General features: G+C 43.6%; 2 protein-coding genes and 7 non-coding genes across 20 annotated transcripts; 2 read left to right on the forward strand and 7 right to left on the reverse strand.

Moving 5' to 3' along the window:
• Positions 1 to 25029: 25029 nt before the first annotated feature.
• Positions 25030 to 32686, reverse strand: LOC120802720. Of its 8 annotated transcripts, XR_005709258.1 has the most exons (6): positions 32450 to 32686; positions 30282 to 30423; positions 27456 to 30197; positions 27199 to 27255; positions 26722 to 26771; positions 25425 to 25531 (listed from the first exon to the last, which is right to left on the reverse strand). XR_005709258.1 is itself a non-coding variant. In XM_040150809.1 (5 exons), the coding sequence occupies exons 3-4, from the start codon at positions 30141 to 30143 to the stop codon at positions 27202 to 27204; spliced, it is 2742 nt and encodes a 913-aa protein (XP_040006743.1). In that variant the 5' UTR covers positions 30144 to 30197; positions 30282 to 30423; positions 32450 to 32686; the 3' UTR covers positions 25414 to 26771; positions 27199 to 27201. The 8 variants fall into 8 exon arrangements, 7 of the variants coding, with proteins under 7 accessions (XP_040006746.1, XP_040006739.1, XP_040006740.1 ...); XM_040150809.1 differs by having other exon boundaries at positions 25414 to 26771; XM_040150811.1 differs by lacking the exon at positions 27199 to 27255.
• Positions 32687 to 32748: 62 nt separating this feature from the next.
• On the reverse strand, positions 32749 to 32821 carry trnav-aac. The gene has a single exon. It is a non-coding gene; the product is annotated as a tRNA-Val (tRNA).
• Positions 32822 to 33805: 984 nt separating this feature from the next.
• Positions 33806 to 33878, reverse strand: trnav-cac. Its single transcript has one exon. It is a non-coding gene; the product is annotated as a tRNA-Val (tRNA).
• Positions 33879 to 34188: 310 nt separating this feature from the next.
• Positions 34189 to 34262, reverse strand: trnav-cac. The gene has a single exon. It is a non-coding gene; the product is annotated as a tRNA-Val (tRNA).
• A 149-nt stretch (positions 34263 to 34411) lies between these two features.
• Positions 34412 to 34484, reverse strand: trnav-aac. Its single transcript has one exon. It is a non-coding gene; the product is annotated as a tRNA-Val (tRNA).
• Positions 34485 to 34739: 255 nt separating this feature from the next.
• On the reverse strand, positions 34740 to 34812 carry trnav-cac. The gene has a single exon. It is a non-coding gene; the product is annotated as a tRNA-Val (tRNA).
• Positions 34813 to 36443: 1631 nt separating this feature from the next.
• Positions 36444 to 46907, forward strand: ncf1 (neutrophil cytosolic factor 1). 5 transcript variants are annotated; one of them, XM_040149515.1, is made up of 11 exons: positions 36444 to 36540; positions 36703 to 36783; positions 36883 to 36958; positions 40302 to 40467; positions 40655 to 40713; positions 41851 to 41973; positions 42727 to 42834; positions 42921 to 43038; positions 44645 to 44758; positions 46346 to 46521; positions 46735 to 46907. In XM_040149515.1, exons 1-11 carry the CDS (start codon positions 36469 to 36471, stop codon positions 46896 to 46898), a joined length of 1257 nt encoding a protein of 418 aa, XP_040005449.1. In that variant the 5' UTR covers positions 36444 to 36468; the 3' UTR covers positions 46899 to 46907. The 5 variants fall into 5 exon arrangements, with proteins under 5 accessions (XP_040005449.1, XP_040005453.1, XP_040005452.1 ...); XM_040149518.1 differs by lacking the exon at positions 36444 to 36540 and having other exon boundaries at positions 36858 to 36958; XM_040149516.1 differs by lacking the exon at positions 36444 to 36540 and having other exon boundaries at positions 36764 to 36783; positions 40109 to 40467.
• Positions 46908 to 50251: 3344 nt separating this feature from the next.
• On the reverse strand, positions 50252 to 50323 carry trnaw-cca. The gene has a single exon. It is a non-coding gene; the product is annotated as a tRNA-Trp (tRNA).
• A 546-nt stretch (positions 50324 to 50869) lies between these two features.
• On the forward strand, positions 50870 to 50941 carry trnae-cuc. The gene has a single exon. It is a non-coding gene; the product is annotated as a tRNA-Glu (tRNA).
• The last annotated feature ends 10007 nt before the right edge of the window (positions 50942 to 60948 follow it).

Below are 60948 nucleotides of genomic sequence, written 5' to 3' on the forward strand. Positions count from 1 at the left end.
TACAGGTGCAGTTTGACATTTTGGGAAATACAATTATTTGCTTCCTCGAGAAGATTGACGCCACTTTGTCACTACTCATTATGGGGCGTATTTTAACCGAGAAATATCAGAAAAAATAAATACACACTGTAGCTTTAATATACTTACAAAAACCGAAGTGGACTATTTCTCGGCCTGACGCAGTAATTTGCTAAAGACTTATCATCACTATACAGAAGAGACTAGTGTGTTATTTTTCAGCACTGACACACATCAGAAAAAGCAGCAATTTTAGCACATTAACTCTCCAAACCCCTCAGTTATTTGAATATGTGCTGTTGATGCAGCAAACCTTCAAACTGTCCTTCCAAATGTCATTATCGGTTCTAAGAATGTTTGGGAATATTGCGGTTTTCCGGTCTGCACCTCAGCTACTAAGCTACCAGGGCATAATACTAGAGGTGTTGAACCAAGTAAAAACAGCTCCACGCTTCTTAAACAAGAAACATCCGTAGCTTCTAGCGCATTCCAGCGTCCCCACCTGCACCTGTACCCCCACCCACCTGCTTTTGAGTATGAAATTGGTCATTTGGTGTCAGTACAGCGAATCTGATGGGGACAGACCCCGGAATTAGATTTTTATCAAACAGTCTGTAGCCTCTCCGTGAGAACTTTGTCAACTTTAAGAGTTCACAAGCGGCACCTTCAATAAAAAAAATACATGTGAGGAAAATCAAGTCAGCACAAGCAGACAGCTGTTACAAATAATTCGGAGAACAAAATAAAACACATAAATATCCAAACACACACACACACACTCCTCTATCCCTCTCTATGGCCTCAGGTTGTGTGTTTAGATCCTCTGGATTAATGAAGCGAATATAGTTGGAATCCAGCTCTACTTTTGTTGACTCTCTGAATCTTCCCTTCCCCCCCTTTCCTCTCTTTTATTAATGTATATTCCTTTCTTTCTCTTCCCGTCCTCCGTCCTCTCTGTTCGTGTTTCATCCGTCCTTCCCTTCCCCGCGGTCATATGTGTTCTGCAGTCATTCCATCCATCACTTTCTGTTTTATGAACCTCCGCATCTTCTTTTTCGTTCTCCCCTCTTCTCCTCGCTGCCTGCAGCCACGCAGCTGTGAATTAAGAAGCGCAATGACCTCCGACCTCCAGTCACTGATCATCGCAAGGCAAACAACCACCAAAATACAAAGAACCACTATATTTTCAGGAAAAAAATGTTTTTGTTTTTTTTTGCATGCAATGGATTTCAGGGAACAAACAATATGTCCTTAAATTCAGACAAAAGAATTACCTGGACTATGTTGACCTGTCATGATGGATTCAATCGAGAAATTCTGAATTGAGAAGAAGTGGCATTTGAGGCAGACGTTCGCTTGAATCTGCAAAATTCAGGTGGGCTGCCTGGCTCAACTCTTTATACTGTCTGTAATTTTGAGCCGAGGTTGCCTGTAGCTCTGTAACGCATTTCAATTCTGGAGTGCAACAAATATTTTGTTTTGGTTTTTTTTTTTTATTAAGATAAATACATTGGTTTTTAGGGCTGGATAATAATTCAGTTTTAGCATCTACTGACTTTCAGTGAAGCTGAAGTTGTATCACTTCCTTGTTAGCAAACAGTTGCTTATTTCTACAGTTACAGAGAAACATGATGATTTACCTGGAGAAGTGCTGATGAATCTAAGTCTAGTATTCCCTCTCTTTTAATTGTGTTTTCGGTCTCCACCGAATCCTATTTTATTTATTTTTGAGCTAAACATGACAAGACGGCGGCCCATCAGGCAGGTAATCGCAGCAGCGTAGTAAATATCCACAGACCAGGCAGCAGCCTCTGGTTTTAAAGGCTCTGGTTCAATTCGTGCCTCGTAAGCGTCGCTCAGAGATACGAAGACTGAGCCACAGAAATGACCGAATAGTAACTTAAACGACGTAACTTCTACGCCAATAGCTGACCAAACCCGGACCATAAAGGTGCAGATATAGACACCTTCATTTTGGAAAGCACTGACAAACAGTATGGTCCTGATGATATGTGGCTCTAGATCAGAAAACTTTCATATGATTGGTGACAAACAACATTTATTGTTTGTTTGTTTTGGAAGGAATATTCCTGTTGATACCATAGTGTATTTTACTATCCATCCATCCATCTATTTACTGCATCTATCTGTTAAAAACAAGATGGCTAGAATAAGTCAGCCTCTCCCTCTCCCTGCCTCCCTCCCTCCCTCCCTCAGGAGCATGATAAGCAGAGTCTCTCTCTCTCCTCCCGGCAGTCAGTTTAAATTTACTGATTAGCCTTCAGCTAACCTGTGGAAGACAGGATCCACCGGCTCACGTCTGTCTGGATTAAGGTCGCCTGTTAATTCACACTGTTGCTTTTGGCAAAATACCAACTCCGGGGGAAAGACGGAGAAAATGAGAGAGAAAAACCGCATCCGCGTGAGCAACGACTTTCAGGAATAAAGCGAAGAAAAAATGCCCGTGTGTGTTTTTTGAACTTTTAAACGGGGACTCTGTTGATGGCGCGCTCTTTTCCGTCTCGCTGCGTCATGTTCTCTGTCTTCAGTCACGTTTGACACTGACAGTGAGATTAATGTGGGAGATGCTGTGTGCTCAGCTTGCATCAGTACGTTCACACAGCAGTTAAATATATCTTCTGTTTTATGTTGTTATACTGAGACTGTCCACACTGCAGTATGCATGGGGTCTTTTTGAATCAGCAACAACTTTATTGGCCAGGTATGCATGTACGGTGTACGCTGGCCCAAAGTCTACTCACTAACCTTTGCGAGTTTGATACAACTGGAGTCTACGCTGGTGTGCATTGGCTCCAGGAAACAACCATATGCCTGAACTCCAAGTCTGACAAAGCTTTCACCTGGTACTGTCATGATACAACCTCCAATTCGAGTTGGAAGAGTTTTGTTTATTTCCAGTAGAAACGCACACGTAGCATCAACACAATTATCACAGTAAGGTAAGCGAAAACAATTCTTAATATCATTAGTTAACAGCTTTAGGAAGCCGACAGCTTCATATTTTGGGAGGATAATGTGAAGCACATTGTTTGATTTCCAGTGGATACCCACATATCATGGAAGTGTGCCCTGAACTCTGCGGCCTGAATGGTCAGCTGAACTCCAAATACTGGAAAACTCCTAATAATCAATACATTTAGAGGTCCACACCCAGCATATATAGAGGGGGAAAATAACACTGGAACATCCGGGCGCTAGTGTTGACACACACGAGGAGTTTTTCTCCGCTTTTTCCGCACTTACACACAGAAAAAACAGACTTAGAGCCAACAGCCATGCTAGCAGCTCTGCGAGGCTGTACTTAGACACAGTGGTGCTTTGAGCTAAATGCTACCATCACAGTGACGATGCTAACACGCTGATGCCTAGCAGTAATGTTCACCATCGGAGTCTAGCATGGTAGAATGCTAAAGTAGAGCCGAGGCTGGTGGCTGTGTCACCAGTTTTACAGATATTTGGTCATAAACTAAAGTATCGGACAAAGGAACATGTCTGACCTGATGATGGCGCTAGAGGAGGACCGCCGAAGTCATCACAGTTCATCCTGAACTGGGACGTGAATGTCTGAACCACGTTTCATGAAAATCCATCCAAGCAGACCGACAGAACGACAGCAGAGCCCTGCTGCTAGTGGGGCTAAAAATGACAGAGAGGGTAAACTTTAGTCTCAGAGTCAAAATATAAGATTTTTTATCGCCAAATTAGTTTCAGGTTCACATTTTTTAAACGGCAGGTTAACGTTACACAACAGAGCCGCTCCTGGACTAAATCTCATCTATAAATATGGACACACACAGCACATTTCATGGTCGGTGTGGCTGACAACTCTGAAAAACAGAGCTGAGATGTCACACAACACCTGCGTCGAAGTGTAATGACCCGAGTCCAGCTGGGCCCAGCTGTGAACTGAGCGTGTTGCGTCGCGCCGTCGCTGGGTTTCGGACTCCCCGACCAAAAAAACAGTGTTTGTGCCCTTGCACTGTAGCGCTGAGCAGGGTTATAGTCGTTTGGTCTAAAGGGATACACTCCCAGCTGTGGAGGATATCGAGCTCTTGTTCCTATGTGGTTTGAATGCGTCCAATCGCAAACATCCAGCCCCTCCATGCGGTTTTTTTGAGGGCGCTGAGGCCGTTAGCAGTTATACTGACGATATGACGTTATATCCACAGATCTTAGCAACAAAGTCATGGAGGAAATAATAAAAGATAACTGATAAAAATGTATAAAAAAAAAAAAACTGGCACCGTCCTTACAAGGCTGATGATTACATGATGTTTGCAGGGACCACACACGAACACACACACACACACACACACACAAGACTGTGTCTGAGTGTGTTAACATATAGAGTATATACTCCAAATCTGTGTTTTGTGTATGTGTGTGTGTGGTCGCTAGGTTCTGGGCCAGTTATCAGGTCTGTCCAGCTGCTTCATGCTCACTAAGCTCTTTACCAGTCAACACAACACACCCAGGAAAACATATACATACACACACACACACACACCCCCGTCCACCCCATCGGTCAGATAACAGCAGCATCCGCTCCTCCACTCAGTTTTACCTTTTTCTTTCCTTCCATCCCTCTCCTATTCTCTCTCATCCTCTCAATCACCATTTGGACTTTTATTTTTGTAAAAACATGACTCGCAGGTAGAGCTGTTCTTATTGGCTGATTTGAACTCCAGTGGGTGGAGCCACATTTCAGGGTTTCCCCACAACTTCAGCTTATAAATCTTGTGTATTTATTCTTTGATGAGACACTTCTGGATTTAAATCCTTTCTTAAATTATTTTATTTTGACAAATTTCTTGTATGACTTTATTAGAAACAAATACAGTTGTTTTCGAAGTTTTGGGAGAAAAATTTTCATTAAAGTATGTATATTACATATATATGTATATAGTATATTACAAACACAATAAATTTGGAACCGGCACCAAAATTCAACTTTAAATGAACAACGATAGATGATTAGTCGAGGAACCTTTGAGAGAAACTGACAGAAAAACTGTCCGTTATTCTGATAATCAATCAATTGTTTATTTTGTTTTTATAGCAAAAAAACAAACAAAACACTGAGCTTTGGAAAATTGTGACGTCATCTGCAGTTGCTATTTTTAAGTGTGTGTTTTGATTTATTTTAAATGCAACAGGAGAAGCATTAAATTAATAATATCAAGAATAAAATTTGCTGGCACCAAATGTTTGGTCAGATTCTTAGTGTTGTTCACTTAATTAATAAAACTTCATGTCACTTAGTATAATTTTGTTTGGTCAAATTTCTTGTACGTCTGTCTGTCTTTTTATGTTGAGATATTTTATTATATAATGATTTGGGTTTTTTTTTAAGTTAATCTTCTGCAGAGTGTGAAAGGAATAAAACAAATCAAAAATTACTGAACACTTTCAAACATGGTCAGTCTGAATTTAAAGTAGTGCATGATAACCTTGGTTGGCTTCGGGACTGATACCAAAATTATCCGTGACATATCACATCGATTTAAATAATCTTGGGATTCATTTCCATTCAAACGTTGCACTTTCTGGTTAGTTTTCGGTCTAAAATCTGCCTCTCTGCATTTCTGAAAACGTTTATCGATGAAACTGAAAAACCGAAAGGAGCAGATCTTCTCAGTCGGCAGAGCACCTTCTATCACCTGCACCAGTCGTCATGGTCACGGTACAGTTACTCCACAGGAGGAACATGCTGGTATGTAGGGATCGGTTCCGACAGCCGGTTCCAGGTCGGTAAAATACCTGGATCCGTTCAGCTCCGCGGCCAACGAATCCCTTATCGATTCTTTCAGTCCCGTTCGCTGTTCAGTCTCTTTTGCTTCTCTCTCTGTGACCAGAGGCATCTGAGGAGGAAAAAACAAAAAGACTGAAGACTTAAATTAACGTGCGATAACTCGGCGACGCTGTTGACGACAACAAACGTGACGAACCGGCTTAAACTTTCCAGAGTCAACAAAACAACTTCATGTTTGCAGGAGGAAACTCACGGTGAAGCGACGAGTCCGTTGTTTAAATATATAGCTATTGTCAGATATGTTGAAATGAGAACTCGTGTTACTTTTGATAACTTGAGAAGGACGAGTGCTCGGCCTAAGCCAACCGCCGGAATTACAATGTGTTTTGTGACCCTCGGATTCTTTGACCTGTTGCAGTGAAACAATGAGCTTCGCTTCAGGAAACGTTAAGAGCATCGTACAGAACTTCAGCGATTTGTTTAGCTGATATCCACTGAGTGATGAAGTAGAAAGGATGTTGTTGTCGCTGTGTTGTGTTTTTTCCCCCAGTGAGGAGCCAACTGAGTGAGGACAGGGTTAGCGAACGTCACGGAGCAGAGATTAAATATGTGCTGAACGTCCTACAACCAGCTCAGCAGGACGTCCAACGGTTTAGGTTTGACAGTTAACTACTGTAGTTTCTGTCCGTGTCAGCGTCGTGTTCGTCTGGTCCATAAATCACAAGTAAAATTAGCTACTGTAGAAGAAGAAGAAGCTGGATTCTTTAATATCAAGTTTTATCTCTTGTTACACTGAACAGTTGAAATGAGTTTGTCACTGTGCAGAGAAAAAAAAAAAAAACAGGACATTTGTCTTCATCCCACCAGACAAACCACTTAACTACGCAGATTCCATAAAATGTGATCAAACCTCATCTGTACTGATATTCAAACGAAATTCCAATGACAATAATGAAATTACCCATAAAATGTGGACCACTGGCTCCGCCCACTGATGTTTAACTCAACCAATGAGATTTTTTCAGACTTCACACTGAACGTGTGAATCAACATCCCTCCATCCTCTGTCCTTCAGACCTGCAGCCTCTTTCCTCCTCCTGTCTTTTCATCTCATCTCTCCATCCGTCCATTTAACCAGGCTGAAACCAATCACATCTAACAGACACACACACACACACACACACACACACACACACACACACACACACACACACACACACACACACACCAAACACACAACCTGTCTCTGATTCCCTATATCTTCATCTGCCAAAGTCATCTGGAGTCACAGCTTAATCTCCTACAGGCTTCATTGTGTGTGTGTGTGTGTGTGTGTGTGCATGTGTTGAAAGCCTTGGAGCAGTTCCGGCAGAATATGGAGCGGAAAAACGCTGATCAATGAAATGTGTGTGTGTGTGTGTGTGTGTGTGTGTGTGCCACATGAACATGAGTGTTTTCACCGTTAACCGTGAAAAATAGGGCCCATCACGCCAGCATTTAAAATTAATTTCAATCCATGGGATCCATGTGAACTTTAGAACACACACCTTTTTTATACTTTATTTAGTCTATTTAACTAACGTATATAATTTAGCCTTTAATTGTGTTGTTTCGTTACCTCATTGTTTTTGTGATTTATGTATCGTGGCTGCTACAACACGGCAACTTCCCTTTGGGCTTAATGAAGTGTCTGTCTACTGTCTGTCTGTCTGTACGTCTGTCTGTACGTCTGTCTGTCTGTCTGACACAGAGGAGGAGACTGTTGATCTGGTCTGCAAAGTGGCTTTGGGGTCAATATGTGTCTACGTTAGCTGAGCTCACCGGTGTCTTCTGCGTCGTGCCGTGTTCCGATCGGTGGGTTCGTAAACGTCGGACGGTTCCAGTTGTCTCACTGTGAGAAGCTTGTAGAGACTCGAAGCTGGAGCTGCTGCTCGAGGGGCTTCTACAAAGTCCCGAACGAAAGGTGTGAATTCTTTTGTCAGGGAGAGAGTTCAGTTTTTGATTTTTAATAAATTTGCAAAACATTTCTAAAAAGACGTTTTCACTGTGGTATCATGGCGCAGACCTATGGACAAAAATGGCAGTTTTATCCAGTTACAGTTACATCAGCACAACAGAGCGAAGCCGCTGTAGACAGACGAGATTTAAGACGCCATATTCCCGCTGACACACAGTATTCTGTTCCTGCCTCTCCGCTAGTCGGATCAGAAATTTGTTTTTCGGGCCGCATGCAAATGAGAGACTGATAAAGATGTTTGGCAGCTGACAAAAACACCAGAAGAAGAAGGACCTCTGCGCTTCAGCAGTTCAGCTGACTGACGACCAAAGACGAACCAACACAAACACGACGCTCCCTCAGAGCGTTCGGTGGTTGAGCTGATCAGGGATCGGACGAGACGCTACAACAGCTTGGTTCGTCTTCGCCATGACTGCACGTGTTGAAATGCCGCGGGCCTCCTTCTCTGTCACTTTGCAACGGCTCGTTTCAGCGTCATTTAAATGTCGCATCAGCTGGATTTTTGGGGGGGTTTTTTTTAATCACAAAAGGTTATTTCAGACAGGTTATATTCACATTTTACAGCAGTTACACGTGGGTGGAGTAAAGATTTCATATGTGTGAGGAGGGTTCCCTCGAAAACAAGGCCTTCATTCATATTAAGAACTCAAACATAAATTTAATTTACAAATGTCTTCAATATTTTATCCTGCTTCCCGTAGGCAGTAATGTTAGTTCTAAGATGTTTTTGTATGCGATCGCGAGTCGTACCCGCGTTAAACCCGCAGGACTCACAACCGAAGCGTGAGGGACTTTTTCGTGTTCGTCTCCACGGGGATGGTTGTGACTGTGGATCGCGCCGTTCAGTCCATCACCGTCACTGCTGCTGCTCCAAGTTCACTGCCTCGTAATGAACGAGTGAAGATTTGAGCAAAAGCCCGTTTTGACTCAAATGAATTCATCGTTTTTAGTTGGTCGATCCGTCCGTCAGTCTTTTTTGACGCCGGGTCCAGGTTGTGTTCATTTGAACTCATTGAATCATGATGAGTTATTGTTATGCACTGCTGGGAAGTACTGATAAAAATTGGATGCAATAATAAATAAATCTAGGCCATATTGTCCCTACTGGTTTTCCATCATACGGTCTAATGGTGAAACAGGTATTAAACAGGTCTTCATAAGTCTTAAATCTAGTTTGGTGAACCCTGCAGAAACCCTGGGCTACGGTGCTTTCACGAATCCGATTTCAGTCTGTCTTGAGTGGACTGAACTTGGGTGCATTCACTGATCCACTGATCCACCCAGGATGCATGAAGTGCAGCGAGGTGTATACGGGGTCAAAGACGCTAAATTTCTGACTCAACGTCTTTGGTCTCCAAAGTTTTAAATCCAGTGGGGGTGTCCCACAGCGAGATTTAGGGGCCACCACTTCTGATTGAGGACAAAAGATTTCATCACATTTCAAAAGCACTAGAGCAGTTTTTTAAGTCGAGGGGTTTTGCCTGGGGCTGTCAAATCGTGACTAAAGTCCTGCAGTCTGCACAAGGATTCGGGATTCATCCAAAGTGTTGGAGAAGCCGACCGAGCTCAGGCTCACTCGTGTGTGTGTGTGTGTGTGTGTGTGTGTGTGTGTGGCCTACTACTGGGAAATAACATTGTATTCCCCTGCCTCACAGTCTCTCTCTCTGTGTTCCCCTGTGTATGTTGTGGTGTGTTTTTGTTCCCAGAGCACATTTGCTTTCTGCATCATTCAACACCCCTCCAACCATCTAAAAAAAAAAACACACACACACACACTCACACACACAGACGGATATGGAAACAACCCGGTAACTCCAATGCTTATACATTTACTGTCAACACACACAAGCTGATATTTAAAATTCAGACCTGAATTATTAAGTTAAGAGGAACCAGTCTGTCTCATTCAGTCAGTCAAGGACTTCTGTCTCTGTTAAAAAAAATTAAACAAAACACCATTACGTTGTTTATTCCTTCCCTTTTTTTTCTGCTGAGACGCACCGACCCAAAGTAAACTCTGAAAATACGATGCCCAGTTACTGAACTGCTGTTATGTCAGTGTAATTATCACGTACGAAACAGTGTCTGAAAACATGTTTTTTAAATCTCATTTCTGAATAAATAAGTAACAACCACAGTCAAAGTTAGAAAAAATATCCTTAGTCATGAGTGAATGAGACTCTGAAACTCAGAAACCTGCTTCATCAGGACTGTGACAGTTGCATCTCCCTGCCAACGGATTTCTGTGTGTAGGTTCAGACGTAGCTCGGTTTGAATGTAGTGGAGGAGCTTTTTTTTTAACTTAGTTAACTTAGTTTAACTTACTAACCTTTAACTTAGTAAAAACACGGCTGCACCACAAAGGTAAGTTACAGGAAAAGACTCCACAGGGAATATTTCAGACGTGCTCCACAAAAATGAAGCTTCTCGGCTCATTTAGATGTGGCAGCTGACGCTTTATCCGGCTTAATCACCGGCTACACGACCTTCTACTGTGGTTGGTCTGTCCCCACCGTCTGATACGACCCACACGGTGGCAGCACTTCAACGTGTCACACCCGTAAACGCGGCAACGATGCACCTTTACCCGCGGCTGAAACGCGTCTGCGCTGCAGCTGGTGCTGCCCCGAAATGAAAGACCAAACACTTTCTAGCGGTAATTTTTACGAGTCCAATACAAATCCAGTTTGCGCTGGTACGCAGGAAATAACCGATGCCAACACCGACCAAAGATTTCACCTTCTCCCACCTACTCGGCTTTTATATGATAAAATATGTCGCTTTCAACAGAAACTTAAAACTGTTTTCCAGAAATGTTTGTTAATGTTTTAGTTGTTCATGACCTTGTTTCTATGGAACACAACAGCAGAACTGGTGGAAAGATGACCGTCGAATCGTAGGTTTGCTAGCTCACGTGATATCACACGTTACCTTCTCTATTTTAATTCATCCGTCGTAACACTTTTACTTTCTGTCAATAATTAGTACTGACTTTCCTTTGAAAGGAAGATGAGAGAAAGCAGATATGGTGCAACTGAACAAAGTGGTGAGTTTAGTGTGGAAAAACTGAACGCGTTCAACTGACTGAGCGTTTAGTGGTGACGTTACGCTCAAACTTTTGTCCGTTCAGCTGATCTCGCACCAGAAACCTACAGATTGCACCTTTTTGTTCCGACTCAGGATGTGAGCAGTCCTGCCCCACGTGTCCCCAAGGTGGTTCAGGCTTCTGCCCCCAGCACCTGTCCATTATCACGATGAGGTGTCGTCTCACCAGAGGCTGTAAAACCTGCGCAGGTGCAGAGGAGGCCTGACGGAGGACACGATGCAGCCGCGACCCAAAGGCCCAATCCATATTTTTGACCGGACTAATTACAAGTGTAATCACATGTTTGATTGAAAATGGTATGAACGAAGGAATAACGAAGCTCTAATATTAACGTCAGTAGATTTCAGTCATGTTCTGCAGAAAGAAGTTATGACAACAAGTTCGGACAATGGAAGAAACATGAAAGGACATTAGAGGAGAGGAGGTTAAGAGTAAAGGAAAGAGGAGAGGAGGATGTGAAAAGAGGAAGAAGAGAACAGGGTATGAAAAAAGGAAAGGAAAAGGAAAAGGAGGGAGGAGACTAGAGGACGAGAAAAGGAGAGGAAAAGAATGAGGATGAGAAGAGGAAAGAAGAGAAAGGAGGATGGAGGGGAGAGAAAACAAAAGAACAAGAGGAGAACAGAGGAGAGGAAAGAGGAGATCAAGAAAGAAGTGAGAAGGAGGAGACGAAAAAAGTGGAGGAGGACAAATGAAGGAAATTAAAGAAAGAAGAACAAAACAGCAGAAAGGAAAAGTAAGAGAATGAAAGATTGAGAAAGGAAAGAAGATGAGAGGAAATGAGGAAAGGAAAGAGAGGAAAAGGACATGAGGAAACAAGAGCAGAGGAAAGGGAAAAAGGAGAGGATGAGACAAGAAAAAAGAGATGAGTACCGAAGGAGGAGGAAGAGAAGAGATGGGATGAGTGAGGAGAGGAAGGAGAGGAGCAGAAAGGAGAAGAAAAGGAAAAAATGGAGAAGGAAAGAAGATGAGAGGATAAGAGGAGCAAATGAAAGGAAGAAGAAAAATAAGAAAAAGGAAAGAAGAGGGTGAAAGGATTATGCAGAATAGAGGAAAGGGAAGAGGAGATGAAAACAGGAGGAGAGAGGAAGCAAGGAAACAAAAAGAGGAGAGAAAATGAAAGAATGAGGAAAGAACAAGAAAGAGGAGGCGACAAATGAAGAATAGAGGAAAGTAAAGTGAAGATGTGGAGAAGAGAGGAGAGGAAAAGGAGAAAGGGTAGAAACGAAACACGAAAAAAGAAGAGGAGGCAAGAGGAGAGGAAAGGAAAGAGGACAGAGGTAAAATAAGGGGAGGGCAAAGAGGAGACAAGGACAGGAGGAGAAAGAGATGGACAACGAAAAGAGAAGAGAGAGGGAAAGAAAAAACAAAAACAGGAGAAAAGAGGATGAAAGGAGGAAAGGAAAAGGGAAGAGGTGATGAGGCCATATGGAAAAGGAAAAGGAAATGAAGGGAAAGAAAAGGAGGAAGAAGGAGAGGAGAGACAATAGAAAAAAGGGAAAGAAAAAAGACAAGAGGTAACAAAAGAGGTAAAGAAGCAAAAAAGAGAAAAGCACAAGGGAGGAGAGTGGACGCTAGGGGAGACAGAAGGAGTCAAAAGAGGAGACGAGGACAGAATTAGGAAGATAAGATGAGAAGAGGAGAAAAGGGAGTGAGAGGAGGAAAAGCAATGAAAACAGAGAAGAGGGGAGGAGAGGACAAGAGGAGGATAGAGGAAAGAAAAGAGCAGATGAGGACTGAAGAGGAAGGAAGGGGAAGAGATGAATGAAAGAAAGGGAAGGAAAGGAAAGGGAAGGAAAGGAAAGGTTTTGTGATCTCAATAGAGATGAATTAAGGCTCAGTGCTTATATAAGACGCCTCCACAAGATGGGAGGATTTAAATAAGAGGAGAGGAGAGAAAAAGAGGAGAAAGGACTAGAGCTGTGGAGAGGAGAGGAGAGGAGAGGAAACAAGGGAGCAGAGAAGAAGAGAGCAGAGGAAACAAGGGAGGAGAGGAGAGGAAAGAGGAGAAAAGAGGAGAGTAGTGGAGAGGAGAGGAAACAAGGGAGCAGAGAAGAAGAAAGGAGAGGAAACAAGGGAGCAGAGGAGAGGAGAGGAAGGGAGAGGAGAGGAAACAAGGGAACAGAGAAGAGGACAGGAGAGAAGAGGAGAGGAGAGGAAGGGAGAGGAGATAAAAGAGGAGAGGAGAGGAGAGAAAAGAGGAGAGGAGAGGAGAGAAAAGAGGAGAGGAGAGGAGAGGAGAGAAAAGAGAAGAGGAGAGGAGAGAAAAGAGGAGAGGAGAGGAGAGGAGAGGAGAGAAAAGAGGAGAGGAGAGAAAAGAGGAGAGGAGAGGAGAGAAAAGAGGAGAGGAGAGGAGGACCGAATGAAGAAAAGAAAAAACAGAAGCAAAGGAGGAAGGAACGACTGAGCTTCATAATTATCATTTAACATAAATGCTCAGCTGCTTTTTCTGTGTCTCATTCATAAACAGAAACACGCACACATTCACACACACACACACACACACACACACACACACACACACACACACACACACACACACACACACACACACACACACACTCTGCCAAAACTCTGTCTCCATGACAACAGCTTCCCATTCCCTCCTCCCTTTTGATTGGCTGGTCAGAGACGTATCAGACTCACTTCGTAATGAGTAAAGACTCCCTGAGAAAACTGGTCAAGCTTGAGTTAAACTGGCTCAAACTGATTTAAACTGGTCTACACCGAGGTAAACTGGTCCACAAAGATTGAACTGGTCCATGCAGAGCTGGTCCCAAATGAGTTACACCAGTGCATACAGAGTAGAACTGGTCCACGTCAAATCTAACTGGTCCATAGTGAGAGTAAGTTTTCCACACTGAGTTAAACTGGTCTATACAATCTGGTCAACAAAGATTTAATTGGTCCTTGCTGAGCTGAAATGGTCCAGAGACATTTAAACTGGTCCCAAATGAGTTAAACCAGCCCATACTGAGTTAGACTGGTCAATAATGAGTTAAACTGCATCCTGACAGAACTGGAAACGGAACTGAAATGGTCCAAGCTAAGTTAAACCGCTTCACCTCAAGTCACACTGGTCCACACTGAGTTAAACTCAACAAGTTTAGATAAGATCAGCTGGGTCAGATTGGTTTAAGGGGGCCATAGAGACCACGTAGACCGGAGCCACTTCAACTTTCTGACTGAAACACAAATTTGTTAGTTCTCGTATATTCAGGGAAGCTCACGCACAGCACTGACCTGAAACAACACAGGGAAAATTGGCGATAAAAGCTGTTGCTGTCGGTTGACGAATCGCTCCGCTGAACGCTACTAAATCCACAGCGTCCCCAAACCATCGGTTATTTTCAATACCGGTTAATCTGACTGTTATATTCTTGATTAATCGATGAGTAGCTGGGTCTATAAAACACTGTTTTATTGAACCAACAGTACAACACAAAAAGATATTCAGTTTACTGCCAAAAAACAAAACAAAACAAAATCCTCATAGTTGAGAAGCTGGACCCGGAACTGGGACTAAAACGATTAATCAATAATGAAAACAGTTGCTGATAAATTATTTGATTGACGTAGCAATTAATCTGCCAATCGTTGCAGCTCTAAACGTCTTTTTACGCTTCTATTTCCACACACGTACAACAAACGAATCCGGCAGCTTCTCAGTTGTATTTTTTTCTCTTCCGATGAAGCTAGGCTAACAGTTTCCCCCCGCTAAGCTAGGCTAACACGTCCTGGACCTGTCTCTCTACAACGCACAGAGATGAAACCGATATCCGTCCCCACGTCTGGCTCTGAGGCGGAAATTTAACAAGCAGATTTTAAAAAAAATAAAAAATGCGGGACTGCTCCTTTAACTGCGAGATGAAAGATTTTCCCACTTGTTTTTTCCCTTTTTTTCTTCGCCCGCAGTCCAGCTTCAGTCCAGACAACAAAGCCAATGAACTTAGATTACAACGGAAAAACATCAGCCAACGAGCCATAACCACAGTAACTGGCAGCCTGGGGACACTAAAACACAGATTTAATGAGTTGCACCATCAGATGAAAAACATTCGACTCAGCTGTCTCCTTCTTTCTCGCTGCAGTTCCTCTCTCTGAAATTATCATCTGATCATTTATATGAATATTGTCGGGACTCCGTGACAGACTCTGACTCCCGACCTCCTTACGGGCTGCTCACCACGTTGGTGATCAAGCAAACGAAGCCGCCTCCACTCTCACACTCCTTTCATGTCAGTACAGATAATCATAAACCCTCTTCTCGGTGGACCACTGTGAGTCCGTCTCCTGTGATTTAACTGCAGAGGTCGTCTGTGTTTTTAATCCAAAGCCAATCTGCCATGACTGTAGACTGCAGTCCTGGAAATTACATTTACTAGTACCTTTTACAAGTTCTGCACCTGAGAGGAATTTTAAAATACTTGTACTTTACTGGAATATTTCTATTTTATGCTACTTTATACATCTACTGTGCTAAATGTTAGAGGGAAATATTGTACATTTGACTCCACTACATTTATCCGAGAGCTGTAATGGTTACTTGCGGTTTGAGATTTTAGATTTGCTGTAACACGCATTTTATAAATTACGATTCGTCGTCGTAGATTAAACTGAACTAAAGGCTTCTGAAGGTTTTCTGTTGGATTCAGGTCAGGGGGCAGACTTGGCCAGGTCCTTCAGTATTTGGGTATAAAACTTGCATTTATATAAAAGTCATCTCCCCTGCACCTTTTGCACTCACACAGCCCCACATCAGCACCGTCCCACCTCCATGTTTCACTCCGACACATCTGTCTGGCCCCCACTTGATCCAAACAAACTTATATGGGCTCTTCTCTTCTCTTTTAGCAAAGTTTAATCTGCAGTTTTGCGCCGTTTTGTGAGCGATGGCTTTCTTCTTGGACGCCGTCTGTAGAGTTTGACTTCAAGCAGTGTCCCTCTCACTGTCCGATCAGTCTCTGAAACACCAGTTTCCACCGATGAACCTTGTGCCGAGTGAGAGGCGCTGACTCTGTTATTCGGTGCGAGGTTGTGTTAACAGCGAACTGTGCGTGGCGTCAGTTTTCGAGGACGGCCACCGCCCCCTCTGTTATTGGTGTTTTGGCTCTTCCTGCACCTCCTAGCCACGGCTGCAGCTGTGTCTCAGCTCAGGTTCAGTAGCCTGCCGATGCCCCTGTACCCTCTCCCGTCTTTATGAGGTCTCGTAGTCTGGTTTCGTCCGTGCTGTTGGTGTTCACAGGTTGTTTTATAACCTTGTTCATGGAGTTGGGCTTAATTGGAAATCACAGGTGAGCTGACTTTTGATGCATTCAGGTTGTACTGCCTTTTCATTGCAGTGAATATAACCTGTCTGTTTTTAATTCTACATAAGATCAAATATCTCACATGTTAACATTTATTGTAACATGACACGGTTTTTATCATTTTAAGTGATATTGCACAGGCTTGTACTCAGTTTTGTTGTACACTATGATCTGCTGTAATGAGACCCCCCCCCCCCAAATCAATAAGGAATCAATAAAGTCTTTTACTTGTTAATGGAGCATGTGTTACCACTTATCTCTGGAAAGGATCAGGAGCCAGCTGCACCAGCTGTTCCTACGTTCGAACGTAGCCTTGCTGTAACGCAAGCGTTCACCAGGCTAAGCGGAGGTCTACTCATCGCTACATTTAAACGGGTTTGCACCACACACACACCGGTTGCTACGTACAGAGTAGGCCTTGCAAAATATTTACACCACCTGCCAGGTGTAACTGTTACGTGGCGACAGAACCGAGGCTGCATGCTGAAATCTGACCCCTTTACGGAGAAGACCTATTGCCTCATCGCCTGTGCCCCTTCCCTTAATCTTTTTCGTGTCACTGGTCAGTCCCATATCGCCTGGAGTCCCACTGTGCCTTCTGGGAACCGCTCGCCTCCTCGGAGGAAAGATAAATATTCCTCAAGTTTTACTAGTGCAACACAAATGAGTATATGTAGTTCGAAATTAGCTAGGAAAGAAAGGACTTTACACGCAGACGTAGTGCAGGATTTATGAATAAGTGGTGCGATCCAGTCCACTTCCTCCTCTATTGATAATCTGTAAAAAAAAAAAAACTTCCTACACAAGTTATTGAGCATATATCACCGGAAACAGAGATCCTCTTTGCAAAATTCTCGTGTTCTGTGTTGTTTTTGCAAGGATTCCTCGGCTTTCCGCCCCTTTTCTTTCCTCCTCTGGGTCAAGAAATGTGGAGGCGAAAGTGAAAAACGATGAGTAAAAGCTTTGATAGCATTAAGGATGCAGATTCAGGAGGCTGGTCTATCTATTGTTTGGTTGTTTTTGGTCGTTGTTGATAACAGGGATCAGGCGGTAAAGCACATGTCACTTATTGGTATGCTGGAGATAATCTCAGGATTTGGCCTGTACATTTGAATTAAACACAGATTTTGGGGGCGAGTTCTTAAATCCCACGAGCTCTACATTCAGGTAACAGAGAGGCAGAGTGAGCTCCGCAGCCTCCATCCCTGTTTAAATAAAGGTTTTTCAAATATCTGGACGTGCTGCAGTGACAGACATTGGTCCCAGTGGATTATGTCAGAGCTCTGCTGTGAGTCTGGAGAGTCTCTGAGCAGATTACGAACCGGGGTGAAAATGAGTGGGATACGAGTGGGAGAACAGCTGTGGGGAGCTAGAGAGGTGATGAGTGTGTGTGTCCATATGTCAGTGCAGATGAGGCTCTCGGGGGACGGAGTGTGTCGGCGCGCGGGGAGTTTTTTTCTGTGTCGGCGTGTACTGTACATCACGGCTGTCAGCTGAACATTTCTCTGCGCTGAAATCTCCGACTCACATTCGCACACGTCATCACGTGTGTCACACAGGTGAGATGAGGTCGTGTCATCACAGGTGAAACTTCGCCATGACTCATCTCATCTTTCACTGAAAACAGGGCCCCGTACACACGCAGCGTCAGTGGGCTCCCTTCACCTTTTTATACCATTTAACACCGACACCATCCACCGTCACACCTGTACAAATAACTGAATCAACAGGTAAACAGAGGTATGTGTTTATAATAGGTTTGAGAAAGTCTGCACAACCTGAAACCACATCATGTTTCAGCCTCTTTTCTCAAAAAACTGTCATCAGTGTGAGGTTCTACTACATTATTACTCTCGTTCATTAAACCTGAGAAAGGATTCCTGTATTACAAACACAGTCTTTACTAGAATCAAGTTTTAACTGCAGAATTAGGTTGAATTAGTTTCCAACAAGCGCAGCCCAGTCTGTTACATCGTCATCATCATCATCATCAAACTTAAAGTGTAGGCCAGGTGTTAAACCTGGATACTGAGGGTTAGAGGACACTGAAACTGAAACCTTAATAAAGAGATTAATTTAAATAATGATTTAGGCTGAGCTGTCATTGATGACAACATTAGTAGCATCTTAAAATTGTATGATATTGGATAATAATCATGTCTGTTATAGCTGCTGTTAAAGACGGTGATGACGGACCTGCAGCCGATTCACTCTCCGTGGTTGAATTGTCAAACCGAAGCCGAGGCTGCTTTGCTTTCTCAGCAACATGACTATTATAATGTTAGCTCGTTGGTTACGGCCCAGTACGCCTCATTATTAAACTACTCTGGAACACTGCTCGCAAGTTGCGTTCACAAAGAATAAAACAGTTGCTTGTTTTCTTTCTTTTGTCTTTTGGAACCCAGATTTAACTTTTCTCTTTCCTTTTTTTTTTTAAATGAGATGATTGTTTAAGAGTGCCCCCCGCAGGAGCGCACCAAACCACCTGCATCTCTCAGAGAGGGTTTGACATTTTCCATCAAACCATTTATTCAGACCACAACAACAGTTTACTTATCATGCTAATAATGTCAAATTTCAAAATGGAAGATAAATACGAAGGTCTTGTTCCCCTCACTAGTAGATCGCTGATTTAAAACCACAACAAAGAGCAGAGCAGTTAAACATCTCGATCGCCGGAAGCAACAACAAGTTTATGGCCATGTCAGTTCGTAGATGTATCCTGGATCTACACTCGCCGAGCACTTTATTAGGAACACCTGTACACCTGCTTATTCATGCAATTACCCAGTCAGCCAATCACGTGGCAGCAGTGCAATGTATAAAATCCTGCAGGTACAGGTCAGGAGCTTCGGTTAATCTTCAGATCAAACATCAGAATGAGGAGAAAATGTGATCCAGTGACTCTGACAGTGGCAAGACTGTTGGAGCCAGACGAGCCGGTTTGACTGTTTCTGAACCTGATGATCTCCTGGGATTTTCACACACAACAGTCTCTAGAGTTTTTACTCAGGATGGAGCCAAAAAAAAAAAATTAAAATCATCCAGAGCGCAGCATCAGTTCACATTAATGGGAGAGGTCAGAGGACAACGGCCAGACCGGTTGGAGCTGACAGAAAGGCTACGGTAACTCCGATAAACACTCTCTACAACTGTGGTGAGCAGAGGAGCTTCTAAGGATGAACGACACGTCTACAACCTTGAGGTGGATGAGCTACAACAGCAGAAGACCACGTCAGGTTCCAGCCCTGTCAACCAAGAACAGAAACCTGCGGCTGCAGTGGACACTGGACAGTTTAAGACTGGAGAAACGTGACTTGGTCTGATGGATCTGGATTACTGCTAAAATGCGCTGATGGTAGGGTCAGAACCTGCCTTGTCAACGGTCCAGGCCGGTGGTGGTGTAACGGTGTGGGGAATGTTTTCTTGGCTCCACTTTGGGCCCCTTAATACCAACCAGTCATGGTCTGAATGCCACAGCTTGTCTGAGTATTGCTGCTGACCATGTCACCCCCTTTACGGCCAAAATTTACCTCAACTAGTCTCGAACTGGTTTCATGAACATGACAGTGAGTTCAGTGAACTTCAGTGCCCCCCCCAGTCACCAGATCTGGATCCAGTAGAAAAGCTTTGGGGTGTTTTACAACAGGAGATGAATGTGCGGTTGACAAATCAGCAGAGAAATGATGTGATGCAGCCATGTCAACATGGAGCAGAGTCTCAGGAGAAAGTTTCCAAGATCTGGTGGAATCCAGACCACGAAGAACTGAGGCCGTTTGCAGAGCAAAGAGAGGAACTACCCAGTATTAGTAGGGTGTTCCTACTAAAGTGCTCAGTGAGGGTATATAATGGACAGATTGTGAGACAGTGGGCATACCCATGGGCAAAGACATGTAAAAGCACTTAAACATGCTAATTAGCAAATGTCTGTACAGAATTTTCTGACAAATAATCTCGCAGATGTTCAGGTGTTTCACCAGCATTCCTCATCTGCTGCTGGAAATAACAGGGAGGAAGTGAAGCAGGTGACATAATGTCATTATTTATTCAAAAAAAAAAAAAATCAGCCAACATATTGTCTTTACTGGTTTGACATAGTTTTTTTTTTTTTTGCTGTTTCATTCAGGCTTTTAAATGTGCAAATTCAAAGTGTGCATGGAAAATAAGTACGTTGTTTTATAAATCAAAGCGTGTTGATGCAATCAAGTGTCTTTCACTGCTCTTCCCTGCTACGTGTTTCTCCATTTCTTCCTGCCAAGTTTTGTCACCCCTGTGTGTGTGTTATACAAGTGTGTGAAGAGGGATAACACGGGCAGCACTCTGCCAGTCTGAGTGGGCTGACTCATGGTGAGTGGGGAGACAGAGAGAGGCAGGTATTTACTGTGATTTGGCTTCTCTTTAATACTTCCCCCTGTGTTTGGAGGCTTAGGTAGCTCTGCTGAAGGTAACATCCTGCCTGTAAAAGAGACTGAACTGGAGCCAGGCTGGAGAGGGAGAGGGAGCGCCGGGGAAAGAAGAGGGAATAAACCCCATCAAGGTTCGTAATAAACTGTGAGGAAACCCGAGATCCATCACGGAGCAACAAGCTTTATGAAAGCTGGGAACACCGGCAGCATCACCGGGTACGGTCTCGCCTCCACCGCCAGGTGTGAACTCCGACTCAGAGGAAGGTAAAATGCAATAAAGTCAGTGACAATAATAACAATAACAACACCCTCCTGAAGAAGTGATTGTAAAAACAGAATTCGTGAGAGTGTTGGAAAAGACACTCAGATCCTTTACTTAGGTAAAAGTACCAGAACAACATCGTAAAAATACTCCATTACAAGTAAAAGACACAAAGTACAGATGTATTATCAACAAAAAGTACTTGATTTATTTATTGGTTGGTTTTTTTTTGGACTCTTCTCTAATATTTACTTTTTGCAAAATCCAGGATAATGGTACTTGTGTACCTTTTTTAGGCTTTTTAAGACTTTTCAAGGCCTGATGATACCAGTTAGGTTTTAGTACAAAAGCACAAAAGGTTGGGAACCACTGGTGTTAATAAAGTACTGGATTTCATAGGGGTATTATCTAGAATGATGTTTTTTTTATGTAAAACCTTACTCTGAAAAGTAACTAGCAGCTACAGTTGGTAAAGGAACATTAAATGAAAATACTCAAAGTGCAATTTCCTAAAAACTGTACTTAAAGTACTCGAGTAAACGTACTTACTCACTTGAAATCCACCCACAAGTCCACATCTGTAAAACTGAGCCACCATCATAATAAAAGCCGTGACAACTTAAATCTCAGCCGCTGAATACGTGGCTGTGAAATCTAATCACCACAAAATACTTCATGTTGAAATTCAAATACCACAGGATTGACGGCGCTGAAGTATTTTACTTTCCAAGCCCATTCTTATGGATGCGTGTGGTTTGAATTCACCTCTCTGAAATTTCCAGAAGGTCGCAATTTTAAACACTTTCTGCACAATGACACCAACTGAATGCTGTGATCTGATCCGTTTGCAGTAGATGGTCCCTAAAGGCCAGGATTCACTGATAAACTAAAGCTCTGGGGAACAGTTGTCCTTCAGTCCGCACTGGGACAAAGAAAAGACCAGCGCTTCCCATTAGAGAGGCTGTACTGGAACCCTGGACTCTACCGCCATCTAGCGGCGCTTATCCGTGCCTCACGCTGAACAGAAACAGCAGATTTCCTAAAAACACTGGAACCAGGCTGCAGCTCCGCGTCAGTCCCTCACTGGCAGGTTTTCTCAGTTTGCTCGGGCAGAGTCTCGTGACCCAAATGACCTGCACTTCTTTTCCCGGTGGGTCGTGTTATTCTCCAGCGGGTTTATCAACATGCTCGCTGAGTAAATGCTCACCAGCAAAATGTTAAAGCCAACCGTCATAACAGACCAAACATAAATATTTCACATTTTCATTCTCAGTTTTCAGTTAGGAGAGTAACTATGTACATTTAGTCAAGCGCAGTTCTGAGGTGCTCGTGCTTTACTTGAGTATTTCCATTATCTGCTTCTTTAATTTTGCAGATCCTTTGCATCATTGAATTTATAATGTTCCCAAATATTATTAAACATATGAAACATATTTGGTAGCAGTTGAAAATACATTCAACATGAGTTTGCCAACTTGCAGCTTCCGGTGCATCCGGCTGGTTTTACAGGTTAAATACTTTTTTCCCGATCAAACTCAACACTGGCCAGCGTGGAAAAGTAACTAAGTACATTTACTCAAGTACTGACCTTAAAAAGAATTTTGAGATGCTTGTACTCTACTTGTGTATTTCTATTTTATGATACTTTATAATTCAACATTTCAGGGAGAATTACTGAAGTTTTTACTCCACTACATTTATTTCACCGATACAGTTACTAGTTACTTTTCAGATTAGGATGCGGCTTTTTGGTTTGTGACCTCTTTGGAACAACACTGATGCTTTTATGCTCTAATCTAAAAGAACACTGTGTTGTTCCGGCCCAGCTGCCTACAGATGTGATCGTCTTGGCTTGGACATTAAGGTGTCGTTTCATTTTGTTGACGGCGATGAAGTCTGTGAATTTATGATGAGTTTATCAGGAGTTAAATGTTTTCAGTGAGTGCGATTTTGCTGCTCAGTGTGAAACGTCATCTTGCTTGTACTTCATGTTTCGAGAAGTGCAAGCGTTTCAGAAAATGTGCTGAAGCTACAGACAATAACTGACTACTGTCACCTGTTTAATTTGCTACAGACTGAGACCTAAAAACGTCCCAGCTGCAGCCAGCAGGAGACAAATGAGCTGCGACAGAGAGCATGATGGGAAAAAAACGACAAAAAAAATGGAAAGCCTTATTAAAAATGTCATAATCTATTCAAAAAATGTGTGTATTCATCATTTAAATACAGACAAATGAAATGTAATTGGCAGTCGGCTCATTTAATGATCATTTAATTATTTTTCCCATGTATTTGCATTAAACGATTAAAATGCAATTTGACCCCATCAACTTTCAATTGTTGAGACGTACGGTATTAGTTCTGTAATCAACTATAACGAGTCACCATCATGACTTTAGGCGGACGCCTCTACGGCTTCCGGTCAGATTTAAAGTAGAAGCTACAGGTTATGACGCCAACTTTACGTCAATATTTCAGATGTCTCGCTTAACATCTCCACGACAATTTTACCTGCTTTTCCGCCTCCAGCAGGATTTAATCAGGTTAAAAAGTCAACGATAAACAATGGTGGAAAATAACTAAGTACATTTACTCAACTACTGACCTTAAAAAGAATTTTGAGATGCTTGTACTCTACTTGTGTATTTCTATTTTATGATACTTTATAATTCAACATTTCAGGGAGAATTACTGAAGTTTTTACTCCACTACATTTATTTCACCGATACAGTTACTAGTTACTTTTCGGATTAGGATGCGGCTTTTTGGTTTGTGACCTCTTTGGAACAACACTGATGCTTTTATGCTCTAATCTAAAAGAACACTGTGTTGTTCCGGCCCAGCTGCCTACAGATGTGATCGTCTTGGCTTGGACAGTAAGGTGTCGTTTCATTTTGTTGACGGCGATGAAGTCTGTGAATTTATGATGAGTTTATCAGGAGTTAAATGTTTTCAGTGAGTGCGATTTTGCTGCTCAGTGTGAAACGTCATCGTGCTTGTACTTCATGTTTCGAGAAGTGCAAGCGTTTCAGAAAATGTGCTGAAGCTACAGACAATAACTGACTACTGTCACCTGTTTAATTTGCTACAAACTGAGACCTAAAAACGTCCCAGCTGCAGCCAGCAGGAGACAAATGAGCTGCGACAGAGAGCCTGATGGGAAAAAACGACAAAAAAAATTAAAAGCCTTATTAAAAATGTCATAATCTCTTCAAAAAATGTGTGTATTCATCATTTAAATACAGACAAATGAAATGTAATTGGCAGTCGGCTCATTTAATGATCATTTAATTATTTTTCCCATGTATTTGCATTAAACGATTAAAATGCAATTTGACCCCATCAACTTTCAATTGTTGAGACGTACGGTATTAGTTCTGTAATCAACTATAACGAGTCACCATCATGACTTTAGGCGGACGCCTCTACGGCTTCCGGTCAGATTTAAAGTAGAAGCTACAGGTTATGACGCCAACTTTACGTCAATATTTCAGATGTCTCGCTTAACATCTCCACGACAATTTTACCTGCTTTTCCGCCTCCAGCAGGATTTAATCAGGTTAAAAAGTCAACGATAAACAATGGTGGAAAATAACTAAGTACATTTACTCAACTACCGTACTTAAGTACGATTCTTTATTTGATCATTTGCCACTTTAAACTTCTACATCCCTACATTTCAGAGAGAAATGCTGACAGCTGGAGTAACTAGTTACTTCTCAGATTGAGATTTTGGGTCTGGCAACACAGAGGCTCTCTGGACGAGAACCGTCAGTTTGATTAGTAGGCCTACATTGTAAATAAAATATTCTATTAATGATGAATGGTTAATCACTTAATTAAAAATTGGCTAATGTTCTTAATTTCTTTACAAGAAAAATTAGGAGGACTCAATTCCAGGCTTCTTACTTGATAAGAGGGAGTTTTTGTTTGTTTTTTGTTTTTTTCTCTCAACAATAAATTTTAGAGGCAAAACAAACTGCAAAATGGAGTGTAGAAAAATGTACAATATTCCCTCTGAATTATTTCTGTACTCTACTGCATCGGATTCAGATTTTGGATTGAAAATAATCCCACACTGTGCTCTGACGGAAAACTAAAGTAAGAAACAAATAAACCCGAAACTGATGTTTAAGCAACATTTAAGAGACTTTAATTTGCAGTTTCCCTCCTGCAGAACAGGAAAAGTCCCGACAACAAAATACAATTTAAGCAAAATAAAAAATAAATAAATAGTACGTTTGATTACACTGAAAACGACTCGAGGAAACAAATTTATGAGCCACAAAATGACCTGAACTCAGCTGCTCATGTGTAACAGGACACGGACTCATCTAGCGAGCTGCTTTTAGTCCACATCCGCTACGACACACTGACCTCTCCGCCTCTCTGGTGACCGCTGATGCGTGCGGTTATGTGCCGCGTGCGGGAAGATAAAAGCGAGATGAGTCGTTCATCGCACCGAGGCAGAAAAAACAAAAAACAAAAACACAGACAGCCGACACTTCATGCGAGACTTCGCTGCACTGATCCAGGCTGTGGAATAATCCTCCTCCGGAGCGACATCGGTGTCTTTTATCTCTGTAAGTCCCCAGGGAGACGTCTCCAATGGACGGTTTGACCACCGATCCTCTGGTGAAGAGCTGCAGGACATGTAACCGGATTATTAACATTTATTTGGGTAGAATCATTTATTAACTTACAGAGTCTGACTCACTGCTGATCTGTGTGTAAAACTTAAAATAGTCCAAATGTAGAGAGAAGAACACAGTAAATGTAAATACGTTGACGTTCTGAGGTGAAGTTCCCGTTCTGTTGTCTTCACAAAGACTCCTTTTCATCGTGATAAATAAGTAATAAAGCCGATACAAATGTTGCTAAACCAATAATTATTACTGAGGTTTTCACGCTTTCTAATAAATCCTCAGGGTATAAATGTCAGTATGACTTGGGTTTCTCCATTTCTGATGAACCGTTAGTCACCTGCAGTTACAAATGTTAGTAAATCACTAATAAGAGGTTCTACAGTCCATCAGGTCCCCAGTTTTAAATGTCAGTGATCAGTTTCTAAAGGGATTTTGGTCCAGGTGTCCTGCAGCTGTTTTTCAGAAGACCGGTGGTCAAACCGTCCATCGGAGACGTCTCCTTGACGAATTAATGAGCTAGAGAGACAAGAGAAGTGTTGTGCTGGAGGAGGATTTTCCACAACCTGGCAACACCAACGTAGATCTTATTAATGGCCTACAGCTGATCTACAGGGCATTAATAAATGATTTTTTAACCACTAATAAAGCCATAAATGTCAGCTTATAAACCCTTTGCAAACCCTGCCTTATCAGAAAGTGGTACCGAAACTTTAAATCATATTTGACAAACTGATGGTAGAGCGTCTGTATGCGGATCAAAGTGTTTTAAAAAGCTTATAATCTTGTGAATATCACCTTACGTCCCCTGGATCCCGTCACGTTGAGGTTTCAACGTCCACAGTGCATCTGTTCATTTCATTACACGTTTTCTCATGTTTTACGACTATCAGCTAAACAGCTGCTGGTGCTTTGTGGCCGTAGTTTACTTGGTTTAATTACAAACCGCTGTCTTTCTCTATTTCCTAAGAAGTGCATGCCCACGTTAAGTCGGATAAATTTTAAAACGCTGATTGTTCTCTCTGTTTCGGCTCTCTGCCAGCACCAGGACAGGAACTCACAGGAGGAGCCGTTTGGCTTCGGTCAGAAGTGGGGACTGATCATCATATGCAATACTGACATTCAGTTTCAGATTATTAGGTACACCTAGTCAAAATCAGTGCAGTCGAATACCTTGCGGTGAATCCTACCTTCAGGGGAGTCCAAGCTGTTTCAGAGAGGAGTTTTCTGCTTTTTAGCGCTGAAACAATTAAACAATTTGTCGATCGACAAACAGACAATTAATAGGCAACTCTTCTGATGATCAAATCAGCGTTTAAGTTATTTTTCAAGCAAACATTCCAAACATGGTCTAGTTCCAGCTTCTCAAATTTGAGGATTTGTTGTTTATGCTTGTTATGTATGTTTGTTTATTTGTGTTTATGCGATAGTAAAGTGAATATCTTTAGGTTTTAGACGGCTGGTTGGACATGAGAATGTTTGTCCCATGTGAATGTGTCATCTTGTGTTTTTAGAAAACATTTTTTTAAAATCATTTTCGGACACTTCAAGGACAATTCAATCTAGGCCTCCATAGATTAATATTCATTGTAGATTCTGCCCTTTTTTTTTTTCAATTGATCAATTAATCATTAGTCTACTGAATGTGAAAAATAATGAACAACTACCTATCACAACTTCCCGGGGATCAAGGTGACGTCTTCAAATTGTCTTGTTCTGAGAGGCTGGAAAAGGAAACGTTTGACATTGTGTCATTAGCTTTGCTTGAGAAATGACTCCAACAATTAACTGATATTCAAAACAGTTGCTGATTATACTCTGACAACTGACCAATCGATCGATTGTTTCAGCATACTGACATTGATCATTAGTTGCAGCCCTTTCTACCATGAAAACAGGAGCTGTGACTCTATTCTACCTCTACCTCAATGTCAACAGGCTTCAGTTTTCGGACGAACACGATGTCGTCGTCATCGTTAAGGTCCGGCTGGCCGAAGCCGTCCTCCGGCTCCTCTTTGAAGACGATCTGTGAGGACTCGGAGACCTCCATGGGCAGCTCAAACACTGCGTTCAGATAATCTCCCTTTCTGCCATTTTTTCCCACCATGGCTATCACCTGAGAGGCAATGGACCAGGCGAACTCCACCTTCCGGTGACTCTGAGAGCTGAGATCGAAGTTGTACTCCAGAATCTCGTACAGGGCCGGAACGTAACGATTGCAGTTTTGTTCTACATACTGATGCATCTCAAAGAGGACTCCCCTCGTCAGCACTCGCAAGTCGAGTTTGGTTTTGGCTTCTGATTTCGAGCCAACGTCAAGGTCCAACCCTTTTTCTCTGCAGATGTGATAGCTGTTGACCTTCTTCACCTGTCGCACATTTCCACTGAATACCCTCCTTTCTGTGCCTAGGTTTAAGTTTCCTGAATCGAGATCAAGACGGTTGCTGGTTGGTGGTTGTGGACTGAGCTGCGAGTGACCATTCAGTGGCACGACCATGTTCAACCACCTATTTATCTTTGGTGACATGTTTTGCTTTTTCATCAAGCTTTTCTGCGTCACGTACCATCTTGTGATCAACTGTGCGGCCTCGGTCGCACCACTTTGCAGATCAAGATCGAAATTGTGCTCCAGGATGTCATTGACCGTCTCGCGGACCTCTCCGCACAGCTCTCTGACGAAGCTGAGTATTTCCAGCACAGCTCCAGTGGTCAGGACAGTCAAATCAAGCTTCTGGCTCGCCAGATGTTCTTCCGTCGACCAAAGATTGAGACCTAGCTTTTTACAGAACGGGTGAGGCTCCACATCTGTCTGCTGACTTGTAGCTGATAATGACGAATCCCAGTTTGTCTGCTGCTCTGTTTCAAGTCCCTGTTCAGTTTGAAAAAAGCTGGTCGCATCAACCATGTTGTAAACATCTGGGAACTGAAAGGGACTGCTGAGAAACTCTGTTTTCTGTCTGGCAGGGTGGTTCCGAAGAGTCCTTTCTTTTGTTATGATGTAAAATATAAAATTGCGCTGACGCAGTTCATCTTGGAGGACAAGGTTGAAGTTGTTGTCCAGAATGTCAAACAAAAAACTTTGTAAGCTCTTTTGCATCGTAGTTGCAAATTTTAAAACCTCCCACAACACCCAGTTGGTGAGTAGTCGCAGATCCAAGTTCTGTTTCTTGCATGAACTGACATTAAAGTCTAAACCTATATCTCTGCAGTGGGTAAACATGTCGTTAACTTTGCTCGACTTCAGGATTTGTTTTGAGCGAGTAGCACGCCTCATCCACAGCCTCTGTTTCAGTGTTTTTAAATCAATGTTCTTGTTTTTGTTTTCAGAAAACGGGCGCAAGATTGGTTCATCCTTTGGATGAAAGTTAAACAAACAAGAGTTGGTGCCTTTAGTCTGAGGTTGAATTGGGGAGACGGAAACCTCCTCTTCTTCTTGCTTTACATCCAGCGCCACTGCCAACTTTGTTTCTACAGCTGTTCCTGACAAACAACTCTCAAACTTCATTTTTTCTGGTCCGACCTCGGCACCTGACTGCATTTCGGTCTCAAAATCGATTGGACACATGTATGACAGTTCACTATCCTGACAAATTTCTTGGGCACCACTGCGCCTGAGCCTCAATGTTTCTCTTCTCTTACTGGCCACTGTTAGCCTTTCCAGTTCTTGGTAATCTGTGTCAGGGTTTCTTCTCTTTTTATACTTCTGTTTCTGGTTCTTGATCTGGAATCTAAAAGGCTCCTTTCGGAAGGCACCTCTGTCCTCAGCTGTTAGGCAGGCATATTTTCTCTCCATCAGCTTGTTTAACTGCATGCGGAACTGCATTTTATCCAATTCATGACCAAAATTGTGCTTTACCAAGGCGTTAACTATCTGAGTGTGTGTTCCACAAAGCACTCTAGAAAAATCAAGCAGTTCCAACATCACACCGCTGGTCACCAGCTTTGGGTCCAGTTTCTGTTTGGGTTTTTCATGCGGTCGAACAGCCAGAGCCACACCAAGCTCTCTACAGAAAGGGTAAACATCATCTGTTCGTTTTAATTGGACTCCTCCTTTTTTCTTAATAGTGAACGTACTGCTTGCGGCCCCCTTACTCTCGGTCATCTGATTTTCTGAAGACTGGCTACTCTTGCTGCCGTCAGTGAGGACCGAACTATCCGCGATTTTGTTTCTTTTCGGGTAGTACCGTCCGGGCACCTCTGAACCTGCGGACGCCATTATAACGTTTCGATCTGGTAGCGGAAATGCTTCTTTCCATCTCCGAGGTTTCATCTTGATTTGTTCTTTCAGCTGTTTTATTTTATTGTGAACACGTGTTGAATAGTCATAATACTGCATGTCATTGTCCACGTCCACGCCGAGGTCAAAGTTGAACTCTAGCATTTCGAACAGGAAATACTTCTCTGACTTGGTCACCGTTTTGGCAAAGTCACAAAGCTCCAGCATCACAGCATTTGTCAGCAGACACTCATCTAACATCTCCTTCCTTTCCAATGCCGCGTTGAACTCCAAACCGATTTCAACCGACTCTGGGAAGGGGACTGCGACTTTCTGATACCTAATCCCGTGGTGGATACGGCGCTGCCAAATGTAGTAGTCATCGATGTTGTCCATGTTGACATGCAAATTCTCTGATTTGTCCCGGCAGACGAGATTCAGTTGACTCGTCTGCAGAATAAGCCAAAAAATTTTACTGTCAACATGTGGAGTGGTCCTGAGAGGACAGTTGAATTTGACAGAGCTCGTACTCACTTTGTGTCCTGAACCGTATCTCAGGAACTGGATCCTAAAAGACCCCCAGTTGACTCACTTGCAGAGAAAACCCAGATACTGTTTTTGAGAGCAGCTGTAGCCATCATCTTCTGCTGCTGCATCACTGAGCCAACTTCTCAGTCTGGGAGCAAAGACACAACACAGAGTTTGAGTTAGTAACAGAGCAGCAGACCTTGCAATCCTAAAACTTTTGATGCTTCTGATGCTTCCCTAAAACAGTGTCTTACATTGGAAAAATTAAAAAATTTAATCATTTAAATGAGTAAAAAAAAAAAAAGAAGTGTTTTTGAAACCCAAAGAGCCATTTCAATTCCAGTGCAAATACTAACATTTCCAAAAATAGAAGATGTGTCAGGATTAATTTTGGAAAAACTATTTACAAACTACGCGCAGCACATCCAGAATTTTGATGGTGCAGCCGTTAAAAGTATGTGATTTTAGAGCTGAATATTTCACTGAGTTGTAAGCAGAGAAATATTCAGCTCCATTATGCCAATGTACGACGTATGTGCAACAATGTCAAACTAAGTGGATTTTCTTTTACTTAAAAGCTTCTGAATGTCAAAATCAGGGTTCAAGACATTAAATTGTGTAATAAACATTAATAGTAGTACCGAGTGTTTAGCACTAGAGGTCAGTCACATATATATCAATGTTTTCTAGCAGTGCAGAGCCAGTGAGAGCACATGTAAAAGAAGAATGAGAACGGATATACGTGTCTACAAGACGAAGGGAAATTTATCTGGATTTAGCTCCGGGGGGAATATTTAAGATTCTGACATGTTTATGACCTGCTTTAATTCAATGTAGATTAAAAAAAAAAATCTGAGATGAGATCTTAAAAGAAAAGTCAGTTCATGGGAAATTGCTTCAAAACGAGGCTGAACCTATAAAACCGCTGGCTCCAGCTTTGAGTTTTTGTTTTGTCAGACGAAACATAATCACTTTTAAAGCGTCACACTTGCCTCCAGGAACTTGCGTACTTGTGTTTTGTTTGTTTTTTTCACCATCTAATAGACTAGTCAGGGCAGCACCACAATCTACAGCCTCCAGCACAACCATACAGTTCAATCAACACCTCTTTAAAACAGTTTCAACAAAACCTAAACATTATAATCTTCATGACAGCAGGATTTATTGCAGGACTGTTGTATTAGACTGCATTAGTTTTACAGTAAATCCTATCGTCACAAAGGTTGCAATGTTCAGATTTTGTTGGTTCAACTTTGTGGTCATTTAGCAGGATGTAGTTTGCTTTGCTGTTGAATTGTATTGCATTATACTGAGAAGTGTTGTTACTAATATTTAGTCTACCGTCACTGATATTAGTGGTACGGACGAAATATTGAAGAACACTTCTTTAAAACACTTTAAATTAAAATTGAACATTAAAACCATCGTATTTAAAAGTACTTTATTAAAGGAATAACTTAAGCGTTTTAAAAAAAAATGACGTTTCGTTTTCACCACTGGGACTTGAATGCTGCATCGCCCTGAAGCGCTTTTCTACGCGTTTCAATTCTACCCCGAAATGGCTGCCACATATAAACACAACTTATATTTCAAAGTCCGAAACACTCCGCTAATTATGATACGTATCATAAGGGACAATGTGTGAAACTGCTCAGCAGTTAGTAATAATGTTTTGCTAATGTTAGCCTGTCGGTCGGAGGCTAGCGTGAGCCTATCAGAGGGAAGCTAACGTTAGCCTCTCAGTGGGAGGCTAGCGTGAGCCTATCAGAGGGAAGCTAACGTTAGCCTCACAGTGGGAGGCTAGCGTGAGCCTATCAGAGGGAAGCTAACGTTAGCCTCACAGTGGGAGGCTAGCGTGAGCCTATCAGAGGGAAGCTAACGTTAGCCTCTCAGTGGGAGGCTAGCGTGAGCCTATCAGAGGGAAGCTAACGTTAGCCTCACAGTGGGAGGCTAGCTTGAGTCTATCAGAGGGAAGCTAACGTTAGCCTCTCAGGGGGAGGCTAGCGTGAGCCTATCAGAGGGAAGCTAACGTTAGCCTCACAGTGGGAGGCTATTGTTAGCCTCTCAGGGGGAGGCTAGCGTGAGTCTATCAGAGGAAAGCTAACGTTAGCCTATCCGTTAGCCTCTCAGTGGGACAGAATCAGAGCACGGAGGGGGAAAATACGAGCACCTACCCAAGACTGGAGCACAAACCGGCCACCACGGTGGTTAAAGGGGCCGGTTAAGTGTGTGGTCGAGCAGTCTGAGCTGCCGCAACAGGCCGCCAAACATCAACATACATGTAAACTCCCCCCCATACGGGCCACGTTCAGGGGCGCGTCGGAAAGCTGGATTTCACGGGCAATTTCTGATTTCTCGCACGCTACCAATAAGGAGCAGTTATCCGAACTTTATACGGACACGTGCGAGACTCTGTAAGTAACGTTGACGTAGCAGAAATTGTTAAACACGATCGAAAGCGAAATGTAAATAATGTTTCCGCCCGGTTTCGAACCGGGGACCTTTCGCGTGTTAGGCGAACGTGATAACCACTACACTACGGAAACTGGGTGAGTACGTTTTGTTCAGAGATAGAACTGCCCGCTAGTCTTCTTCTTTCGATGGCCAATAGCAGCCAGGCTGCAGTGCTACGCGGTTCCTTTATGCTCTTTTTAAAACACACTTTAAAAAACTCAATTCCCAGATCTGCTTGTGAAGATTGTTCGAAATAACTGTCTCTCATTTGCACGTCCGGGCCAAACAAACGCGACGCGATCCGCAGGCTCCATTTTTCCAGGTTTCACAGTTTTTGCGCAGATGCTTTCCAATGAGCTGCAGAGATGAATTTAGTTTTTTGTGTCCCAGTCCGATGCTACCGATCAGACACTCCTCCACTTTTCCCAAATGACCTTCTCGCTCCTACTTCTCGCTGGATCCGATCCCCTTGAAATTCGGATCCCACAACCTCTGCGTCTTAATTTTTTTCCCGATGAAAGAGCGGGTTCCCGCCAACCCCATCTGATTTTCTTTTAACTCGTTGATTTAGATTTAGCCTAATTAATAGGCCGCATGCCCCGTGGAACAACAAAGTAATGAGGAAAGTCAACGTGATTTAAAAAAGCCACGCTGGCACACATTAGAATTGGTAAAGAATGCATCTCTCAAATCAGAACCATGCAGTTTCGAATCAAATCTTTTAAATGAGAGCTAAATATAAAGCTAGTTAATGTTATGTATTCACAATCGCAGAAGAAAACAAAAGAGGAAAACACTTGACTTTTGGATGGTTTCGATGGACCCTTTAATGCTTCCATGAATATAAACGTGATCCAAAATGTAAAACAGGTGTTTCTGCCCAGTTTAAAAACCGAGGAACCGTTTGCGCGTTAAGCTAACGTGACACTACGGAAACTACCTAAAAAAGCTGCTTGTTCGGGGCGTTAAACTCTCCTTTCATACAGTCTGGACTCCTTAAATCTCACAGAATTTCAAGTGGCAGATTTGATCTGTTCACGAATATAAACATGATGAGCTGAAGTGGGAAAAGCGCGTGTTTCCGCCCGGTTTCGAACCGGGGACCTTTCGCGTGTGAGGCGAACGTGATAACCACTACACTACGGAAACTCTTGGGTTGTGAGATCCCGTTACAGCCCGGTCTCGTGCGAGTCGAATACGCTCTGTCCACAGTGTCCTAATGTTTAGACTTAAAGCTGCTCACCGGAAGCACATGAAATTACCCTAAACCCTGCTTTTTAAAAGAAGAAGAAGAAAAAGGGACTCAGCGATTGCTGCAGTTTTGGGACAACATCACCTTTTCATTTTTTTTTTTTCTCTAAACCCAAACTGCCAGAATTCATCCACTTCGTGCGATGAAAAAGAAATGAGAGAATTGAAGCCCAAACTGCCAGAATTCATCACTTCAAAGCGATGAAAAAAATATCGCCCGGTTTCGAACCGGGGACCTTTCGCGTGTGAGGCGAACGTGATAACCACTACACTACGGAAACTCCTGATTGGCCTAAACAGTCCAATCCCGAATCCGGACCATCGGAGTATTGGCCATAAATTAACGTTCAGCTCACGAGGTTTCACGGAGCTGTAGCTGACAGATTTGACGTGTCGATAAACGCAGACATGTTCTGAAGCGCTAAAAGGAGTGTTTCCGCCCGGTTTCGAACCGGGGACCTTTCGCGTGTTAGGCGAACGTGATAACCACTACACTACGGAAACTGGTGACCGAATCGATATCAACAGATCAAAATAACGGCGACCACATCGGGAACATCGTGTCGGTCATTTCACACACGGGCTTCGTCCTTTATCTTGGTTTTCGCGGTGCGGTCATTTTATCATAGAAGCGCCGCCATGAAAACGGAAGTTAAACTTGACCTCTGGGTTCACAGACTAAGTTTTACTGAACGATTACTGGCAGATTTGTTCTGTCACATGATCTAAAGTCGAAAACAACAATAATAGAAGCAATAATGTTTCCGCCCGGTTTCGAACCGGGGACCTTTCGCGTGTGAGGCGAACGTGATAACCACTACACTACGGAAACTGTACAGTTCACCCAAGTACTTGAATTTTTATTAAGTCACCAACTCAAATATAAAACACTGTTGTTGTACCTTCTTTTAGTTTTGGCTCTTAAGTGGAAATGTTCAGTTTAAACCCAAGTAAAAACTCAAACACACATCAAATGATTTGATTTGTTTTTTAATCTGCTATAAACTCATTCATATAATGTTTTTTAAAATGAAAAATCCCCTTCTGTCATTCAGCGTCGGTTACATTTAAGGTTTCAATTGTAATGAAAGAAGGAAATCCAAAGGAATCGCATGCCTCGCTGAGGAAGTGTTACCCACGTGGGATTGTTTTTATTATTCTAATAAAGCTGTTTTTGTTCCTCCTCGTCTGTTGCACAAGTTTTGGAAATTACAAGTTTGGCCGAAAGCCCCTCTGCAAACCCCACGAGTGATACAAGAAGAAAACAGTCGTTGGAGAATTTTTAAAATAACCCGTCTTTGTGTGTGAAATGACAGAGTCAGTGTGTACGTGCAGGAGAAAATCGACACGGTCACGGTCAGTTGAGAAACACTTGGGGCGGGGAATTCCTAACTTGGAAGATTTCTTCAGCTTTCACCCCTTTCGAGGTGAAAGACCCAGAGTCAAAGCGAAGCGCCATGGAGAAATGCCACGCTGGCGACGAGTCGAGATGTCGAAAGGCTGAACGCAGGTGGCGAAAAACGAACCGCCGGGTGGACTGTGACTCCTACGCTGCACTTTGGCAATTTCGCCTGCGAAGCGTGTGAGACAGTCATTCAAGAACAGCATGCAACCCAGGGCCGGGGCTTGACCTCCTACGGGGGCCCTGGGGCAAAAGGTGGCTCAGCCCCACTGTAGATGTTCACCAGTTTCACCAGCAACCAGAAACCGACCAGTACGCTAAAGCTGAAATGATAAGTCGATTAATCGATCCATTAATCCATTGGCAACAAGTTTGAGAAGTTTTGGGGTTTTTTTTACAGGTAATTCACTCGTAGCAGCTTCTCAAATGTAAATATTTGCTAGTTTTCACAATTTTCTGTGACTAAAAAAAACTCAACATATTTGGGTTTTTCACTGTTGGTCAGAAAGAAATAAAACAATTAGAAGATGTTAACTTGGGCTGGAGGGAATCACCGGGCATTTTTCAACATTTTTCTGACATTTCATTCACTGAACAATCCATTGATTATTAAAGAAAATAACTGTCAGACGTATCGATAAGGAAAATAATTGTTGTTTTCTTGATGGATGAAAACGACCTTGCCAGAGGTTTCCTGTCTGTTGATTACCTGACACACAGAAAAAAAAAAAAGAGGCAGTTTGATAAAACGGAAATCCGGTTTCCCAAACTCTGCCGATGCAGAGTATCTGTCCGTTATCGCTGATCATTTTTTCCTGAATTCAAAACCTGTCTAACTGACCGAGACCATCCTCTTCTGTGTAAGGTTACAAACTCCGCTTCAACATGAAAAGGAACTAAAGTAAAGAGGAACTAACTCTTGTGTGATGTTCATGACCCCTACATGCACACACACACACACACACAGACACACACACACACACACACACACACACACACACACACACACACACACACAGGGTATATAAGCCTCTCGGCTGCTGCTTTTAATCTCAGTCGGAGTCTGTCAGTCTTCGGGGTCTCGGCATGGAGAATATCTACGTCAGGCATGTGCAGCTGCTGGGCTTCGAGAAACGCGACGTCCCGAGTCGGCACTACGTGAGGCTCAGAACATTTACTCCACTAACTGATCGATGAGCTTCAGATCCTCTTAAGACCTTTAACCTTGACAGCTCAGTTCCGATGATTGAGAGCTGATCACAGATCTTTGAAAATAGCCGTGTAACCGATGTGACCTTCCTGTACCGTGTGTATGCGCAGGTGTACATGCTGATGGTGAAATGGAGCGACCTCACCGAGAAGCTGATCTACAGGGGGTATCCCGAGATCCACACCTTACACGTGAGTTCCTTGGCACTGCAAAATAAAAGCCGAAGCAAAACGAAATCAAACGCGGCTTTTGAATCTGTGTTCAGACACTGGTTTTTGTTTTGCTCGCAGAAATCGCTGAAGGAGATGTTTCCCATCGAGGCTGGTCTGATAGAAAAGAGGGACAGAATCATTCCTTCACTACCAGGTAAAAAACAAGAATCGTTTTCCCTCTATTTAAGCTGCTTATGAGGATCGTGTCACATTCTGGGCCCGATTCAGCACTTGTTTCTCCTGCCGTTGGGGCTGCTCAACTCCCGTTCCTACATTTGGTTTTTGGGGGGTTTTTTTGGGTTGCCTTTCTGCGTGGTTACGAAGTTATTTGTTTTGACAAGCTGCAGAGAGGAGAGGTCAAACCGCACACGACACCACATGCGATCACAGACTGGTCTTAAAAGATCATCCGTACGAGTGTGAAGCAGAGGAGGCATTTTAGAGACGGGGGGAAACGCCATCACCTTTTGGGTTACAAGTCCCTCTGCGTGTCGTTCTTTCAGGAAGCACCTGTGGTTGTCAAACACATGTGCAAGCCGACTTCTCTTTTTTTCTGCTTGTTGAAGCAGCGAGCAAACCTGCCAGGAGCCGCAGTCCGCCGCGGTGACCTCAGCCCCGCGGCGGACTGCGGCTCCTGGCTGCTCGGGGCTGGACGTACGAAGGTGGGACGTGACGCGACCAGAAAAAGACGGACGGGGGAACAGCTCGAGGCCCGAGCGCCGTGAATGACCTGTCGGGAGCTGTTAGAGTCCGTGGCACGGTGACGTGTCGGTCGGGACAAACAGCGCACCGGTTCAATGTAAAGTTTGTCCCGAGGGTGGCGCTAGAGGAGGCGTGTATATGGCAGCTTCGTTCTCTCCTGGAAGCCACAAAAACCAACCAGTACAGTAGAGATGAAGCGATTAGCTCATTCACTGATTAGTCATCTGACAGAAAAATCGATTATCATCAAATTTGATAATTGATTCATAATGTGAGTCATTTTTAAGTAAAAATACCAAAAACTTCACTGGCACCAGCTTCTCGAATGTGAATATTTGCCAGATTCCCAGTTTTGTTTGATGGTAAATCAAAGATTCAGAGAATATTGATCATAAAAAATAAAAATAGAAACTTCACAACAAATGAGCTCAATACAAACTAAAACAGTTCAGGTCTTCAAACTAGATTTTGACACCGTGTCCCCCTACAAGACCGGGATTGAGGAGCTGTCATAGTTGATGCTGTACCTCAGTGGTGCAAATTTCTAACTAATATCGATTCACTAAATTATGAAGACACACTGATAAGTGGTCAACCTGGGGGCTGGCTGCCTGCGCTCATTCAGTTTATTAAATGTAGGGAAAATGGGGCGGTTTCAGGTAAAGTGTTAACGTTGAAACGTTACATGCGTGTGAGCAAAGGATGCGAAACGTTTCCTCGGATAAGCGTCCGGCGTCCAGCAGCAGGTGAACGGTAACAAGTGGTTCCATTTAAAAAGCAAACGACTAGAAACTGACTTAAAACCCTGTCGAGCCTTGATAATAAATGTTTTGGCCTTTTCTCCGTTCGCTTTGTTACACGTACAGCTCCCGTTATTGTCGTTCATCCAGGGATACATTCGGTTTTCCCTCGTGCTCTTCCGTAATATTGTATTTTTCGTTTCCCCCTTCCTCTCCCCCGAGCAGTGCGCTCGTCATTTCTTTCTTATTAAAAAAGACCCGATGACTTATTGCTGCTCTAGCACTTCAATTCCCTGCCGTGTTGCTATGAGCAGGAGAGCCCGCTGAATGTTTAACTGTACGGAGGAAGGTCTTGGGCGCTCCGGGTTTATCTGTCGCTGAGCTGCGGATAATTCAGCGCGACTGAATAAAAGTCAGACCACTCTGACAATCAGCTGTGGTGTTCTTCCCTGGGTGCAGCAGGATTTAAAACGGGGCCGAACCGGCAAATTCTCAAACACGCGCGAAGGATTTTCCACGGCACAGGAGGTGCCGCCATGTTTGTCCGCGTCCGGTGTGTTCGCCACGTGTTTCAACGCGGCTCTCCGGAGAGGAGCCCGAGGTGGGACGAGCAAGTGGCAACAAACACAGCTCAGAGCAGATACGAAAACTAGCGGCGAAATTAGCAGCTGAGGGCTACCGTAAACTCCCATTCGACCGAACGCCGACTGAGTTTCCTTTCAGAATCGGCTGGATGCGCGTCGCACTTTCAACGATGGCCAGGTGTCACCAATGAAAGACAGACATCGTGCGGGTCTATGTTTCCTCCAGATCGTTCTCTGTTCCTGTTCAGGTTTTCAGTTTCCATGGAAAACAGAACTCGAGGTTTACACATTCTCCTTATGAAACCTTAATTACTAAACACCGATTGCGATGTGAAGAAGGAGAAGCGGAGGCCAAACCTCAGCGCTGATGCAACAGCCGCCTGCCTACACAGGTCCGGACATTTCGACCTCATTTCCAGCTCCTGGGGTCGCATACGCAGGGGGAGAGGAGCCGATGGAGGCCGCAAAAGAGATGGTTAGAGCCAGAAGTGACCACTGAGCTCGTCCGGAGATTCATCGTTCAACTAAAATGCAAAAACATAGCTTAGACATGAACGGATGCATTTAAACATTTTCTGACCATAACTTTGCAAAATATTTGTGAAAAAGTGAGTGAAAACAGTTGAGGAAAGTTTGTTCACTGATGCATCAGTCCGTCTGTATTCTCTCTATTGTTTAGGGAGCTACTGACCCTCGCAACCAGATTTTTATACTTTGACTACAAGATCATTTTAATTAAGTTCATGACAGTGGGACTCAGTTTATCTATTCATGGCTCACCTGCCAAATTTCATTTTACACGTGTTTATGTATTCAGCTCTATTCATCAGATCTCAGAGCTTCTGTCCTATTCCGCCAGGCTTTACCTCACTGTTGTACTCAAAGCCAAATACAAAGTCGTCACAACTTTTCACCGCGGTGCCATTGGTCTCGTCTTGCGTGTAGCGTTCACACTCTCTGTGCGGGTCTAATAATGTTTCATTTAGATCTCAGGCCGAGCTGTGTGGACATAGGTCAGGTTTCGGCTGTTACACGTAGAGCTGTGGGGTTTTTATTGGAGATGCCTTGAACGTATCGGACAGGATAACGGAAAAACTGTACTGCAGACGTCGTCCAGCTCACAGAGCGACACACAAATGTCCTTCAAACTAGCAGCTGAGTGAGTCGCTGCACCGAAGACGTTTGCTGCCGTCAGCAGGAGGGAGGAGAAATATGGTGTTAAAACGGAGAGCGTGAATTATCAAGTCGTCCACACAAAGTTCTTTTTTTTCACACCAGGCTCAGGGGTTGTTTTCTTCCAGGTTTCCCTTTGTCTTTTTACCACCGATGTAAAAGACGAGAAGAAGCCCTGACTGCATGCACGTCCCCAAATGCTGTTACTGGGAAACCTGTGTAGAAGTCACCGGGTATTTTTCTGGCCTCTACCTGGGCTCCCGCGGACCATCTGGTGTGTTTTTGTCTGTCTTCTCAGCGCCGCGGTGGATGGACACCCAGAAGTCGACGGAAACCAGGCAGAGCACCTTGGCCGACTACTGCCACTCGCTCATCAACCTGCCGCCTCACATCTCCCGCTGCAAACATCTCACCAGTTTCTTCATGGTTCGACCTGAGGACGAAAACCCATCTGCCTCAAACATGTCAGTGTCTCACACACACACACACACACACACACACACACACACACACACACACACACGCTTCTGCTTCCGTTGTAGCTGACTGGATCGGCTGGATGCTTCGAAAACTGTGTTACTTCAAAGTTGATCGAAAGGACAGGCTCCACAAATGACCCGCTCATGTGAAAAATGTTCATTTCCTCCTCAGACTGAAAAGAAACAAGACCTCTAATGCATCCAAGGAGGTGGTCCGCAGCAACGCGTCCGGTGAGAGACACTTTAAACTGCTTTACCAAAACCACTACATCTGCTGCTAAAACAGTTTTTTCTAGAGAACGAAATGGCAGAAATCATCTGCAGTCTGGACACAGGAGTAAACTCAAGAATAATGGCTTCATGTCTTCTAAAGATTCTTTTTATCTTCATTTCTTTGCATGTTCTTTTATTTTTTTGCTGGATTGTCCAAATATGCAGCTTGATGTTAAGATGCGTCCAGTATTTTACTGGGAGTGTGTGTGTAGTTTGTAAATGGAGACGTAAGTGCAGCCTTGTCTCTGTGTTGTTGAGTCCATCCTTCAAAACACGCATTCGTTTAGTATGCAGGACCCAAAAAGTTAAATTCACATCTATTTATTAAAATACAGCCGAGTCTTAAAGACTGAGGTTGCTCACGGAGCTCTGGACCAGACTCTGCATCCCTGACAAGCCTACAGCATTCACATCGGTTCACCAAGTCTGAGGGACTAGTCTCCCCCTGGTCCAGCAGGTATCAGGTTTAAACATAGTAAATAACCTTGTCGGCGCGGTCGTCTTCTTATTGGCTGAGACCTCCGTCACTCCTCAGGTACGTGCCTCCCTCGTACGGACATTTCACTCTGGACATGATTGACTCTCCCCATTTAACGACTTATCTGTAGAAAGAGACGAGACACTACATGGGCCCCAAGGACAGTTTCTCGAACTGTCCTGCCGCCTCCATATAAGGGGTCGTTTGTCACATATAGACAACCATATGTCTTTGGGTGCATTCTTTGCAGAATAACACCTCTGTTTAATACCAGCACCTGAGTGTAATAAGCACCACAAGCCACTTTCTTAGTCTCATAACAAGATAATATATAAAAACACATAAAAATAACCCTTCAGTGTTAAGGCTGATAATTTACACAGTTCGTGTGACACTACAGAAAACATTTATAAATCTTTTACTAGACTTATGGAAAAGAGCAACTTCAACGCTCCTCACTTATGTCTCCAGTGAACTTGCAACTTCAGCCGTAACCTTCAGCACTTGACTTTCATTGCAGCGACCGGTTCCATGGTGAAACTGTCCAGATCAGTTTCCTGTAAATGTTGGCAGTTGTATCCTGAAAAGAAAAGACATTATTATGTTTCACCTCTCAGAGATTTCTGGGCCCATCATACTGGACACCTACAGAGTGATCGCAGACTTCACCAAGACGTCCAAACACGAGATCAATCTGCACACCGGCGACCTGGTGGAAATTGTGGAGAAAAATCAGAACGGTGAGAAAAGAGTTCAACGCTTGAATTCCACCCGTGGAGCCGGCCGTTACAAAGTCTGGGGCCACATTGTCTTCAAACACACATAACCTTCTTTTAAATTCAAGCCGAGATCCCAAAGTTTTCAAAGATACCAAATATGTCGGGGAATATGTTGGGGAAAAAGTGTTTAAATGATTCCCGACTGGTCCTGCCTCAGGGTCCAGATTTCGCCGTCAGGTAACGGTCCACACAGAGACCCCACAGACCCACTTAACACCCGTTCAATTCATTTCCATCCAGCCATTGTTCCTGTCAATGGATTCGAACCCAGGACCTTCTTAGGGTGAGGAGACAATGAAAAGCTCCGTGTTGCCCTTCAGTTTTATTCCACAACATGTAAACTAAACTGCTGCCTCTGCCGTTAGGGCTGAAAACCAACTTTTAAAAAAATCAAAGGTGGCGAAAAATGCAGTTACAGCTCCCAAAATATTCCTACAGCATAACTTGCATGAGCCTGATGAAAAAAAGAGCGGCCAACACAGCAGCTGCTTTTGCTGAAAATTCTCGTGCTCCGCTTTTGGGTCACAACCCACCAGTTGGGAAACACTGCACTAGAGCTTCTGCATTGGAGCTGTTTTCTTCTACTGTTGCTGTCACTGGGTACAGATAATCAGCTCAATGTGAAAAACCTGTCGGGAAAGATATAAACAGTTTTCCTCCATCTCTGAGAAGAGGCCAGGTTCTGAGCTACTGCGGTCCCGGTCTTGTGTCCAGGTTGGTGGTTCTGCCAGTGCGGGTCCAAACAAGGCTGGACTCCTGCGTCCTACCTGGAGCCTCTGGACCAGCCGGAGGAGGCCGAGGATGCTGAGCCAAACTACGAAGGCAAGCTGTTTACGTTGCTCCCCCGATCAAAGGCCTTTCCGGTCTTCCCCCGTGTGTCTTTCTAACGGCGCCGCGTCTCCCTGCAGGGGAGCTGTACGTCACCGTCGGCGCCTACAAGGCGGAGCAGGAGGACGAGATCTCCCTGGAGCCGGGTGAAACCATCGAGGTCATTCACAAGCTGCTGGACGGCTGGTGGGTCGTCAGGTACGATCTACGCACACCATTAAAGTTTTGCCCCGGTACTCCCCCTTAACCTTTCCCCTTTCTTAGAGTCTCCTTGCACATATCGCTGGTTCGTTAAGACCTACTGGATGGTTGCAGGTTGGTGCTCATACGTTTTAAATTTGAATGAATATACTTTTTTATTAACATATTTATAACCAACTTCAGTTCTCAGCCTTGGGGCCAGTGTATGGTCAGAACTAGTTCTCACGACGCGTTGTCCGACCATGTTGTAAAATTAAGTCCGAACGCGGGTCATACTGTTGCACTCGGTTGTTGAAAAGAGACAGAAGCAGTCGTGTAACGAATGAAAGAAGGGAGCGGAGTGAGCTGGCCAATCACGGCCTGACGTGGGTGTGAAGCGGTCAGACCCCGGAAACCCCACCCAGCCTCCCAGTTCAGATGATGGAGACGTGTGTGGGGAGGGGGTGTCCGCAGCTATTCAATCATCCGACGCTTCCTTCCCAGTCAAGCTGCTGCATACGACTGATCTGCCATTCGATTAATATATAAGTTGTTTTCCCTCAAAAATTGCGACTCTCCCCGTTATAAAGTGGCAGCAAAAAAATCGAATGAAATTCCACACGGCTTTGAACCGGTAGATCAGATGTTTGCTCTGCATCCAGTGCAGAACAAACAGGCTGAAAGCAGCAGCCCTGTCTACAGCAGTCAGAGCTGAAAGGAACCAAACATGCACAGTTGAAGTCTTTGGCGTTTGTTGGGTTTTTCTTTCTCTGTCTCTGTTTGTTAGTTGTTTTTTTTCTTCATATTTTTGGTTTTTCAAGTATGGGTACGTGTGTATTTATAGATATGCTTAGTTTTCTATTTTTTACGATGGACAATCATATAAAGAGATATTTCTGTTTGTATTATTGTGAATTCTGTTTATATTGAGTTGTCGACTGTGAACACGAACGTTGATAAACTCAAATCCCTCTCATCAATTTATTAATTATAAATTTCATGCATAGATTTTATGTAACCTCCCTGCAGTTGCTCCAAAATGAATGTACCTGCTCATAGCTCACGGCACAGGTGTGACTGATGCATGCGTGCGCGTGGTCTGGGACTGGCCAGTGGCACAAAGTCGTTTTTATCTGAACATGATCCAGCCTGGGATCACGTTTCCACAACAAAAGGTATTGGCTGTTGCAGTTCAGTCGTATAGAAACGTAATTTCCAGGAGACGGGGTTGCATGATGACACCTGAGGCTGGCAGCAAGGAGTCCGGTTCTAGAGGCACCTTGACGTGAGCTGGGGTGGCGGACGAGGGAAAACCTTGACCCGCTGGTGGCGCTAGAGGTAAAGCGAGAGGATCACCGAAGACTTTAGGATTCATGCTCTGGGGACCGTGAATGTTTCTACCAAATTTCATGGAAAATCCAGTCGATACTTCCTCAAAATATTTTACTCTGGACCAAAGTGTTGGACCAGGGGGCTCGACACTGCCACCTGTAAAGCCGAACCGCTGACGTTCATGGGAATTAATTCCCGCATTTGCACCTTTTGTACGTATCCTGCACGTGTACTTACTCGTTCCGATGAATATTTACGATTGATAACGGCTTGTTGATGCTGTCTCGTACAGACAAGGTGAAAAGACTGGCCATTTCCCCTCCATGTACCTGCAGAAGAGCGGCAATAAAGAGAAATACGAGGCGGCCAGGACGAACCTGCGGGGACAGAAACCACCGCCTCGCAGGTATGTCAGAGATCACACAGGATGACACTGAAAACCGTGGGCATTAAAACATTACAGCCGAAAATACACGATTTACAGTTCAATGTCACATCCTTAAAATTATCCGCTGCAATCTGAAAAAGCCTCCTGCACATTTAGGGAATTAGACTACAAACCTAAAACCAAATAAAATAAATTTCACATGTGAACGGTCTAGTTATTTACTGTTTGAGTATTTCAGAAAGGGGGCTTTGTAATTAATTGCTAACTGTAACGGCCTAATGCGGGCGACAGCCACAGACGTACAGGTTTGCACACACAGTTCCTCTGTTGCCACTTTGGGGTTTCATTGTGTCACTTCAGACAAAAGGGGAAGTCTGTTGTTTTCCACTCTCTCTCTCGGTTGCACCACAGTTTCTGATTTCCTTTCTCTGACTGACACGATTTTCAGCCCTACCCCCTCTAACGCTTTTGTTTTAGATACGTTTGGATAAAAACATTAAAAACCTGCGTTGAAATATTTCTGACTTCTATCAAACACGGTTTCGGCCCCGTTTGCAGACACCTGATAAACGTGTTGCGTACAATTTGACCAGAAGGGCCAAGTTTATCATGCCGTAGACGTATTAGGTTAACTATTCATGTCTTGGTTGTCCCTTGGGACAGATTCTTTCTGCCAAATGAGTTTTTATTATTAATCTGTTTTACATTTCGTAGGAGTTAGCCAGTGGATTTATGAAGCACGATACATGTTTTAATTTTAACTAACGTAAATAACACAGTGGGTCTCGCTCCCGTTCGGTTAAAATGTTATCTCCAGAGTAGGAAAAAACTCCTAACGGGCCAAAGAATTCCCAGAGTGATGCATCTCCGATCCTGCTCTCGGGGCAAGGAGCAGAAGCTTTTCTATCACATTCAGTCACTGGGGAAATGACGCCCATCTGCTGATATTTGTGACGGGGACGGTTCAGGTCTGAAACAGTGATGATATCCGGTCTGTCAAAAACCCAGACGGTTTCTGCCACAATAAAACCAAACTTCGATCGATCTCAGGGCGAAGCGGGTAACTCACAGGTTTGTTCACTTCCCGCCGTTCAGCGCCAAGTCACGGAAAAACAAGCTGCGGTCGTGCAAACCGTGGGTCGATTTATTTAATCCTTCCTTCGTTCACCTGTTCGAGCAAATTCAAATCCACGTGCGCAATCCATGCGAATGCAGCGCTGATGCACTATAGGCAGCGTAAATCGATGTGATTGGACAGGGCTGACTGCTCATCGTCGTAAGATTTAAGCTATGTATCAACTTTGGCACCGTATTATCGCGCCCACCACCCTGTGGCCTGTTACTTCCCTAGACAGGTAAAGTCCGTGCCCAAAAAATGTTACCTTCTGCTTTTTGTATTTTTCCACCGTTTGAAATTTCAAACCAAAACTGTCTGAAAACTACAGAACATCACCACGTTTCCATTTTTTTGTGGTTGAAAGTGCGGTAGAGCGGCATGGGAGGGAAATTCTGGGATCATGAGAGGGCTAGAACGGTTATGTGACCAACGCCCTCCACCTCCACTCACCAGTGCAACTCCGTGTGTCCGTGTTCTTTCGGTCTCAGATCCACCATCAGGAACGCCAAGAGCATCCACAACAGGTCCCGCCGGCGGCTCAGCCAGGAAGCCTACCGCAGGAACAGCCGGCGATACCTCCAGCAGAAGGGCGGCGGCCTCGCCGAGCCGGAGGCGAACTCCAAGGACAACGCAAAGTCCCCGCTGAGGGAGAGGAAAAACCAAGGTAATGAAAACTTTCCATACTGACACGTTCTATAGTCTGTCACCTCTGGAAATGTCTCTAAGAATGTGACATTTTTTATTTGTAAAAATCAGATTTTTTGTTCCTGGTTTGATCAAACAAAGCTTACAGGGCAAAAAGTGGAGAAAACCCACCTGCTTTGGCTCAAAAATCTACCGCCAACACACACACAACCTGCTTGTTTCTGACCAACAGACAACATCCCCGAGCTGTCTGGCTCCAGTTCGGAGAGCGAGGCGAAGAGGGAGGCTCCGGTCATCCCTCCCCGGCCGAGTACGGACCTCATCCTGGAGCGCTGCACTGACACCACCCGCAGGAAAGTCAGCCTCCACAAGCCGCGCTCCAGCTCCGACAGCTAGCGTGGGCGTCCGCCGTATGTCTGGGGGGGCAAACCGAGTGGTGTTTTAGGCATTTTTTATCATTACATTACAGTATATTACAAAGCGTGGAAAACTGATAGGGACTTGAGGGAATATTTGAGTTATTATCATTAAAGTCCCATAAAAAGACCAGAACCGACCTAGCGTGTTAGTCCGTCTCTGGACACTCCCTGACTTCCACACTCTGTCTGTGGCTCTTCGTGGTTCCCACACCTCCGGCGTATACAGCTTCATTTTTGACACCAGTGGAATAAGCGATTTCCTCAAACGGCTGCTCACAGTGGTTTTTCAAACAGAAGTAGAAACAGCGCATTGATGGGGGACTATTTTCAGCAGCGGATCGATCTACGTTCGGTGCTGCAGCGAGTATTTGGGGCAGCGGGACGGTGTCTGCGTGCGCGGGACGGGGTCTAAATAAACTACGGCGCGTGTGTCGACGGTGGTGAAGGAACGCGTGACCCGGTGCAACGGTGCGGCTCACTGATGCGTCTCGCATCCGTGGCTCGGAGGAGCAGCGTCCATCAGGGTTTAGATACGCAGACTCAACACTTGTTGCTCTGGTCTTTTCGTGGGATTTGTTGACAGGAAGTTTTTCTTTGGGCCACTGTGAACTAGGTTTTTGAAAACCCTGACTTTGGCGCCATCTGGTTGTCGTATGAAGAGCAACACTGTGGCGCAGACGAACGCTTGCTGCTGCAGCAGCACCGCTGGCTTTGATGGAAGTGTCATTGGGATTCGGCCTGAAACGGCGTCGTCTCGAGTTAACGAGACGTTTTAAGGCAAAAGGTCGATGTTTTTGGGAAACACTCTTATTTGCTTTCTGTCAGCGGGTTACAGAGGCGCAGTCCGACTCTCATGTGTGTCAGCCAGGCTCAGTAATTAGCACATTAAATCTCCCTTGTCTAATGCGGACCATGAGCAAAGTTCCCCGTTTTACTGGGGGTCATGTGACTGAGTATTTCTTGACTCTGAGCAGCTTCTAGTCAACCAGCGGAGACTCGAGGACGTTACCACGAAATCGTCCGACATGCAAACCCCATAAAACAGCTGACCGTCATCTTTCCCCTACGTTTTTGGTTTGGAGCGAACAAACAAGATAAATCGTATTAATCACTGAGCTTTACAGGTGCTAGAAGGGGGACTTTGTTACTTTAGGACAGAGCCTGGCTAGCTGTTTCCCTCTGTTTCCAGTCTTTGTGCTAAGCTAAGCTAACCTGCTGCTGGCTGTGGTTTCATATTTAAAGGAAAGACATGAGAGCGGCATCGATGCTCTCATCTAAAATAAGCTTCTTTTTTTTTTTTTAAACATCGAAGAGTTAGATTAAGTCCTGATCAACAAAAGCAATACATTCGATGTCTCCAGAAGACTTTAAATCGTTTCATCTGAAAATGCTATGAGCAGGATTTGTATGTAAGGAGCTGAAACATGCAGACACATTGTGGTCTGGTCCTTTTTTAACCTCGCTGTGTTTTACACAAAGTACATTTGTAGACGTTTGGCTGAGATTTTGTTAAAATGTTGGATTTAGTTTTATTTTGAAGGTTTTAACATTTTTAATTTTAGACTATTATTATTATTATTATTTTTTTTTTTTAATGATTTTGAACAAACTATGAAAACATACGAGCTGGATTTGATCCCGGTTGTTTCTCTTAGTATTTTTTCGCTTTCAGCCATAGTTAAAGGTTAAAGGTGAATTTGTGTGATCACACTGTTTGTTGGAAAAAAGTTTAACTGGAAAAATAAATACTTTTCTGTTTGTGACTTCAGCATCGATTTACCTGTAGAGCTTTGTTTTTATTTATTTGCTTAATAAATTTATGCATTAATAAAACAAAAGTGTTGAGCTTTTCTCTCTGCGTCATTTATCCTTAATGATTCTAGGGCTGTAACCAGTGATTATTTTAATCATCGATTAGTCTGCTGATTAGAATCTCGATTAACCGAGAAATTCATTGATCAACAGTTTAGTCTACGCAACGATCAAAACAGTAAAAAATGGCCATCAAATTTCCACGAGCCAAAGGTGACGTTTTGTCTAAATAACATCCTGAATTCAAAGATATTCAATTCACAATATCACATAACAAAGGAAAAGCTGAAAAAAAAGGAATAAAAAATACTCCCATTTAAAAAGCCGGAACCAGCAAATGTTTGAAAAAAAATCACAGAAACAACTTATAGAAGATAAAAATAGTTTCCGATGAATTTTCTCTGGGCCAATTAGGAAAATGTTGGGCTTTTCAGACTGTCTCTGTTCCACGTCGTCGTAAACTGAATGTCTTTGAGTTTTGGACTGTTGTCTCTCTTTACATCTGCTGAGCTTTTTACAGGCATATCAGCACATGCTCCAAATTTTGCTTTCAGTTTAATCTCACATTTATCAAATACTTTCTTTCCCCTGATGTAAACTGTCGCATTAAGTCCTGAATGTCCGAACCTCAGTCTTATGAATAAAAGTAAACAAAGTAAATATTCCCTGTAAAGCATTCATCACGCCATGATCTAGAATTACACTAGAATGGACTGGATTCATTTTAATAATCCCCAGAAGTGAAACGAGTCTGGTTGCCCATGAAAAGTGAAAATATAAAAAGTAGAAATCTGATTAGTCGATCAATCAAATAGTCGATGGACAGAAGATTAATCGGTGACCGCGTTTTGATCGTCTAATAATCGTTTCAGTCATTTTCTTTTAAGCAAAACTGCAAAACATTTGCTGGTTCCAGCTTCTTAAATGTAAAGATTTTATGCTTCCTTGTCCTATAGGACAGTCAACTGAATATATATTTGGGTTTTGGGCTGTTGGTCGGACACAACAAGACATTTGTAGACATGACCCTGGAGAAATTATGAAGGTAACGTTTTGCTATTTCTTGACATTTATTAGACCAATTGAGAAAATAATTGGCAGATTAATCGATACAGAAAATAATCGTTGGTTACAGCCGCAGCACAAATAAAAGCAAAAATGTAACTGAAATTAAAGATATAAATAATTCTATATAAAATGTTGAAATAATTTGAAGATATCTATTAATGTATGTCTAATTTAATTACCGGCATTTAACTATTTATGAATTCATGTCTAAATGGATTTAATCATTTATTTCAGCAATTATCAAGGTATTTCTTCTTTTATTTATTAACCACCATTTTTATTCATGTAAGTATTTATCTACTTCACGTTTATTTATGTTTTTAATGATGATTAAAAACAGTTTACGGAATATCTACCGATCGACTGGATGGACGTTTGTTGTATAACTCAAACTATGTCGTTAAAAAAAAAAAAAGGAAAAGAAAAAGAAAGGAACATGTAGGAAAAGTTTGACCCCGACGTGATTTGAACACGCAACCTTCTGATCTGGAGTCAGACGCGCTACCGTTGCGCCACGAGGTCCTGCGTGCCTAATGCCAATGCGCCGGTATATGAACGAGAACCGACGCTCACCGTCAGTACGTTACTCTGTTTTCTTCGTCTCTGCGGTGAAACATTTATCGGTAGCCACAACGTCACGAGAGAGCGAGGGGGGGCTGCACAGGTTGACGCTAACACGAGAGAGAGAGAAAGGAGGAAAGTCGTTTCTTGACCCCGGAGTGTCGGGAAAGACAAAATAACCGCCAAACTCACCTGCGGCGTTGATTCCTAAATATCTCGGACTCGTACGGAGATAGAGTGAAATGTGCGCGGCAACACCGACCCGCCGCCTCACGGCAGCACCGGCAGTAGCGCGATAAAAGTTACCTGTAGTTGTAGCCTGTTAGCGTTAGCTAGTCGGCTAACTAACCCCAGGACACAGTGACGAGTTACCCGCCGCCGAAACTGCCGGAGCCGTTCGTTGTGGTCTGGTCGTTGTTCTACGTCGAAACTGAACCCCTGAACCGTCCAGCAGCAGCCCGGTTCGGTCATCGATAAATTTCATCTGTTAGTTCAACGACATAACGCTCCCTGGTGGTCTAGTGGTTAGGATTCGGCGCTCTCACCGCCGCGGCCCGGGTTCGATTCCCGGTCAGGGAACAAACGTTTTTTTTTGCCCGGGACAAACGAATTTTCACTCGGCGCGCACTTTGTTAGGAACACCATTCAGACACCGTGACAGCATCGGTTCCTCGTGGCCTGGTTTCCACGAGATGTTGAGATTCCGGTCCATGTCGTCGAGAAAGACTTATTCACGATCGCTGCCAGTCTCCCGTTCTTGCGTCTCTGCTGGATCCGGATCTGGGGACTGGGGAGGCCACTGAAGTCCACTGAACTCACCGTTACGTTCACTGAAAACCAGTTTTAAAATTGTTTCCTGACCTGCTGCAACGTGTGAATTTGGCCTCTGGGGATCAATAACTGTTGTGTAGTTAGTGGCCAATATATAACACTGAAGAAGCCGATACAGATTCGGTGCTCCATTAAATAATAATGGAAAAAAAAGGGCAGGTGTCACGCACAGAAAGTGCACGCAACCGCAGGTGCTGCGCCGGCATCCTGTGAACACCAGTGACATTACGGCGGCACGGCGCCAGCTGCGGGGATAGCGAGGGGGAAGCTAAACGAGCCAGTGTTTAACACGGGTCGGACCGGTGCGGGCCTCCTGTGCACCTTCACGTCTCCTCCATCCCTGCAGAGACGTTGCGTGTCCCGCTGCCGCCGCCGCCGCTGCCGCTGCTGCAGGGAGGTCCGTCAAGTCCCGCGCAACCCAGCTCGAGACAATCGGATGTCAGGTGATTATCCCTTCCCATCAAAATAAAATGTTCCATTTTGTTTCCGAAACCCAAATGTGTGTGTGGACATTCCCTCCAGCACAATCCCAAGTAAATACTTGTTTTAAAGAATGCAGTGCGTTGTTCTTTAATATGACTTTGTGAATTGACAGCTACTGATATGAAACCGCAGAGGAGACATTCAGTAATGAACTATTTGTATGGTGGTCAGCTATGGCGACTGCGCTAACCTTCTGAAGATGGAGGTGCCTCATGGAAAATCCGAGTTAGTAAAAGAAAAATAAGAACAAAAATAAGAGAAACGGACGACTTAATTCTCAAGCCTTTAAAGAGATCGTCATATTTCATTTAGTCTTAGATAATGTATTCATAGGTTCAGTTACCGAAATGTACTTTCAGCCTGTGTCTCATTTACAACAAAACACAACTGGCTAAAAAAATAAAAAATCACTTCTAATTTCTTTAGGCTCGTTACCATGAGGTCATTTTGTTACGTCTTCAGATCTTTTGCTTAAATAAACGCAGCAACAAGTAGAAGTCCTTCAAAATCTGACTTAAGTAGAAGTACAAAAAGTATTAGCATCGAAATATACGCAAAGTTCCAGAAGTAAAACTTCTCATGATGCAGGATGGTCACTTTCAGAACAATAAATATTATATCACTCAATGGAATGTGGATTATTTCCTTGATTAATCGGTTGATCAGTTAAATGTCAGAAAACAGTGAAAGCTGCCCACTGTAATTTACCAGACCCCGAAATGATGCATTCATCCTGCTTGTTTTATTCAGCAAAACATAAAAAACATAAAAATATTCAGTTTACAATCAGATATGACCAAAAAAAAGCACCAAACGGTCACTGAAGCCTTAGCCTGCAAATGTTTGTATGTAATGTGAATACGTCTCCCACCACTGTCAAGCACTGCACAGATGACTCTCATCAAATCTGACCATTGTGTACTGCAGCACCGCTGCGAAGCCCACACGGCTCTTATTTTGAAAGCGTGGACGGAAACGCTCCTCTCCTGTCGTCGCTAGCTTTCGCGCCGCGCGGTCGCAGAGACGAGGACCTGGCGGCTCCCTGTCCGCGCTCCTCCAAATGCCACCGGACACCGACGGCGCGGCCTCGGACCGGACGGACGAACCGACGGACAGCGGGACCGCGACGCGCGGGGCTCACCGGGAACATGGCGGCGGGAGCAACAGCCTGCTCGGAACCGTAGCGACGACAAATCGGAGGAACGACGCGGCCGGCGGGCTGGTAACGGAGGAGCATCACTGAGCACAGGTCAACGAATAGCAGCGCAACATCTTAGATAAACAGATCTATCCATCTATCAGTCTGTCTCTCTGTCTGTCCATCCATCCATCTGTCTGTCTCTCTGTCCCTCTGTCTGTCTCTCATGTTCTTGTAATGGTCCTCTGATGACTTCCACGGTCTCTAATGGTGGCCTCTCTATAATAGACCATACATAGCATCTTTCTACTTATTTCTACGTTCATTAAATGCTGTAATCACCACATGCGGTCTGCTGTACAGTTCTACATTATGGTATAAAATACATAATTGATTTAGTTCTTTGTAACATGACACCAAGGGTTTATAAGATGTAATTAACGGCTCCATTAATTAATTAGTTAATGCATAATTTACTAAAGCTTTACTGATCATTTATTAGACATTAATAAGATCAACGTTCGGTGTTGCCAGGTTGTGGAAAATCCTCCTCCAGTGCCACACTTCCCTTGTCTCTTTAGCTTTCTAATTCGTCAAGGAGACGTCCCCGGTGGACTGTTGGACCACTTCCGTCCGGATCCATTCGGAAGCGGCTTTGTAACATTTACTAGTGCAGGCTCATTACGGTAAAACTGTAATGAGCAGACCCACTTACACGCAGACCCACGGCTGCGGCGTCTGGACTGTGCTCATTTCATGCCGGTTATTTTCTCAGTTAAAGAACTAATCGTTTGTCCTTTAAAAAAAAAAAAAATTGCCAGAAAATAGTGAAAAATGGCCGTCACCAGTTCCCAGAGTCCAGGGTGACGTCCCCACGTGTTTTGTTTTGCTTAGAACCCAAAGATATTGGAGTTTACTGTCCTAGAGGACAAAGAGCAGCAGACGACAGAGCTCCTGCATCTTTACCGTTTCACTTGAAAAAAGCCAGGATTTTTTATCAAAACAGTTAATTTAAGCCTGTGAACTAATCAGTGAATGGACTAATTGTCAACGCTCTACATAGAGTCTGACTCACTGTCGACCTGCCTGCAAAACGTAAAAGAGAAATGTAGAGAGAAGAACACAGTAAATGTTTTCATGACGTTCTGAGGCGGAGGAGTTTCCCTTCTGTTGTTGGAATAAAGACTCATTTTAATAAAGCCGTTACAAAATTTACTAAACCATTAATTAATACTGAGGTTTTCACGCTTTCTAATAAATCCTCAGGGTATAAATGTCAGTATGACTTGGGTTTGTCCATTTCTGATGAACCGTCAGTCACCTGCAATTACAAATGTTAGTAAATCACTAATAAGAGGTTCTACAGTCCATCAGGTCCCCAGTTTTAAATGTCAGTGATCAGTTTCTCAAGGGATTTTGGTCCAGGTGTCCTGCAGCTGTTTCTTCCAGAAGACCGGTGGTCAAACCGTCCATCGGCGACGTCTCGCTGATTAATTTAAAAAGTTTACGTCGCGTTGCAGTTTAGAACGTTGACGCTCGTGTGATAAATGAAAACTTGAAACCTGTCGCACCAGATTTTCAGGAAACCTGCATCTGCTGAGCCGCGGGGAGGATGGTCCGGATCTAATGAGGGTCAGCAGGGGTCGGTGGTGGAGGAACAATATTTAGATCCTTTAGTAAAAGTACTGATGCCACAGAGTAGAAGTACTTCCTCACAAGTAAAAGTCCTGCAGGGACACTGCTACCGAAGTAAAGGTGTACGAATATAATCAGGAAAACGCACTTAAAGTATTGAAAACGAAAGAACGCATAACTCCGAAAAACTGACCCTGTGACTGTCCTTCCTCTGATTAGTTTTTTTTCTCGATCAATCGATTGATTGTTCAGTTCGTAAAAAGTAAGAAACTAGTGAGAAATGTCATCACAGTTATCCGGAGGCCAAACTTGTTTTGTCCAAACATCAAAAATTATTAAAATATAAATGAATATTGTAAAAATAAACGGACGGAGAAGCAGCAAATCTTCACTTTCGAGAAGCCGGAAACATTAAATGTTTGTTGTTTCTGCTTGAAAAATGACAAACAACTGTCAGAATAGTTGCCAATTAATTTTCTTTCAATCGACTAAATCATCTGAGCTCTGTAGTAAATGTAGCGGAGTAGAAATATAAAGTTGCATGAAAAGAAAATACAAGAACCTCAGAATGTTACTTAAGTACAGTACTTGAGTAAACTTACAGTTACATTCCTCCACTGATGTTGATAAAACTGAAGTTACTGTGGTACTATGTGGTTTTAGAGAAGCTGATATTAGCAAGAGTCTGTGTGTAATGGATTTACATCAGAGATTGTCCACTGCCCCAAATATCTGGGTGTCCTAGTTAATTATAATAGCTCAGTGAAGATGACTCCAGAGCCTGTTTGCCCGCGTAGAAAAATAGATCCACCCGCAGATTTTGAATTAGATCTTTTTGCGGCTGATATTTCTTCAGGTTAAAATGAGAACCTGTGATCTGTGATGGACTCTGGGGGAGATAACCACGTTTTATGTTTGGATAAGAATCAAGCTACAAGAAAAACTTCCTGTCAACATTAAAAACAAATTAGAAGAAGACACGGTACGTGGTTAAAGTGCCGGCAGATCAATGCGAAGAGGTGCATGTCTGGAAGAGGCTAAAAAGAAAACAAGGAAACCACATACGGTTATTTTTCATCATGACAATAAGGAAGTGCTTCAGATCCTGACATTTGAGACACTGTAACCAGAGAACGTTTGGCGCGTTTGCTTGAAATTAGGCGAACATGATCAATCGATTACCGACATAGTTGCTGATTAATTCTGTGCCGCTGGATCAGCAGCATCAGAGAAAACGGTTCAGTGTGAGCAAAAGTGCAGACAGTGAAGACGCCGGGACAGAGACGGCACCCAGCTGTTTGCAGCCCTGAGAGACGTACAAACATAAGAAACAGGGAGGTAATATCACATCCAACGCTCCTAATAAACTAAAACCACTCCATATTTAATTACTCACGCTTCTTCAGGTAACGTATGACCAGTTATGTTTTGTACACTCATGTCCCTGAAGGTGTGTATTCACCTCTGTTTCTGTACCGCAGTCGATCAGGAGCAGACGTCTGATAATCAGCTTTTATTCTTAAGTTTTTGAAAAAAATTCCCCTTTGGCAGTTTGATAAATGAGCCCATGTTTTAATCTGTGTGTGTGTGTGTGTGTGTGTGTGTGTGTGTGTGTGTGTGTGTCTGTGTCTGTGTGTCTGCGCATAATCCCTCGCAGAAAGCTGTCAGTGTGTATAAATATTATATATATATCTCCGTCCACAGAGGCGATGAGGGGAATCCTGAAGGCAGCAGCCCGTTTCTAAGCAACAGCAACGCAGCGTGCGGCACCACACACCATGGGCTACAAGGTAACATCATCACCGCGCACCACGCCGAACACCAGCGGCGAGCTGCACAGTGCGCACCAGTGTTTGCCCTAAAAATCCCCCGCACGTGTCCGGGCTGTAAAACTAAAGTCCCTTTGCAGTCGGTGTTTGGAAGCCGACCTGGGTTTTTTCTCCTCGGGATCGTGTGTTTTGTGAGGGAAGAATCTCCAGGTGACTCAGGGCTTCAACAGTAGTAACCGTCAATGATTCATTCATTGCACTGTTACACCTACAGTAGCATGACATATGCAGATGTATCTACCCTCGTACGCGGAAGGAAGGAGGCCTTTTGTTTATGAGTTGAGGTGTATTCACATTATCGGCACAGGTAAAGAGTAGAACCCCTTTATAACACAGCCCGGGATTCGCAGTGTAACTGCATTGCATGAATCCGGTAGCGATAAAATATTCACTGTTTCCTACTTAAAATGTAGGTAAAGAGGAAGAAAACAACACAATGGGGAACGAGGGAGCAATAACTGGGCCTTTTAGAGGAAGGGACTAATGAATTATACAGTACTCGCAAGTATTTTTGTAAATATGTTGTGCATACGGGAAACAGCACTGGCAAAAGTTGTGCTATGAACAAGGTTCTTATTACACAACGAGAGCAAAAAGGCCCTTCATTATATTAAAGCGCATATACCTTATCATCACAGGGTAATGCAAAATGCAAATTGCAGTTTCACCCATTAACAAACATTATTGTGATCAATTTACATAATAATGCGCCTTCGGTACAGCTACGCCCACACCACTGGGATTTATTTAGCCAGGCTTCGGTGTCTGCAGGTCTTGAAAAGTCCCAACAAGCATTAAATTCAGTTCCCTCCAAAAGCAGAGCTTACAAGGTTTTAAAAAGTCCTTAAGTTCATTCACAAAGCTCTCAAATATATTTTTCTCGTCTGGAGGCAGTAGCTAGGAAGCTTATCCACTCACAGTGTATCAAGAACTTCAATAAACACTCTAATTAAGCGAGGGATTATGAGATGATGGGCCTCTGGGCGTAGACAAGTAAAACGGCCCCCGCCCCTCGAATCCAGGGGCTCCGAGACTGAAAGAGACACAAAGCACCTTCAGATGACGCCGTTTCCAGTCGTTTGTGTCTCTTTGTGTCTTTTAACTGAGCTCTGGCTTTCGGACAAGAAACGTCAACAGTCGCTTCAAACAGAGGCTCTGACCCAGGGTACGTCTGACCCCTCAGGCCTCTGGTCCTGTGCCCCGTAGTCCTGTTCACCAATCCATACATGTGTCCCGCTCACGTTAATTGATTGATTATATCACTAGGAATTATATATACTGTACACAGCTGGGTAGAGCTGACACAAATGTGATATAAATCACAATAAATTCATGTTCTTAATAAATAATCTCAGGCCTTTTTGTTGGTTTTCTGTCATTCTTTGACCAAGAAAATGGTATTAATTCACATTCGAAGTGGCAGTAAAAAGCTCTTTAAAAGTCCTAAATTTAATCAGGAGAAGACTGCAGAAACTCTGTCATGTCTTCCACCTCGCTGTTTGATTTGGAACCAGGACAAGTCAGGAAAGTGGTGACAAATGTGGGTCCCAGCAGGCAGGTTCATCCGGCACAGCATCAGCTCGTAACAGATTCGCCGGAGTAGAAAACAAACGTATCTTTGTCAGGTGCACAGCTATGGAAGGTTTCTGTCGTCATCTCAGGGGTTAAAACGATATGAAAATAAAATCATGTGATAATATAACAGATGTAGGTGGATTAAACGTGACTAATCTTTTAAGGTCTAGTGTGGAACGGGAATTATCATCCTAACTCTTTGGATTAGGCGGGAAGAACAGGTCCGTGGGCCTTGATATAATGTGTGGCTGTTCTCCCTCTTTGAGTCCTTAATTATACAATAAGAAAAAGTCTGTTAACACCAGTTTTCCAGTTTTGTTTTTGTTTCCCAATGCTGTAGCCTGCAGGTTGCAATGTCATTCGATCGGCTGTCCCACCACTTTGGTCAACAGCCACCTGGTTCGGATTTTCATGGTCCCCAGAGGTCGAATCCCAATGATTCTGGCGATTCTCCGACTTTTCATGTGAAAACTGGAAAGTAAACTTTGGCCAAAGTTTTTTTTTATTTTTATTTTCTTGCGGACGTTAGCTGTTAATGTAGCAAGAAGCAGGATTGCTGCTGTGTGGTATGAACGTACAGTGAGGTTTCCTGCAGTCAACATGCTGGCAGGATAACGTAGTAGCTGAACGGCTCGTAGCGCCGGCGTTGGCTCGGCTACCTCCCCTGAGGATCTCACCTGACTGTAACGCCTGCATTGATTTGTGCTGCATTCACAACAAGTTGGCACGGTGGGAAGATGGGAAAACCTTCAGGAGCGTTAACAAGTCATTCTGTCATGGTTCACCCTGTCTTTAGTCATATCGGATAAATGGAAGTTATGCCTAAAATTGCCCTTTTTTATCATTTTACATACATTTGTTGATTAACAAGTGAAACCGGATACCAACAAGCAGTGTATAGCTCCTTTTTAATTTGCTTATTTGATTGTATTAGTGTTAATATTGGATTTGATATTGAGATAACTGCCGGCCGCGGTGGCTCCGCCGCCATTTTGTGCCAATAATCCTGAAATCTCCAACTCAGAACTGCAACTGGGACGCTGACGTGAGCAGGTTTTCCGTCTCAGCTGCTCGTAATTGCAGTCTGTTCTGTTTGAACTGGACGCTTCAAAAGAACATTGGTTAAACTCTTTTATACCTTTTATTATCCAGTTTGAACAGACATGGCCCAGCCAATCAGAGGCACTTTCTGTGGACAGTATGTGCGTCTGTATATAGCAAATTGATATGGTTAGTGGTGTTATTTAGTATCAGGTGATCTCCTAATTGTGGGTGGAGCTGTACGTATAACCTGTTTTTTGCTCGCGTGGATGTTTGCCTGTTGAAAATAAACTTTCGTGAGCCTTCAAATTTCAGTGTGCAGTAGTTTTGCTCTACTGTGTTCTGTCCTTTCCTTTTGTACCTACCGTACTTGTTCTTGTGCTGCTGTAACACCTAATTTCCCCCTGGGGATAAGTGCTACCTTATCTTGTGTAATTTTCCATTTTGCTACCACACATGCAGCAAAGCCCTGAATCAAAGCACGGAGCAGTAAATAGTTGTTCATGAGGTTCAGTTTCACAAAGCAGAGAATTGCTTCATCTACTAAATGTTTGCAGTTGGTTGGTGCGCGTCTGTCTAGCCTGAGATGAGTCTTAGTTTTGTTTTTTTTTCTGGGTTTTTTGTTTTTTTTCTGTTTTTGTTTAGTCAAAATTTATGATTTTCTGCCTTAAAGACAGAACGAGATATTCAGCTGTGCAGCTGGACCGAGTTTTCTGATGGGCCGAGGCATAAATGTCACGCTGCAGCCGACGGCAACCAACCAATCAACTTCTCTGTGGTTTGATTCAGAGCTTTGCTGCTGCTGACACATACATAACCATCTAACCCCCTTTCACTCCGCACGGCCAGATTAACACACACACACACACACACACACACACACACACACTGCAGAGATACACGCACACATACTGACTGCACACACACTGCAGAGACACATACACTTCTACCTTTTAATCTTGAGTAGTTTATGGCTCAATAAGTCCGTGCATAACACACATGCACACACCTTCCCGAGTTTTTGTGTGTGTGTGTGTGTGTGTGTGTGTGTGTGTGTGTGTGTGTGAAGGCAGGGGATTTAGGGTGACATCTTTAAGCAGATATCGGGTGACACCACCATCTGTCTGAAGCTCTGCAGCCTGCGGCGCTGCAGTGATGCAGGCGTTACAGTCATTCATTCATTTCCTTCATCCAGAGGAGGAGGAGGAGGAGGAGGTGCTGCCGGGCTTCACATCTTCCAGCGGTCATGTCAGAAATCCACAGCTGGTGTGAGCAGCTGGTTCTGTGAATCCTGCCACATTTTGCAGGTGATCCGCGACTCTAATGTGCTGATTCTGGCTCAAAACTGCAGAGCTTAAGTATTTTGCTCACGCTGGAGATGAAGAGAGGCTGTTCAATGTCTAAATAAAGCTTCCTGCCACGGCAGATCCACACTGATGATCATCTTTTTACACCTTTTCTACAAAATATTTCAGGACACAATAAAAAATATAATAGGAAACCATCTCAGGAACACTGTTATGGCAGTATATTTCTCATACTTAGCTGTTCAGTTGTAAAATATACACATTATGTAGCGTCACCTAACATTGTTAATCGGCGCTTGTACATTTTCTGTTGTCTTTAACAGCCATGTATGAGTTACAAAATGGCTCAGGCTAACGTCAAATCGTTTAAAATATTTTCCTTAATGATGCAAAAATACATTTGCCAGTGATTGTCTTAACTGCATATGACTCCAGTGATGAAATAAATCCATGTCAGTCCCATTTTAAGTTGTGAGTCAACTTCATCAGTGAAAATAGTGATTTTCCAGTTCTGTACCCTGGCAGCTGACACTGGTTGGAATGAGCACTCCCTCACCGACGCCTTCTTACACGGACCAGTGGAGGAAATCAAGGACCAGCCTGCTCCATCAGATGTTGCAGCCAGCCTTGATTCCTGTGTCTCCCTGGCCATAAAGATCGATAATCAGTTGTTAGGAGGAAGGAGAGAGCCCAGAGAGCAGTTCTTCCAGCAGTCCTGAGGGGACAGCACTGACCAGATGAAGGAGG

This window comes from Xiphias gladius, chromosome 17 (assembly GCF_016859285.1).
Source record: "Xiphias gladius isolate SHS-SW01 ecotype Sanya breed wild chromosome 17, ASM1685928v1, whole genome shotgun sequence".
NCBI classification, from domain to species: Eukaryota; Metazoa; Chordata; class Actinopteri; order Istiophoriformes; family Xiphiidae; genus Xiphias; species Xiphias gladius.

Excerpts from the sequence above, each read along its gene's own strand:
- LOC120802720 (XM_040150805.1), bottom strand. The coding sequence starts at position 30,143 with ATGGACAACATCGATGACTACTACATTTGGCAGCGCCGTATCCACCAC. Across the intron at positions 25,532-27,455 it reads TGAAGCCTGTTGACATTGAG|CTCTTCACCAGAGGATCGGT; the intron begins GTAGAGGTAGAA and ends CATGTCCTGCAG.
- ncf1 (XM_040149515.1), top strand. The coding sequence starts at position 36,469 with ATGGAGAATATCTACGTCAGGCATGTGCAGCTGCTGGGCTTCGAGAAA. Across the intron at positions 36,541-36,702 it reads ACGTCCCGAGTCGGCACTAC|GTGTACATGCTGATGGTGAA; the intron begins GTGAGGCTCAGA and ends GTGTATGCGCAG. Across the intron at positions 36,959-40,301 it reads AATCATTCCTTCACTACCAG|CGCCGCGGTGGATGGACACC; the intron begins GTAAAAAACAAG and ends CTGTCTTCTCAG.